This window comes from Pelobates fuscus, chromosome 13, assembly GCF_036172605.1.
Source record: "Pelobates fuscus isolate aPelFus1 chromosome 13, aPelFus1.pri, whole genome shotgun sequence".
Classification (NCBI taxonomy): domain Eukaryota; kingdom Metazoa; phylum Chordata; class Amphibia; order Anura; family Pelobatidae; genus Pelobates; species Pelobates fuscus.
Window position 1 is genome coordinate 102,269,093 of NC_086329.1, and position 72,089 is coordinate 102,341,181.

A 72,089-nucleotide genomic window follows, 5' to 3' on the forward strand; every position below is an offset into this window, starting at 1 on the left:
GTCCATTGGTTTGTAAAAAAAAAACAAAAAAAAAAAACACCATATTTTCTTCAGCTTTTACCCGCTATGAGCCTTTTATATAAATTATTTTACATTTTGTTTTCCTATAGTTATAGAACATACATTCATAACATATGTTGCTAAAACTGAGTCCATTTAACAAAGCTCACAATTTATTTTTAAAACAACAAAACAATGTATCTAAAATATTATCCATGTACTTATCTTATCTTCACAAATCAACCCAAAACACTGAAGAGCAATAAAATGCAGGTTCTTTGCCAAAGACTAAAACAATCTAATATGAAAAAAATATTTATACAAAACTAAAACAGAACATATTTTCTTTTATTATGTATGCATTTTACCTGACCCGTTCTGTATTAATTCGACATGTACAGAAATTGGTGTGTCTCAACTTATTCAATCAAACCTGTTAGAGAGCAAATTAGTACATTTTGTTTGATTGTATTATTTAATTTGTGTTTGGGATGTGGGCGATATATTATAATGATTTTTGTATATTTAAATCAAACAACCATTAAAACCGGTTTGCATTTTATGACAGGTAGGTTGAATACAGAGATCTGTTCAGATAAAAGGACCGTTTTTGGCGCAGTGGGAGGAGACATCATTCTAGCTGTGAATCAGACCAGGATCCGAGACATCACTTGGTTTACAGTTAATGGCGATGAACATTTAGCTACAACAAAGCCAGATGGACATATAGAAATTCGAGCTACACGATATGAAGGCAGAATGTATGGAACAGCCGATGGGTCTTTAAACATTACAAACCTAACCACTAACGACCAGATTCACTACAAAGCGAATATACGTACAGACCGAGGAAACAAGCAACGTCCCCAATGCTATTACCTCGGAGTGTTTAGTAAGTTGCTATTATTCAACTTACTGAAATGATTAGAGGGAGGTCAATATTTGTTTTGACTATTGTTAGATGGCTGTCATTAGTTGGCGGCACTAACACATTTGACAAATGCGGACTAATTAAGGGTTGCAAACGCATGTAATTTGGTGGGTGGACGGAGGACATTTTTGCCTAGAAGTAAAATCGGAATTGCTAAAAAAGAATGTTAAAAGATCACTCAAAGTGGCAAACACTTTCACTGCTTTATAGGTTAGCACAAAGTTTTCTATTTCACTATGAAAGTGCTGGTTTCAAGAGAAAGCAACACTTTTACACAGGTCCTAGTTGCCCCCTTTAACCCCTTAAGGACCAAACTTCTGGAATAAAAGGGAATCATGACATGTCACACACGTCATGTGTCCTTAAGGGGTTAAGGCTGTCAGTCAGAAAGTGACGAGAGTGCTCCTTCTGATCACTTTCTCCCGGCATAAATGAAAGGCAACGCTTCTTTCTCCTTCCCAGAACTATCATCTCAAAATCGGTCCGTAGTGTCGCTGTAAAATATATAACACTTAGGGCAGCATAAACCACTACATCATCATGTAGTGGTTTTGGTGCATAGGCCATGTCTCTTTTCTCAGACAATGCATTATTTCTCAGAGTTAGGAATGTTTGGCCCAAAACATGCCTCTAGTGGATGTCGGACAGGCAGCCACTAAAGCTGCTTCCTTACATCCTTTGATTTTTAAAGGTTTTCACAATGTACACAGATAATGCCAAATACATGTCTATGCTTCTCACAGAGAAGCATTGGATTCCCAGAGTGCAGTGATTGGTATCGGTGCATCTTGTGTCCTTGTTGCTTCTCTATGTGAAGCATCTGAGTGGACAAAGAAATATATATTGCTTAGAGAAAATTACATTTCTCTGGGTTTTTTTTTCTGTTCGCTGGTTTTGTGGTATGAAGGCCTCAGGACATAAAGGATATGAGACACAGTTGGGTGATGGTTTTGCTGCTAGCTGCACAAGGAAATCACCGTAAAAGGCAAAACCGAATTATAATGTTTGCTTTTCCTACTCTCTATACTGACAGACGGCAAAGACTGTTTAAAAAAAAAAAAAATAATAATTATTGACAGGCAGGAAGCCATGATGAAGTAGCGCAGTTCTAAGACAGAGCTAAACGCAGCATGGAGAATAGTTGTTTTTTTCTGACCTCGCAAATATTAATTTGTTAAATAAAGGAGATAAGTAAAGATAATGTTAAAAATCCTGGCAAGCAATGGTTCCCCTTTAATGCTATCTGCAACAATAATTCTAGGTCATTTTAAGGCTTGTCTGTCATCGTTCTGAAATTATACTTAAAATTCCCAGTAGATATTTTAAGACCATGGCAGACATCGCCAGAGGAAGCTCTAATTCCTCCTCTACCTGTCCAAATAGATTCCCCGTCTGCAGTGACAGACCCCTTTCTAACTTACTGTGACAAAATCTTAGCTACGGTTGCAAGTTCCTTTAACAAAATGTTAATAGATCTCTGTGTAAACCGCATGAAAATATGTCAGAATGTTGTGCTTTACATCAAATTATGGGAGTTATGTACAACAACTGTCACATAGAGATAGAGGAGGGGTTACTGCAGTACCTAAAATTAGCCTTGTACTTTGTTGCTCGAAGCAGGGTTAAATCCAAATGGAGAAAATAAACAAATCGAGCAAGCAGAACTAAATGCTAAATGTGCACACACAGTGCTATATACAATTATTGAAGGAAAAACAACAAACGTTTCGCGTTTCCCATTGTCGTTGCCAGAAATGTCCTTATATAAAGCACACACTATATATATATATATATATATATATATATATATATATAATCTATCTCTATCCCAACAAAATGCAAAGAAGAAACAACCGTGTACCACTCACAATGATGCCATCAAGGTCCTAAACCTCCTTTTTTCATGTGCTCCACCAGGCTGGCATGAACACGTGATGTGTTGTGAAGTGGGACGGAACCTCTAACGTATTTGATATTCGCCTGCTGCAAAAAAATGCTGAATTTTTCATTGGATTGTAAGCAAATTTATAAGTAGCCAATACACATTAAATAAGAACATAATTCAAAAGTGAATTTCCTGTGTATTTGGGCCAGATATACACTTATACATTGCTTAGGGCTGAATACAGAGTCGAATTAATGTTGAATTTAAGCTAATTTCGCTTAGTACAACTAAGTAGGCAAGCACAGAAAGCAAACACAATCATTAGTAGGAAGGAATTTGGATAAAGAGATCATGGTTGATATCCTGGAGTGATACATAACATTTTAGAGAGTTTAAAATATAAAAAGATTATACGAACATTATTATTATTAGGTTCTATTATGTTTGAATACCCATTGTGAAATCATTTGAGTATATAACAAACATGATCTGCAAGAATGCACAGAATTAAAGGAGGCAGGACCACAAAATGGTTAGTCTTTAAACGAAGGAAGTGCTGTAGTGATAATAAAGCTAATAATAGTAGCTAATAATAAATAATAATCAGGACAACCAATGCTAATCAAGGAAACACATATCAAATGTAAGATAAAGCATACAGAGGATAAGATTATGTATGGCAAATATTTAAGACTCACCATACAGTGGGCATGGGTTGGAGTACTTATAGGAACCAGTGCCATTCAAGCTTCCCATGAAGACAATGCGGTGGCACTGTGTCTAATCAATGGGACGGGGGATGTCAACGGGGGTACCCTTTCTAGAACCTGAAACCTGGGCTGAGCAGCATTGTGATGAAAGTCTCAGAAGTGTCTAGCTACTTGAGTGTCTCAGTCTGGGTTGTGGATTAAGGTTTTATGTTGGGACACACAGTCTTTCAGGGCATGGTTTTACCAACATATCCAAGGCCACAAGGACAAGTGTCTGTTTTTTCTATCACATTGTAGTAAGTTGAATAGATTGGACTGAATAAGTTGGTCACTTGTTCACGGACCCCCCTGATTTTTGCCCACAGACAAGGCCTCTCTATATTATTATTATTATTATGTTATTTATATAGCGCCATCGAATTCCGCAGCGCTTTACAATGGGTGGACGAACAGACATGTAGTTGTAACCAGACAAGTTGGACACACAGGAACAGAGGGGTGTAGGGCCCTGCTCAATGAGCTTACATGCTAGAGGGAGTGGGGTAAAATGACACAAAAGGTAAGGATAGTATTAGAGTAGTGACAGTTTCAGGAGAGGAATCAGTCAGGAGCTATTAACAGTTTAATTGATACGCTTTTATGAAGAAGTGGGTTTTTAACGATTTTTTGAAGGAGTGGAGACTGGATGAGCATCTAACAGAGGAGGAGGGAAGCAAGTTCCACAGGAACGGTGTAGTCCTCGAGAAATCTTGAAGGCGAGCATCAGAGGTGGGAGTACGGACAGAAGATAGACGTAAGTCTTCAGCAGATTGTAAGGGCCTAGACGGGACATACTTGTGTATAAGGGAGGATAGATAGGTGGGAGCAGCATTATGTATGATATATATGTAATATGGTTATCAAAGCTGGCACATGCATCAGAGAAAACAAAAACTATTCCTGTCCAAAGCAGTCCATGGCACGTACCATTGCTGAAGATGCAATCATTGCAGTAAAGTGATTAACCCCTTAAGGACCAAACTTCTGGAATAAAAGGGAATCATGACTTGTCACACATGTCATGTGTCCTTAAGTGATTAAGGGAAATATTTGCCAGCGGCTGCTCGCTGTTTAGGCGACATGCGCCTACTCGTAGGGACATGTAGGGGCATGCGGGGGATTTAACCTCCCTTTTATCAATATGGGGAGTCATAGAGACCCCCATACTGATTTATATTTAATTTTAAATGACAGTGAGCAGCCACTGGCTCCTCGCTCTTTAGGTGACATGCCTAATTTAACCTCCCTTTTATCAATATGGGTCGTCATAGTGACCCCATACTTATTCGCGGTTTAGGCGACATGCCCCTACTCTCGGCATGTCGAGATTTAACCTCCCTTTTATTAATATGGGGGTCATATCGACCACCATAGGTTTTAATGCAGGAGGGGGGACAAGAATAGTTTTTTATTTTGATTTTTTTGGGGCGCATGCGCAGTGCTATTTTCATCCTAATGGACGAAAACAAATTATTTTTTAACGAATTTCATTCAAAAACGAATGGTTTACGGACGAAATTCGGGATTGACAAATCTAATTTTCCTTTAGTTCAAAATCATTCGTACGAAACAAAAATTTCACTGGTGTACATGTCTACTGATTATTATTTAACATTTACATAGGTTTGGGTGGGTTTTGTATATATTATATATAGTTGCTATAGCACTTCCTACGTTCACCGACTAACTATTCTGTGGTCCTGCTTCCTATAATTCCTAATAATTACATTGCAGGACTAAGGCTGCCTCTAGTGGCTGTCAATTAGACAGCCACTAGGTGCACTTCCTGCTTGCTAGGCTGCTATTGGTTGCCTAATGGACTTAGGACGTACCATGCTTTGGATGAGGACTTCCAGCAATAGAAAAAAAATCCCCATAAGAAAGCATTTCAGGAAGAGCCTAATGCCCTTGGAGCACCAACATAGCAAGGATGGGGCATCGGCGCTGGAATCGGGTAAGTACAGTACATTTTTTTTAACCCTTACACTGCCGGGTGGGTGGAGGGGGAGGGCTGTGAGGGAAGATGAGGCCAGAGGGAAATATAATACAAGGAATACAGGTTTGTCTTCCTGGCACTATAGTATCCCTTTAAATCTCTCTAAAATGTTATGCATCACTCCAGGATGTCAACCATGGTCTCTTTATCAAAATATCTTCGCACTAATGATTGATTTGCTTTTTGCGCTTGCATACTTAGTTCTACTAAGTGAAATTTGCTTAAAATTTGCCGATAATTTGGCAAATAAGTTGAAAATTCGATTTCAAATTATGTTCTATTTTCATGTATATTGGTTACTTAAAAATGCAGCCACAATTTGCCCAAAAATGCATTTTTTTCAGTTTGCAGCAGCCAAATGTTGAATACTCCAGACTCTCCGTCTGATGTCAGGACACATCACGTGATCACGCTAGCCTCTTGGAGCATACACAAAATGGCGGCTGAGGATCCTGTTGGCGTCTGGACACTTCTTTTCTTTGGGTGTGGGGCAGGGTTGTTTGATCTTTACACTTTTGTTTGGATATATACTTACGGGTGAGTGATTTTATTTATGTAAGGACATTTCTGTCACTGACAAAGGGACAACCCAAAACGTTTGTTGTTTGGTCCTACAATAACCTGTGTGTAGCACTGGCTGTGCACATTTAGCATTTAGTTGAGATTCCTTTTTTTTTTACTTTTATGTTTGCTCCATGTGCTATTTTCTTATGTACAAAACCGGTACTCAACCTATTTACATTGAAGAGTGTCGTTCCATATTTACTGTAATAGCCTGAAAAAAATTACCTATTATTTCTGCATCTTTTTATTCCCATTTCAAAGTTTGCTTTTATCTTTTTTCCCGTGATGATAATGCCATTGATTACATTCACATAAAAGGACAAATTAATAATATAACAAGGAAAAAAATATGCATCCACAATATAAAGGTTTTATTTTTTTATTCCCTAAACAAAACAGAATAGTATGAAAGCTTCCCCCCTGTTTTCCAAGTAATATCTCAGGAGGAAAAGGCACACTCGTACATAACCTTGTTGGTCATTGGAGGCACACATTTGTGACTCAAGAAAAAAAATTAAACAGGGAATACAAATTATGGAGAGTCGTAATAATAACCATAATGCCAATATATGCAATGTGAGAGACCGGGGGGCTGCACTCACCTGAACATGCATAAATAGGGTGCTGGTGGGAGCCAATTTATACAATACACAAGATCCAACGCACTCACCTACCCACTAAACAGCAACTTCGGTGCTGAAAAATTGTATTAGTTTTTTTTTTTTTAAAAACACCTAATCTAGGCAAAAAATAATGATATGGTCATACATTGCATAAGCCTGCCACAACATCAATGTACCCCATTCTTGGCAGGTCCTACTCTAACAGCCAAATATCTGCTTCATGAGCTACTTACATGGGGAAAAAATTCCATCTGAGGCTCTCTGCAGTACAAGGCTAAATAGGGCCCTGGGATAAGGCACCTGTGATGGGGAAAGGTGCAAAACCAAGGAGTTGGCTAGACTCCCAAATATATATATATGGGAAACCAGGGGGCTGCACTCACATGAACATGCATAAATGGGGTGCTGCTGGGGGGTCAATTTATACAATTTATACAATACACAAGATCCAACGCACTCACTTATCCACTAAACAGCAATTTGGTGCTGAAAGATTTTGTACGTTTTTTATTTTAAACATATACAAAGTGCACATAAAATAAAGTGTGCAAACTTAAACTTAAAAATTAGAACAGAAAAACACAATTAAATATTCAAGTGAATGGTTTATTTTAATGAATGCACCAAATATCTAGCAGATAAGGTTTATCATCATACTACATTAAGTTGATGTTGAAAATGGGATTAGGTGTAAAAATCGACCTTCCCCATAACATTGCATACCATGTTTGCATTAAATGTTCATTTCAGTATAGGTCTTTTTATTAAAATCACTTGAAAGATACTCATGAAACCTCATTTTAAACTGTCTCGCAGGTATAAAAAGCATCTGCCAGTTTTACTCTGATTTGAAGAGACCTGGGTAGAGGTGTCAGACCAAGCTGTAACCACGCAGCATATTTGGTAGTACTTGTCACGCATAGTGTGCAATTTCATCCCATACAGAGTTGAAAAGTCATGTTCTCTTCAAAGGGGTTTAGAAAAAGTTATTAAACTGACTTGTGAGACCCAAGAGTGTAGGTGAAGGGAGTGTGTGTGGGCGCATGTGTACCCACTGTAGTGCAATAGAGAAACAGGCCTCTTATTTCAAAGGGCTTACTTCTCGAAGATGCAAGTGTCAAGTATAATCCTAATTTGATTCAATGCAAAGTATCATATAATATATCAAAAGTGATGGAATACGTCTAAGTGTGTTATATGACCTGGGATGTGTATCGTTGGCATCCTGGGCTCATACACTGTCCAATGAATCTGCATATACCAAGGTGGGATTGCACTATAGGAGGGAATAAATATATAAAGCAGGCCCCGATGCCCAGTGGTGGGGGCATGGTTGGGACATGGTTGGGGCTCCCACATCCTGCATGGAAGGTGGGAGCATATGGGGGTAAAACACCTCCATTGTAGCAACATGGGGTCTTATTGGGGTCTTTGTAAGGGGGTCGCTGGCTTGCAAGCACTGACCAGCCACCACATAATTATCCCTTGCACTGCTTGTGTTGCCACGTGGAATTTTTTTTAAATCCGAACTCAGATAAGAAACCTCCAGGCTTGAATTTAATTAATTTTGTCCAGATTTAAGACGTTCGGCGGACGTTCAGTACAGCTGAATTCTGGATCAAATTCAGACCTGTTCGGGAACTGGTTTACACTATTCGTACATTGTTTAATTCCATCAGTAATGTCCAGATTTTGCAGACGTCGTATGTTAGTGAATAACCCTGATAAAAATTTTTTTATGTTTGATGTCTACAGAAACAGGAGCTTGTGCTAAACAATTATATCATAACATCATATATATATATCACGCATGTTAAAGCACATTGTACAAATTATGCAAGGGTTGGGATTTTTTAAATTTCTTCCTACATTGTAATATATATATATATTTGTAAGATATCCAGTGATAAGTTGACCATTTCTCCCAATATTCTTCATTAGTCACTGTCCCTCTTTCCCCTTTTTATCTCTCTTTTTTTCACTTTTCACATTTTTAATCAATATATCTTTTCTAGAATTAACTATATACATTTGCTATGACTTTATATTTTATACAAAAAAAAATATTGTATCTGTAAAGCATGTGCTTTAAAAATATTTACATCTGAAAAATATACGTAATGAAATACAAATAACGTAAACAGGAAACCAACTTAAATATTATGTTAAATGTAAGAATAAAAACTAATAGTAATCAAAAAAGTTGGGGGCAAAAAAAAATGAAGTAACTATAATTATAAATAATTAGTATAGCATAGTGGTAAAGTAAAGCAAATAATAATGAAAACAAAAACACATGGAAAAAATAGGATAAATAAAAAATATCAATATAAGAAAAATTTAAAGTGAATTAAAACTATGACAAAATTGTTGGAAAAAAAACATTTAGACTGCCTAAGATAATGCAGCGATTTCAAGAAATTTGGGGAGAATTATATATTCTTTGAAATTCTTGTTAAATTCAAAATAAAATTGTTTTGGAAAGTAGAAATGATCTGTGAATGAAATTGATTCTGAAATCCTTAACACGCTTAAACAATGCATATAATGTGGATTTCGGTGGATCTACATCCACCAAAGAATCGGTTCTGTCTGCCACAATTTCAAAAAGTGTGAAATTCTTCTAATTATTCTTGCACATATTGCTTTTGTATATTTGTTACCTGCAGAAAGTCTATCGGCTGAAGAACTTGAGATTAATATCAATGTTACGAGCAATGGGGCATGTGGAGTCTATTTGTTTTGCTCAATAAATAGAACTGATGTGACCACAACTTGGAGCAGCTACGGCAATAACATAAAAGTGACAAATGGATTAATGTATATTCCTGCTAGTGACACAAATACCATCTACAACTGTACTGCGCAGAACCAAGTCAGCACCATCTACAAAACCGTCAACACCTTGGAATATTGCAAGAAAGGTAATACATATGGAATATAAAGCCTTATAATAAACACTCTCTGCAGATAATGATTCAGTCTTTTTTAATAAATTATATGGATTTTAAAGTGAACCTATAACAGGTTATTAAAGTCAGCATTAATCCCCTAACCCCAAAATGCATTAAATATATTGTGTAATCCAGAGATACATGATGTGTTTAATGCAACATTTCCAGATATTGTTCATCTTATATTAAGAACTGACTGCTTGAGTGGCAAAGAGACACTCATATTTTGTGAATTAAGCCACTTTTGCACCTAAGGGGGTTATTATCTAAACCTTGTTGCACTATTTTAGTTGTATTATTTTTCAAGACATAAAACAAAAAAACTATAGTTGAAGTATACAATTATATTTTTTTGAGCAGCATATATTTACAGTTTATTAGTTAAATAATGATCAATCTATTTTATTAAAATTAGTTTATATTTCATAAAACACTGTATTGTGAAAACATTTTTTAAAAGGTAGGTTACAAAAAGCCAAACTGTACGGTGGTTAAATCAACGTCTAATCCTAAAATCTATTCATCTTCATTAATCTATTGCAGCTTGATATTAACTCTGTACAGAGTAGACTGCTGCAAACACTCACCTCACTATAATGATCTGTAAAGCAAGTCCCTAATAGTGATAATAGTGACTGAAGAGAATCAATGCGGGGGATTTATCCAAGTATTGTGAAAACATGGATGGGGGAGGGGATGGGTGGATTGGCCCTAATGTTGGGTGGGTGGACTATGGCATTTCCACCCCCTTATGATATGATATACCCTCTACCCGAAGCCCATGATTTGGAAGTAGACAATAGAAAGTCTAACTATTAGAAAGTCTAATAATCTATTGATTATTAAATATCCACACAAGCTGTCCATGGTTGGGGTCTAGGGTGGAACATAGGATGTCCTCCCTGTAATTATATTAGAAGCACCCCCCGTGGGTGGGAACTGTGAAGGACATTAGTATGATCATCACCCCTTCATGTATTATTTTTACAGAACTGGCTACCCCCCTTTATTGACTTTTAAACCTCCACTTGATGTAGTCATATTCAGTGCTTTCTACATATTCCAAATCCTACACTGTGTAGAAGTTTCAGATATAAAAAGCACGAATTTTAGACTAGACACTGAATGGATCCAGCTGATTGGTGCAGATTTGGTTGGGTTGGTCAAAATCCAACGAGAATTAGCTTTCGTAAATATAAGAATTGCCATTCTAGTTGGAATTCAGCCATTTTCACCAGATTTTGTCCATCCATACAAATTTCAGTGTTTAGGGATTCATTCAGTTTGGCTATGTTTAATTGGAATTTTAAATTCACTTTGAATTATCTCTTTAGTGAATAATCCTGTCTTTAAAACTTTTTTCTTCAATTTAACAATTTTTATTGTTTTTTTTTTCACGTATTTTTCGTTCCTTGAAGGAAGCGAAGAAAGATGTTGTGGGGTGCAGAAAGTAAGAGGGGTGTGGGTAATAGTTGCAATACAGTTTTAATTCAAATGCAATACAGAGACAGTTCATGTCACCCAGTTACATGTGACACATAGATTCCTCGTAGCTCCGGAGGAGATGCCATGGGAAGCCCCCCGGGCTGCCTTGTCACTCGGTGACTTCCCCCTCTGCATCCCCGCCACCCATCCATTCTCTAAGCTCTAATCATCCCCGGTTTGTGAGGGAGAGGGAATCAGGTGAACCGTCTCCAGAGCTAGGTATCTGCATGTTGTGGAAAAGGGTTGTGTGGGTTTGTGGTGGGTGTTTCGGGTTTCAGCAAACTGGGTTTTGTGCGGTGTAGTGATCTTAATAATCTGAGCCTGTGGTCTCCCCTGGGCAAACCTCACTTATTAAACTTTCCATACCCCATGGAACTTCCCATATCCCATGCATGAGCGTCTAGGCTAGCTCCATTCCATTCAGGTGGCTAACGCCTGCATACGTGTCCTGTCTTTAACACTTTGATAAATTTCCTCTACTGTGACACCAGGATGAAACCTGATAATTAGATTATCCTTAGATGGGATTGCCAGGACCCCGAAATGTTTAGCAAAACGGTCAATAACTTTTCCTTAACTTTAGCTTCTTTAATAAAAGCCAAGATGAAATACCGAAAAGTCTTAACAGGTAGGCATTTATGAAAAAATGAACATTATCGGGAATTCAAGGTACGGTATATTCAAAAGTGAATTTTTAAACTTAAGGACAAAATAGCAGAACTGAAAAAAAATCTCGTCAGTTCAGCAACTTTGGCTTTACATTTGAGATTTACTTTAGTTCATGCGCACTTTAGTGAAAATCCGTGAGAATTGTCAAGATTTTGGAATGTGCTGTTCAATTTATTGTGTATAGTCAAATAAAAGCCGGATATATTTCTGAGTAAGCTTTTCAAAAAACTTAATATATTTGGTTAAACTTTTAAAATGATTTAATATTTTGAAAAAACAAGATTTTGATATTTTTGATATAATGATGATTTTTTTAATGTAATATATATTTTGATATATTAATCTTTAAAAAAAAAATATTTAAAATGTTTATTCAAAAATATTAAATCAAAGCCAGAGTTAATAAAAAAAAATTATATGTGCGAAACCTTAAGGATTATAATTTGCCCAATATTACATTAAACCCTATGAAAAATTATATTTGACATCCTTATGAGATAAATCACATTTTTAACAATTTTGTTTCAGAGGAAGAACCATCATCTACTTTTAGAAATTCTCCAAATTACATTATTTACCTTCCTATACCATTTGCAGTCCTTATCTGTCTTACCCTCATGACTTGTTTCGCAATAAGACGAATGAGTATGTATTCATTTTTATTACAATTTCTATCTACAAATATATCATGTTTATTTCTTGTGTTTTATAAAACTATATAACTATAAATCTATATAACTATACATCTATATAAACTATAAAACTATATAAAGCTTAGTATCTAGCTGAATATCTACTATCATCAATAAAACATATTTATTTATTTGTTCACTCAATCATCATGGACTCAAAGTAGGTTTCAAATTTCAGAAGAAAGCAGTGGACATGAAAATATGGAATTTAATTTGATGTGATTTTTTTTTTCCAGTTTGACTACCATAGCCTGCAATTTGAATGTTATTTTACCTTTTGAAAGTTCCCTTTTTCGTGAATAACCCTGTCTGATGAACCTCTGATTCCTCCTTCAGACACTAATCGACATTGTTGTTGTTGTTGTTTATTTCTTACTTATATGTTTTGTTCACTCATGATTCTTTCTAGATATTTATTTAAGTTTTTTATATTATGATACATGGAGTGTGATGATAATACTAAGTAATCTCTCAATACTTATTAATTCACACAAATAACTGATTGTTTTTCACTGTTTTAGCCCTACATTTTACATTTCACATCTAATAATATGTAGGACTAAATATGCTTATTTTACATTTTGACTGCAATCTTTCAGTTTAGTTAAAAAAAAAACTTGCATCAAGTTCTGAGTTATTCAACAATTTCATGGTGGACAACACTTTAAGGTATATTTAAAACAGGATGCATGAAAAATTATATTTTTTAGTTAATATTGTTGGGCCTATAAAAAGATAAACACACTCATTTGTTGTTTTTCTTATTTTTTTATTGCAGGAAAGAGAAAAGAAGGAGACAGTATTACAACAACGTATGCAGAGGTTTATATTATTAATACATTATTTTTATTATTATTATTATTATTATTATTATTATTAATATTATTATATTGCTAATATAGGCCTTAATTTAATAAGCTTTTCAAATTATTTATTTTCAGAAATCACCATTGAAGTCAGGGGGAATTTTTGCTGATAAATCATTTGAAAGATAGTTCTAACAGTACTGAATTTTTAAATGTATTAAACGAAGGCCATAGTTTCTATGTTACATACACATACTTTATAACAAAAGAAGGCCAAGATTTAATATTGTTGGATACACTTTCCAAATAATTTAATCATTTTGGATAAACGTTTAATATTATTTTTTTCAAAGAATCAAAAAGTGTATCATACAAAAATATAGATCAATAAATACCTACGAAAATATTACAAAATTAATATATTTTTAAATTATTATTATTATAATAGGTGAAAGTGCTATATAATAACAAGATTTGTGCGTTCATTTTCAAATGAATTGCAATTCATCCACATTTTTGGATGACTAGTGTGTCATCCGAAATCCCAAACTTCAATGCACCCTACAAATGAATTACAAAACAGTTAAAATAAAGAATGAACAAGTCGTTTTGTTTTGTAATTCAGAATTTCTCCATGGTGTCACAAAAAAAAAGATGATTGATGAAATAAAAAAGATCATTTATGATTAAGTTACGGCCACTAAATGTTTTATTTGCAGATAAAGGGAGATGTGACTAATAGGGGTAAATAAAGGAGAAGCAGTACAAAAAAAAACCCTATATTTATTTATTAAAAAAATATATAATACATAAATATGGATATTTTTTAATTTATTTTTTTGTGGTCTCCCTTTCTTCCCTCTTATGGCTACTCTTTCACATTTGATCTGTGAACTAGTTTAAAAAAAATGTGTCTACCAGTGCATTCAAAAAATATATACATTATATTTTAGTGACATTTTTTTTAAGTCCGAATCCTTTTTCTCGAAACTATTGCACAGAAAACATTTGAGTTAAACTAAAATGTCATTTGGATTAAACCAGAATTGTCCAAAACATTTTTGTTTTTTTTCCAGATTCGGAACAACCAAATTGTTATGCAGTGCACAAGTCTAACAGTTCCAGACTAAAGCGAGAATTATTGAGAATTGAAAGTGAATTTAAAATGTAAGGCCACAAATAGCTCAACTTGAAGCTGAACACAGCCTACAAATAAAAAAACAGAGAGGGGCCACAAATGGTGCAGATAAAATAAACACCATAAACAGCTAAAAGCCAAATTGCGCTTAGAAGTGTAGAATGCTATAGACAGAACACATATAAACCAGGATCCTTGTTTATATGTGTTCTGCCTATTTTATTCTACACTTGTGAGTGCAATTTGGCTTTTTATGGTGTTCGTTTTATCAGCACCATTTGTGGTCCCTTTCTGTTTCTTATTTGTGGGTTGTGTTTTTTTATTTATATTTGTATTTCGAAGATCCAGAGGGATCTTCTCACTAACTACTATCATAAGGGTAAGCAATAATTTATTTTTACCACTTGGTATTTTATATTATTGTGGTATTATCTATTGTTTTATATTGCTGAACTTGAAGCATAGCTGACTTGAAGAAATATCCATTTTGGCTATTTGGCCTTACATTTGAAATTCACGTTGAATTCCCCAAACTTCTCAATTTAGTTAATAACCCTGAGCCCTGTTCTCTATCTCCCACCAAACAGGGGTGGCAGCAATGACCATGGTCTTCAGCCCTAATATATAGACAATTAAAACAGAAGCAGTTACTTTGGCTACTATATCAGTTAACAGTGTATAAATAGCTCCCAGCAGTCCAGGGTTTGGCAGGACAGGAGTTCAAGCCAGGACATTTCACTCATATGAAATGTCATTTATTTTATTTAATTTTCTTTCTGGAATTGTGTTGAGCAAGAGCAAGAATATCTTTAGATGCACCTGTACTGCACAAATATGATTTAGGAAAAACTGCACTCCACTTTTAGACATTGCTAGTAATTTAACCCGTTAAGGACACGTGACGGAAATATTCCGTCATGATTCCCTTTTATTTGATACATTGTGTCCTTAAGGGGTTGCTTAGTGTCCCTGGCATGCCCCCTGCTGGTCTGGCCACCGTATTTTAATTTAACTCCTTCCAATATTGGATGGTATGTGCTCATTTTAAATTATATAGATTTTTAATAGAGCTCCTATTTAAACATACTTAAGCATTTAGGATATTGCCTACGTAACATTTTGATTTTGACAGTTCAATAAATCCAGAATGATACATAGAATTACATGCATATAATGTGTGTCTGTCAATATACATCACAGATATAAAGTATGTAATATATTAATATATATATATAGTATCTGGACTGTAAAAAGGTGCAAAAACACTGGCAAAATCAGTGGATAGACAAGGTGTGATAGTTGTATTTTTTATTTTTAGTTCTGTGTAAATGTTACTTTTCATATTTCATGTTATTGTTTAATTGTAGGGTCTCTGTGAAATCATGGGCTTCACAACCTTTATTATTAAATGGTTATTATTAAATGGTTTAATAATAACATTATTAAAAGGTCCTTGCTGTTTTAGCTGACGAATGATAGACATCAGTAACAGTAGACGCACATATGCATAGAAGCTAATTAACATTACTTCAGTAGTACGATTGATATCTTAACAGGAGAAAGCCCTAAAATGAACATAATTTTTCATTTTCATTATAATTTAAAAATATGCATATTTTAAATTTGAACATTGCAAAAAAAAAAAATCAAATTCTGAGGAATATAATATGAGATTTTAACGTGGGTGCATGGTGGATGTGGGAAATTGAACCACTGGGGCTATAGCTATGTTGATTTGATTGTAATGTAGAGTCATAGCATTGTTTTCCCTGTTTTTTAATATGTTTTATGTTACTTTGTAGATTCAGCAACAACCACCACTGAGTGTAAATACAGATGAACTGAATTCTTGCCCAGAACATATGAAGAATACAGTAACCTCAATATATAGTAACGTTCAGGACTTCATGGTAAAATCCCCAAATTATGACACAAATCCGGTGTTTGATAGAAACTAAAAAGGTTTTACACTAATGTCCGAATGGCTCTGTACCAAAAAGGGCAAAACAATTCGCTGCTGTACAGGGCCATTCAGACTGCTAATTCCAGACATCGTTGTTGGAATTCAATAATTTATGGATTTGGTAAAACAGGCCCTGAACAGGCTTACATTTTGTTCAGATGTTAGCTGGATCCAACACCGCCAGATGGCTAAATTCTAGACTGATTGCTGCAAACCTGGGCCTACAAGGACTATGCCCTACTCCCCCCCCCCCCCCCCTCCACCTTCCACCAATTTTAGGGATGGGTCTTTGTAGCCACTGGGCAACAATGGCTGCCCAGTCGCTAGTGTTTCATTTTTAGGAGACAGGCCCCACATGGAGGTACATTACTTACATTATAAAAACATGGGGGTCTTATTGACTCATAGGATATTTATAGCATAGTCATCTATTAATTTTACTATATTAATGGGACCGTTGGGTAACAAGCGCTGGCCAGCCACCACACAATTAACCCTTGCACTACAGAGGGTCTGCCGAGGATTTTTAACTATTTGTCCGTTAGCAGTGCAAGCATCCTGAAATACTGTACATACAGACTCCACGCACAATGACCAGTTCAAATCACTGAAATGGTCATGGTGCTTGGAATAGCCCCTAAATGTTTTAGGGGAAAAAGAAACAACTAAATAAAGTACCTATAAATTGCTTCAATTGTGAGATGATACGTAGTATTCTATTAGTATTTTAATGAAAGTGCAATGTAAGAGCCCCGAGCCTTGAGCTATGTTTATGTTGTTGATGTTGCAATGTATCTGTTTCACATATTTCGTTTTTTAGTATATATTCCTTTTTGAATTAAAGCTTTTTTTTTTCTGAAATTCTATAGATGCAGCAACCAGAAACAGAATATGAAAATATGCATGAGATGAATTCAGAATCAGAGTATACAAATGTAGCGGAAAACTCAGTATATCATGAAATTTGGCCCCATTAAGAAAAACATGAAGATGATTCGATTAATGGTGTGTCTTATACAAGCAAGCTCATAACGAGACTGAAAGATAAGAAAGACAACCATATTGTATGGCATACAGACCATGGCTTCAATTTACTGGCTGGAGTATTATTGTTATTTTATTATTTATTTAGCACCAACATCGTCTGCAGAGCTTTACAACCATAGAACGGGGATAATTAACAACAAATAGCTAACATACAAAATACTAACAGAGACAAGAGGGCCATGCTCAAACGTGCTTCCAATCTGTGAGTAGAGACGGAGCCAGATTAAGATTGCCCAGAGCCCTAGGCTATGCTTGAGAGGTGTATGTGTGGTAGCTGAATTGTGTGTGTGTATTGAGTATTGTGTGTATGCTCTCCGCACCCCCTCCTGCTTATGTTTCATGGTGTTACAATGAAGTGTGATGTCTGGTGGTCGAGTGCAGGAGTTGTAGATGTATTGCAATTCAGTCGGATTAAGGATGATCGGTTATTCGGCCCCACTATGTATCTACGAAACACCATACGGACATATAGTAAAGTTAGTGACTATATATATATATATATATATATATATATATATATATATATATATATATTTATATACATATACACACATACACATTTTTTTGCATATTTGTAATTTATTTTCATCTTTGTGAAGGTAGATGGACAATAGAGTATATTGACTGCAAGTGGGGTAAGCCTAGCCAGACTCTTGACTCAAGGATAAGGCAATGAGTTAAAAGTGACAGAGACTGGAGTGCCAGTGATATGTGTAGAGGAGCTTGAGAAGCTTGTACCCTTGGAGCCAGGCTCAGAATAAGGCAGTGATCAGAAACATGTAGACCAGGCATAAGGAGAAGCACAGGTGGCTTATCTTTATTTATGCAGACAGCTTAGCCCCGTTTATTAGTGTCATACAGCATGGGGTGAGCCACAGTTCAGGAATGTCATATAGCATAAGTTGATCCCTGTTCAGGAGTGTCAAACAGCTTGGGGTGGACCCCCAATCAGGAATGTAATACAGCAAGAGGTGACTCACCTTTCAGGAATGTAATACAGCAAGAGGTGACTCACCTTTCAGGAGTGTAATAGAGCAAGAGGTGATTTCTTTTTTTTTGTGAATAAAAGTTACATAGTTACATAGTTACATAGCTGAAAAGAGACTTGCGTCCATCAAGTCCAGCCTTCCTCACATCTGCTTTTGCTGTTGATTCAAAAGAAGGCAAAAAACCCCAGTCTGAAGCGCTTTCAATTTTGCAACAAACCAGGAAAAAATTCCTTCTTGACCCCAAAATAGCAGTCAGATGTCTCCTTGGATCAAGCAGCTATTACCCCACTAATTAGAAATTGTATCCCTGTATGTTATGTTTTTGCAAGTATTTATCCAATTGCAGTTTAAACATCTGTATAGACTCTGACAAAACCACCTCTTCAGGCAAAGAATTCCATATCCTTAGTTTTATTAGAGTTTAATAGCAATATCAAAATGCAGGGTAGTAGGACGTGCAGGTCTCTGAAAGTCACAATTTCTCTCTTGTATATGTCCGCGCAGGGCAGCAGGAAGCAAATCAATAAGAATTAACGATGGTATATCTTGTGTAAATCTTAGAAATAGCATAGAATGTGATAATTCAATGAGCATCGAGGGTGTGGCCCTATGTGTGCAGTTATCAGAGATTATGTCAAAAGGAACAAAACAGCCCAAACCTATACTCCTCCTGTAGTGCAAAGGGTATGACTACTTGTTAGTTATTAACATTAGCATCTCAATGTGCTGTCTCCCGGCCACTTCCCTCATGAACACAATCAGTATCTACTCTCTGGACACTCACTCGTGAGGGTGACCTGACTGGGAGTAACAGAATAGGTAAGGTAGTGGGGTGTCAACCCCTGTCCTGTCTGGGTCAGTGACCCTAGACCCTCAACTAAGTCTGACTCTGCTCTTTAGTGACTTCTCTCTCCACTCCTGGGTTCCCCCTTGTCGTCCATATTTTAGCAAACTCTGAAAGTCCGTTCGGTACACCTCAATCAACCAATGTGTCCTTATGTCTAGATATGTCTGTGAGCGTTCCTTGTGCTGTAAATGTAAGATCTTCCAGTCTGCGTAGTTCTTTCATTTTGTCGAGCCATGCTGTTAATGGAAGCAAGAGTTGATTTCTGTTCAGGAATGTCATAAATCATTGGGTGTAATATTAAAAATGTCCACTAGGAGTCATCATAAGTGCTTACCCAGTTGCAGAACGCAACACAACATACAAAGTGTGTCAAAAACAACAATGCCACTAAAAGAAAAGTAAATAAACAATTTACCCTCGTGCTTACCAAAAATACTTAAAGCAACACAACACACCAATAAAATTTATTAGATAAACTTAGGAAACACCGTTAAAAGCCTTTATACATTGTCGTCTTCAGTGCACACTGTGTGTTGTTTTGCTTTAAGTAATTTTTGTAAGCACTTAGGATGACTCCTACTGGTCATTTTTAATATAACATATTAAAAGTGACTTTGAACATTTTTGTTATCTACTGATACCAGTATTTGTTTCTCTTTTCTCATTTATTTTATTTAAATGACCGCAAGATGGCAGTAAAAACATAAACAAGCAAAGAAAACCATTATTAAAGACGTGTGTTGTGCAAAAAAGATATCACCAACAACCCAGGTTAATCACCAAACCTGTAAATCTAAATTATACCATTCAAAAAAGGGGTGGAGTGTCTAGAAAACAAACCGAATATTCAGGGGAATCACGTACAATGAAGAGGTTGTAATGTGTTTAGTTGTTTAAGAATCTGAAACAAAATAGCTCAAATCTCCTGGACACTTTTATAGGGGGAAAAAATAGAGCACAATTGTGCAGAGGCAACGCTTTATTGGCAGTATGGTCTATTAGACCCCTGCGGCAACTAAGTGGACTATAGTCTTCCTTTCCTGCAGGTAAGCAGGTCCAGATCCTGATGCAAAACCAAGGAGAGATTACATTTCATTGCAAGGAGAGCTTCACTGAATATTCATTTTGGGGAGTACTTAGGATGCCTCTTAGTGGTCATTTTGAATATTACATATTAATAGTGTCTTTTTACATTTTTGGTAACTACTGATACCAGTATTCTGCAAGAGGGCTACAAAGTCACGTCTCCATGCCTCCTCTTTAAATTCCCATAAAACGTGATGTCAACTTGGAACAGCCGTGGTCTCCACCAGAAAAATGGCCACTGGAATCCCATCATCTGTGACAGGATCACTGCACATGCGCTATGAAAGCAGGAACTCCGGTCAATCATCTCCAAACTGGCACCATAGTGTTATTGTCTATTCTAGAAGTGGGGAATCGCAACAAACTCAGACAAATAAACAAAAATAAAGGAAAAGGATAACTCAAAAGATAAATTTTTATTCTTACTTCTTAGCTTTACAAATGATGGACATTATAGCTTGAATTTTTTTTTTTTTTAATTTGCATTTTATTTGCTTTTGCACATAAATCTTACAACGTGACCAATATATGGGTAGAGTAAAGTAAAGTATAGTAAAATATAAACATTTTGTAATGCTGGGTATGGGTCCTTATCACAAATAGTCAAACAACAATTATACATTAAGGATATATGATACTAGATTAAATTATGCTAGTTTAACTTGTAATGTCTAGGGTTAGAGTAAAGTGTCTCTAGTTGTTAGTTGCGTCTTCGGTCTCTTAGCTTTGATAGTAGGCTTGATTTGCCGCCCTCACGGTATAAATCCTCGCTGGATCTCTTCAGGTGGTGTTTCTCGAGCCCCGTGGTTTTTGCAGCGGAAGGGTCTTCACTACCGCAGATTCCAGTCTCCACCGTGGTGCAGTGTAGCCCTGAGCCATTGGGGTCGGTTTGTCGTGCCCCTTGGGGTCAGCTCGCTTCTTTGGTGTAGGCTCCGGTGGCGTTTGCTGTCTTCTGTCTGCTAGTGCGTTAAGGCTGCGGAGGAAAGGTTCTGGTTCCTCAGAGGAAGTGAGGGTGACGTGTCCTGTTCCTGACATTGCCAAGAGTGACCCGTCCGCTCCCCATCTGTATTTCACAGAGTTGTCTCTCAGTCTCTTTGCTATGGGAGCCAGTTTCCTCTTCTCTGCCAATACTGCGAAAGGGAGATCACTGTATATCGCCAGTGCAGTGTTTTCGTAGTGTATGGTTTGTAGTTCCCTGGATCTGGCCATGATCGCGGCTCGTACCGCTATGTCTCTTGTGAGAGCAATTGTGTCTCTCGGGGCGTCGCTGGGTGCTGCAGCGGACTTTTTCACCCTGAATGCTGCTTTTATGGCAGGAGAGGTTGCTTCGCTGTTGATTCCCAAAGCTGCGATCGTGTTCCTGGCGAACTCCAATAATTGCTCCCCCTCTACAGACTCTGGGATACCCCTGATACGGATGTTCCTTTGTCTGTGTCTTGTTTCGAGCAGAGTCATTGCCCGTTGCATCTGGCGTACCTGAGCGGTGAGATCTGCTATTTGGCTGCTGTTGCCTTGTATGTGGCTGTCTCTGGCGGTTTCTCTCTCCTCCACCTCTTTCACTTTTTGGTGTATAATCCCCATTTCATTTTGTGCCTCTGCCAGATCTGCCTTCCAGACCTTTCTTAGGTCCGTTAGCAGTTTCTTAATGTCCCCTTTAGTGGATGGGGATGAGTCTTCTTCTGACTCCGAGGTGTGGGGGGTCTCCCCTTGTGCGGATGAGGGAATCGATTCCTCTCCCTCCTGAGAGTCTTCCGAGGCTTCTGGGTCTGTGTGGGCCTCGGGCGCCATCTTGGGCTGCAGACGCGGTTCAGGCCTGCTGAAGGAGAGCCTGATATCCGGCATACGAGGGGGCTCGGGGCGTGTTCTTTGTCTATTCTTGCGCCCCATTTCGTTCTCTGGGGGTTTGTGGGTCTCGTGCGGTAAGTTACATTTGTTTTTTTTACGGCGTTTTCCTCTTTTTCTGCAGATTCCTGTTGGAGCTCCACAGATAGACGTCTGGTTCAGTGCTCTGCCGGCCACGCCCCCCCTTATAGCTTGAATTTTATATGAAATTATATACTACTTATATGAAATTATATACTATATAACTACTCACAGAGACAGGAGACGTATTTGTAATAATGTTAAGCGAGCAAAGCAGGAAGGGGAATTTGATGTACTTGTCCATCTAGGGACAAATGACTTGGCTTGCAATGAGGTTTCAGAGGTTATGGAAGTTTTAACTTGATATGGGGCTTCTCTATAGGCATTTAAGTTTTATTAATGCTTATCAGCATGGTGATGGGTTTGTCGGCACGGCATGATGTCACAGGGGGTGGTTTCAGAGACCGTGCAGGGAGGAAGGAGGGACGTTCACCCACAGGTGATGGGGGTTTGGTAAGTTTGTTCATTCCTATATATAACCATTTTGTTAATGTATGTGATATTATGTCCTAAAGAAAGTTCTAATGTGAACTGAAACGTTGACCTTCTGTGGGATCTTCAAATCAATAAATAATTTTCACAAGACTTAGAGTGCTGACTACCTTTATCTTTTTGGTATACCAAAAAGATATATATATATATATATATATATATATATATATATATATATTTATATATATCTTTATGTCCGGGACACAATTAGCCGTATCAATATTCCAATGTATGTGAATCAATATGGCACAAGTCGGTTGAGGTGTTCCAAAACAGACGAGAGGCCAGGCCTGCAATAATAGAGGGCGAAGAAGGTGATAAACAAGTTTATTAATATTTCACAATTAATCATTGAGTTATATTATTGAAAGCCAGTCTGATTTCTTTCTCTTTCTTGTTTGGAATGTAACTATTGTATGTATCTGTGAAAAATAATAAAAACATATATAGTGCAGACCATCTGTGTCTTATACGTATAAATTCAGAGAAAAAAGTGAATGTAGAGGTCTCACTCACATGTGCCAGAACCAGTGGTGCATTCTGATTTTGTGCTGCCCTAGACCTGACAAAACCCAGGCACCCCCCTTCCAAAGGTCTCTTCCTGACAGACACACGCCCTCACTTATGCATGCACTGGCATACACTCACTGACAGATACAGTCATACACACTGTTGAACCAACACTTTCACTGAAACATACACATTCACAGACATACACACTCACTCATTCACAGTTACACTCACAGTTACACACACTCACAGGCACACATACACACTAACTGACAGACACACATTCATGGACAGACCCATACACACTCACTGACAAGACACACATGGACACTCATTGACAGACACTCACTGACAAAAGTGCATGCACACTCACTGACAGACATATATAGACTCAGCGTCACACACACACATTCACTGACAGACACACATACACTAGCTGACATACACACATTGACAGACATACACATTCACTGCCAAAAACTCATACACACTCACTGACAAACACACATACACACTCACTGACAGATACATATACACTCTCGGTGACACAAACACAGTCTTTTAAAGACCTACATACACTAACAGACACACACGCACACACACACACACACACACACACTGACATACATACACACTAACAGACACATACACACTAACAGACACATACTCACTAACAGACACACATTAACAGATGCACACACCCACTAACAGACACACACTAACATAATCACTAGCAGACAAATACTAACACACTCACTAACAAACACACAGTAATCCAAAATTAGTTTTAAATTTCAATCCACCCAGCCTCCCTACCATTGGGAGTGCTGAAGTGGATTCTTCTTCACTGGGGTCCAGTGTGGCTGGCAAGGCATGCAGTCATAGGCGGTTGGGCAAGCACAGACACGGGCTGTCAGGCAGGCAGGCTCACATTCGAGGCGGGCAGCGAGGGAGCTCTGATCTTCCTGCTCAGCTCCCTTGCGCGCCTCTCAGTGATACCGGGTTCGGAGTGATGTCATATTCCGGCTCTGGGATCACTGCTGTGTGCGCGAGGGAGCTAGGCAAGGGAGAGTGCTCCCTTTCCGCCCGCCTCCTACATCAGCAGATGCCAGCCTCGGAGGTGCCTTAGGTGGCCAACCGGCCATCGGCTGGGTCCCCCCAGGACCAGAGGCCATCCAAGGCCATCCAAGGCCATCCAAGGCATTTGGAGGATGTTTTTTTTGCCGCGCCCTGAAAGTGCCGTACAAGACAAATGCCTTGTCAGCTTTGCGCTAAATACAGCCCTTTTACCCCTGGCTCTCGGTTTGAACAGCTCCACTTGAGAGGGAATGTGTCCCACTTATTGCAGGGTATCCAACCAGACAATGTAGCTAGCTACCTTCTACACTCAAAACAAGAAAATACATTGAGACCAGAAACCCCATGATGTAATATCACACTCCTTTATTTTAGAAAACACAATGAAAAGGCTTACTTTGCAAGTGGTGAGTATCCCACTAAAGTGACTCACAATGTCAACAAGCACAGTTGATTCTTACCAAACACATAAAATCCTCTCTAGGTTCTGAGGATCACGATCACATGTGACTCTCTGGTCAGCCTCTTTGAACATTTATTGTGATGTACTTCACCTGCCTTCCTCAGGCTTCATCTGACAACGTCCGGTTCTCCGTCTCCACCCATTTTTTAGACACATGTCACCAATCGTGCTTAAGATCCTTGATGTTCAATTTTAAAAAAACATTTAGACACACCTCGTACGTCTTCTGTACACCAGTCAGAATGAAATTAGAGCAACATTTAATATCTTCAGGTGCACTTAAAGTGAAAGTGTTACATTACAGTTGAACATTGCACAAGCGCAAAAAGGTATCTGTCCAAATGCACCGAGTTTTGGAAAAGCCTTGGTCACAAAGTTTTTTTTTTTTATATATATATTTATATTTGTGTTTTGGTTGGTCACTATACCAACCGCTACTTTTATTTTTAGTTATAATTAAAAGCTAAGTTTTATTGTTGGGAATTAACCACCTACTTTTTCCCACTTCAGTTTCCCTCCAGATTGAGGGAAACCCACTCTATCAGGATTATTTCTACCTATTTTTCCTGTCCTTTCTCTCGACGTTCTTTCTATTATTTTGTATTCTTGGTCACAAAGTGGTTTATTAGATTCATAAAACCCTTTTTCACTTTATGATTTCAATCACGTTTCATATGGATAAACTCACTTGTGTATATGTCGAAGATACCCCTGAGATTGTGGGATTTTAACACTTGCATTTTCTTTGTAAACTTTGAGGTTGAGTGACTTCACGTACTATGATTAATCCATCGTAGACAGAGACATATGATGATGGATGTAGTTTGTGATCTTACATCTGGTTTGAAGACCAAATGGTCATTGTGATTATTTAAAAAAAAGAAAGCAAATTTTTTTCTGTGTATTAGTTGGCTCTCAGACAGCCAATCAGTACACCGTAAGCATTATCTTGACAGGCGCACAGTCGGATTTGCCGGCATATGCGCTAACCTTACCCAAATCCCCATTAAAACAATAGATAACAATCTAAATAACATGTTAATACAGAAACTGGTCGCCCAATATGACCACATTTCCACCAGGTTAAATTGTAGGTGTGTTCCGAGACACCGCTACCCACCATATCGATTGTAGGGGTGTACCAAGACACCGCTACCCATCATATCCATTGTAGGGGTGTACCAAGACACCGCTACCCACCATATCCATTGTAGGGGTGTACCAAGACACCGCTACCCACCAGTTCCAGTGTAGGGTGTACCAAGACACCACCACACCCCCAGGTTCGGAGCCACTGACGGGCTCGAACCTACCAACCACGTGCAACACTGCCCAATCTACACTAAACCTCAGGATGCCCACTTTCTCCTCCATCTACCCTCCAATTTAACCAGGCCATTGCCCGCCGCTGTGAAAAACGGGAAATCAACTAACCTAACCAAATACAGGGAGGGTGGGAGGGACAACTGACAGGTAAGCTTAGGTTCAGTTAAAATGGCCACTTCATATAATGGCTGGTGTAAATACTCCCCTTATGGCTCCGCCCTACGCGGCATGCTAGCTGTCACTAACTTCCTGTGGCTGCTATGCCTACCTCCTGGCTCTGTCAAGGCCTATTCCTCTTAGCTGCGCTGACCCATGGGCTACATTACTGAAAAATTGCTGCTTTCAAAAATAGGTAAATTTACTTTACTTTGCTCTTTCAACAGCATTTAGATCAATGGTGAACATTAACTTTCTTTGTTTTATATAAAAAAAAAAAAACCTCCAGAAAAAAACAGTATTGTTTGAATTTACATAATTTTTTCTAATGTAACTAAAACTGGTGAAGCCCTGCCCTGCCTACCCCTACTATATACCGAATATACAGAAACAGGAAGATTAAATGAGCTTTTACATTTCCTCTCTCAGTAAGAAGGCAGATAACCCGAATATTCTGACTCCATTCACAATGCCAGTTCGGCTACTGATGCTGTTTGCTGGTAAGTTACGTTTGTTTTTAATTTGTATTTTTTCCACAAGAGAACTGAGGAAACAGAACTATTTTGACAGGTTACGTACAAAGAAGATATGATCTTAGCTATTTGCTAAAGTGATAATACAAAGTGATTTCAAACGCCAGGTCAAAGAAGCTGAGCTTGAAACATATCTCACTCTAGTACATACAGTTTGGTAACTTGTGCAAGGATCCTTGTCTCTGAAATTAAGCAGATCCTTTAAATCGATATTATCAGGAATTATGTTCGACTAAATAAATCCCATTTACCCAAAAGAAGTTTGATGATAAGAGTCTCATCTAGACTATGCAATAATTAAGATTCCTATGTAATATGAGCATCTGGCAAATGTAGAATGAACTAAAATGTACAATAAAGGCAATAAAATGAAAAAAAAAAAAAACATTTAGCAAATTTAGTATTTGTCATAATCTACCGGTACTCTTTTTTTTTTAAATATATTTTTGATCAATTACTGGTTATTAGTCTGTCTGTAGCAGATTATTGATACATTGATAAATTGAATGTGTCATACTTTTCAGAGATTACCGAAACTCCTAACTAAAATCAACCAGTGGGCATTGACCAGCGACCTTCGTCCCATTGTCCAAGTTCTCCCCTAGGGTATTACAATTACCATTAGGGTGCATACATTGAATATTTACTAATGAGAGAACCTGTATAAGATATTGCATATTTGCTAAGGAGAGCACCTGTAAAAATATTCTTATACCTTAACTCCCAATGCTTTGTGAGTGGACTACCTATTGAATGGGATGGGTCGATAGGCTCAGTGTGTGTGTGTGTGTGTGTGTGTATAACTGTGTAAAGGTATGTTACTGTGTATAACTGAGTTACTTTGTGAAAGAGGAACTGTGTAATTGTATTAGTCTGCTCATAAACTGCTATGTATATGTGTACAATTGCGTTGTGTTCAACATAAGCTGTGTAACTGTGTATAATTGCGGTAAATTGTGAATTACCAGCTTTGTAACTGTGTGTATTTGTGTTACTGGGATAATGACTGGCTGTGTAACTGTGTCTAATTGTTTTAAATTTGAATATTTTTATTAATTTTATTACAAGATATATAAAACTCTATTTACATAGAAAATTCTTTACAATAATATTACTTTGACACATATTACAAAAATACAAAGACAACAAACACCAAAGACAACAAACAGCCTATCAATTCACAGTGTATAAATATTCTATAATGACCCAGTATGGGTTATAACCTATACCCTTTATCAGTCTCCACAAGCTGTCCAAGCTTCCAAATTCTTACACCGATTTCCCCTTTTGTCTGTGTCTAATTGTGATACATTGTTAAGTTGTTTGTTTTTTTCAGTTTACATTTTGTAGAATTTGGTAGAATTTTTTTAAACACCCCCCCAAAAAAGCTTTACTTAAAGAAAAAAATTTTACCTGAAAAATATCAGGCAGAAAATATTTGCACTTGTAATAACTTAGTGTAACTATAAATAAACACTTAGCGGCGGTATGATCCCATACAATGTTTTACTGTGCTCACAACCAACAGCGTAGCTGTGTTTAGTTAAAATCCTAAGTTTGTACTTATTCTTATACTTTTCTTATTTTTGAAACTTTAGCTGTATGAAGTTTAGTTTACTAGATGCCGTGTATGATTTTATGCTCAATAATTCATAAGCATTTGTAAAAAAAAATAAAAAATTTAAGTAACGTTATTTAAAAATTAAAAATAATTTGCATTAAAAAGCAGGCAGAGAATTTGAAATATTTGCACCAGCAGTAACATTATATTTCTTAACATTTTATTTGCTCTTTTTTTTTCTTTTCTAGCGATCATTGGAAACATAGGTGAGATCATGCTTTTTATTACATTAAATTTTAATGTAAAATTTGTAAATACATATGATAAATATAAATCACAGGTGAATAATCCTCTTTAAACTCGTACTTTGTTTTAGTGCACATTGCATGGAAGCCTTACATTAAGGGAGATGAATAGGTTGAACAACGTTTGTTTTTTAAGCATTTGACAATAAAGTTAAAAACAAATGAATTTATTAGCTATTCAAACTTCCCTTCTAAACTGTCTAAAACCCTATCTTCTTTGATCTTCAATTATTTCTTCTACAGCTAAACGGAGTCATCCAATTTTTTTTCCCCAATATTAATCTCTTTGTTTGTAATGGGCAGTGTCCAATCAAATGCTTCTCGTACAGAGGCACTTTTTAAACCGGGACGGAAATGTAACATATTACGAACACGTACTCAAGTAACAGTTTAGTTATATAAACAGATCTGAAAGCTATAAAAACATACGTGCAAAATATCAGCACAAATATGCATAGCATTGCTAATGAATTCATTTAATACCTTCAATATTTACACAGTATTTAAATAATAAAGTAAAATACTAACAACTCATTTTTGAGTTCTTTCTTCTTGGGAGGATCTCTGGGGAAGTGTGGCTAGGGCTGCAGAAGTAAAGTCAAACACAAGTTGTTGTAGTCATGGTATGTAGACTGCTGCTATACAAAGTCTCTCTTTGTAATAATGACAAAGTGCTTTGCCAGGTAAGGTATTTTGAGATATTCTCTGGTTTCCAAGTACATCCTGGGGATGTTACTATTATCAAGTCTAATTGTACTCATTTTATCTACCTTAAAAAGGTAAAGGACTGAGTTGACCCTGCTGGGAATTAAATCTGTGATCCCTAATGGTTTAACAGATTTTAAATGCATTAGGTTATTGAGCTATCTCACCAGTAGTGCACAAAAATAGCAACTAACATTACCAAAGCAGGCTCGTTTCCCGATAGTTTGAAAGAAATAGTGTGTGGTTATTAGGACCACATGCTATATCCTGTCCACACAGCTTCTATTTTGGAACCCTCACACTTTAGACCATTCCCTATACCAGTTCAAATATACTGTGAATCATGCACGAATTGATTATCACATGCTACAATATTAAAGATATAGAGAAATAGTGGAAGTGCACTCAACCCTTCATCCAGGAATCCAGGGTGCTTTTTTTCGCTGGACAAGTCCCAGTACCAGAATGGACCAAATATAAACTTAGAAAATGTAGAAAATAATCCAGCCACTCCAACGAATTCCAAAAAACAGGCAATGTATTAGAACCAATAAATTAATTCATCTGTAAACGTTTTGTTTCCAGAAGGAGCTGTCAGACCTGTGGTCTTTTTTAATCCAAATTGGGACAAAATATTCACAGGCGAATCTCTCAATCTCACCTGTAACGTGGATTCAGTGGGACGGGAAGACCAGAAATATATCTGGTACAAAGATGACAAGCTTCTATCCACCGGGTCAAAGCAGTTTCTAATAGAGTCTGCTGAGACAATAGACAGCGGCAACTACCAGTGTCAGACCACAACAAGTGACAGAAGTGATGCTGTGAAGCTAGATGTAACATACGGTAAGTTAGCCAGTCTGGCTCCAACACAATCAATATACATTTTAAATTTCTCATATTTTTTTGGTGATATTTTTATCTTCATAACGTGAAACAGCAGCAGCCCAGAGTTGGTGATCGATGGGTTTTTGCATTCCTGGTGATTTAGTGTATGGAAGCATCTGCAAGTCAGTGGTATTAAGCCACTTAAATGGACACAATTTTAGTTTAATGAGGCAGTTTTGGTGTATCACCCCTCAGAACATTCCATTAGTGACTCCACCTCTTCTACACCTTTGTGTCACTTTTGGGAAATGACATTTTTATACATAACTAGATGTAATAAGAAGAACTACATTGTCTAAGTAAAAGTTTATATGAGTACATTTGTTGGGTTGATCATTAATCAAAGATACATAATACGTTGTAAATTGCAACAAAAAATGTGCCTTCAAGTTAATTGCAAACTTTGGTGAACCCCAAAACTGCTAAACTAAGGATATTAGATATAGCAATTTAAAAAAGAGTACAGGCAAAATGTCATCCTGCATAGAGTCACAATAATACAATTATTATTATTATTATGTTATTATTTATATAGCGCCAACAAATTCCGTAGCGCTTTACAGTGGGTGGATGAACAGATATGTAGTTGTAACCAGACAATGAATGTACTCTGTTCACAAAGGAAAGATAATAGATAAAAAAAACACATACAAAAATCTAATTAAATATATTATCAGAAAGTACAAGAGAGACAAAGTGGGTAACTCAATAGGGTAAGATCTCATATTGCTAAAAATAAAACCCTCTAAACATCTTTAAAAATATGTCTAACGGAAGCTACTGAAACCAGACACTATGACCACTAACCTCTCAATAACATACCTTTCTTACAAGAACATCACAAAATATTTAGAGAAAGAGGAAAGTTTAAATATAGAGCACACACCATTACCCACAAAGGTACGTTTGAAACCGAAGTTTTTGACAATCGCGAAACTGATACTGACATATTGAAAAAAAATAACTTACAGGTATATGATGTTTAATACGTTGGTTGACGGTTGTTTGATCCAAGGAGAGATCTGAATGTCTTTCTGGTATCCAGGAGGAAGTATTCAAATTATTGAAAAATCTGCAAACTGTAAAGTAAGAGTCCAGTTTTTAGCAGAAATTTACATTTGCTTTTATCATAAGACATTACTCTATGTACGATTTCTATCTATAAATCTATTATGGTTTTCTACTCTCAACAATGAGCCGGTACCTTTGCTTTGCACCAGCTGCACCATTTATGTTTCCATCTCTGAGCTTGGATCCTGATGGGTCAGACAGGGCACTAAACAGCAGACAACACACGTGGTGAGGAAGCCTCCTTCCTGATTGTAGATCAAAGTTAAGGAGCATGAGAGTAGTTTAGCATTGCACTTGTACTGATTCTTCCAGCCTCACATGATCTATTAGTTCTATTTCTCAATGCGTGACAAATCAAACACACTGGTTTCCCCCATAAAGTGGTTTAGAATATATTTTATATATGCACAGTGTTTTAGTTTCTCAAATCTCATCCCCCAATAACACCAGTGCTAAATAGTACATGGCTCTGACTCACGTGCTTGACACCTAACAATATTAGTTTTTTCAGACTGGATCATCCTGCAAGTCCCTCAGTCTGTTTATGAAGGAGATGATGTTTCTCTAAGATGTCATAGGAATCAAGAAGATCCCACAGGAGGGAAAATCGTTTTTTACAACAAGGAGAATACCATAATACAGAAGTCAGAAATTGACTTGATTTTCTTTCAAAATGTCAGTATGAGCATGGTTGGAGAATACCAATGTGCTGCAGGATCAGCCACAGATTCAGCTAAAGGAACGCTGTATGTCAGAGGTGAGAATTTCTCATTGCTTTTGGCACAATCTATAAAATGTGCAGCAGATTAATCAAAGGCCAATTAGATGCTGGAAACCATGTGTTACAATTTAGTAACTAAAATTAATTAAACCACGCTAGATTCATTGGTTACTTCTTACACATTTCACTTAAAGACACGAAGGAAACAGATTTAAAACTGCGCTACAAATTCAAAAAAACAGACTAAAAGAAGTTAAATGTAACTTTACACAAGTCAATCAAGTCACAGCTCATTTGCTGTCCCCTCCAAACACCCATAGGACACACACCATCTTGCTACCTACCATGTATCTATTGATATACTTCAGGAGATAAGCAGTCAGGAGAGACACTACCAGGAGATAAGCTGCCAGGAAAGAAACTATCAGAAGAACAGTTCCCAGAAATGCTGATGGTTCCTCTAGGAATTGTATCGCTGCCACCATCACCATAATCCTGCAGTTGCGCCACCAGTGGAAAAGCAAAGGGGCAGATGGTGAGCAAGGAGTACCTTGGTAGTGGTTATGGTGCTTGGAGTGTTCCTTTAAGAGGCAATACATGAATAGCTCAATATATTGCTCAAGATGATTTTCTTGCATACTAGTAAATCGGTGTGTAAACCTTTCCTAGCCCATATTGTCTTTGCTGGGTCCACTTATTAAATCTTCTATCTATATATTTACTTTTTAATTAAGGAAAAAAAATATCTTTATTTAAAATATAATTCAGTTATTTATTAAAATAATAAACTCGAATATTTGATGTGTTTTTCTCCTCTTAGAGCTCTTCTCAAACCCATTAGTCAATGTGAGCCAATACCCAGTAACCGAAGGTGTCAACGTGACCCTAACATGTGACACGGCTCTCAGCCCACACAGAGCGGCCACGGAATTACAGTTTGCTTTCTACAGAGACGGGCAGAATGTGCAGGAATTTGGTTTATCCAATAAATACCAGATTCAGTCAGTCCAACTGCAGGATGCTGGAGATTATACCTGTCAAGTAAAAACTGCAACCGACACAGTGAGAAAAGAAAGCATCACAAGACATGTCCAGATACAAGGTATAATTCTCATCGTCACCAGCTGTACTTTTTTTCTCTGTGTTTTTTTACATTATCTGTGTCCAGAAACAGATCACCATATAAGATGCAACATTGCATTTTAAAGGGACAAACACACCTGCTATTACCTGCTTGACGTGCGGGTGTTACGTATTTAACACCTTATTCTTGCGATCTCGGATGTGATGAGGTCACGTACGGGTCTGTTTAGAATTTTGAGATGATGGCAATCAGCTGGATAATGGGTATAACAGAATGAGGAGGTAAGTTTTTTTTATGTTGTCCCTTGAGAGTTTCACTTGTGTCCAGCTCTTATAGTCTTCACGTACATTTTTGTCGCTAATTTTCAAGACTGTTTATTGCTATAAGCATTTGTCACTTATTTTTTATATAATATGTGAATTGATATATATATTTTTTTGTTTTTTAGAGTATAGTATTTTATGTAAAAGCTTGTTTTTGATATGAATATTTTGTTTGGTGTGCATCCTTGTACCTATATGTAATTATTAGAACACCTTTGAAATCTGTGCACGAGAAGGATGGGAATGGCATTAGGAGCCTTATGTGTAACACCACTGGTGTGATAAGAATTAAATACATTAATAACAGTTGCTGATCTCAACTCTGAAGGGAGTTGGATCTGTAATCAAGATATTAATTTATTCTAAATTTTACTAAAAATACATTGAGATTTCTTTCTTTATTCAGTATATCACAGAAGGTAAAAACAGTACAGTGTTGTTATAAGGTTAAACAATGATAAATATATCATTAACAAATGCATAATAAATATTAAGAGAACAAAATATTAGCAGTTACATTTGATTGCAGAGTCAGAAAGGAATATGACAAAGGAAGAATGGTAGAACACTTGATGATTTCTGGAATCTTACACAACTCTATTGCAGGAGGTGAGCATGCTGCTCAGGTAGTGTGTGTTACAGGAGGTGTGGGGAGCTCAGGTAGTGTGGGTTATAGGAGGTGTGGGGAGCTGCAGTGAGTGTGCTGCTCAGGTAGTGTGGGTTATAGGAGGTGTGGGGAGCTGCAGTAAGTATGCTGCTCAGGTAGTGTGTGTTATAGGAGGTGTGGGGAGCTGCAGTGAGCTTGTTGCTCAGGTAGTGTGGGTTATAGGAGGTGTGGGGAGCTGCAGTGAGTGTGCTTCTCAGGTAGTGTGCGTTATATGAGGTGTGGGGAGCTGCAGTGAGCTTGTTGCTCAGGTAGTATGTGTTATTGGAGGTGTGGGGAGCTGCAGTGAGTATGCTTCTCAGGTAGTGTGGGTTATGGGAGGTGTGGGGAGCTGCAGTGAGTATGCTGCTCAGGTAGTGTGGGTTATAGGAGGTATGGGGAGCTGCAGTGAGCTTGTTGCTCAGGTAGTGTGGGTTATAGGAGGTGTGGGGAGCTGCAGTGAGTGTGCTGCTCAGGGAGTGTGGGTTATAGGAGGTGTGGGGAGCTGCAGTGAGCTTGTTGCTCAGGTAGTGTGGGTTATAGGAGGTGTGGGGAGCTGCAGTGAGTGTGCTGCTCAGGTAGTGTGTGTTATAGGAGGTTTGGGGAGCGTCAGTGAGCGTGCTGTTCACATAGTGTGGGTTACACAAGGTGTGGGGAGCGTCAGTGTGTGCGTTGCTCAAGTTATGCATGTTATAGGAAGTGTGCAACCCAGAAACAGACACCAGAGTTGTGAGGTAGGGCTTGGCCACAGCTTTATATATATCAATATTGAACAAACTAGTACTTAATCTTTTCATCAAATATGTAACTTAACACTTACACTGCCAGCTACTAAACTCCAGTTCAACATGCAGGCAACAGTCACAGAGTTTGGTTCTTGAAAATTGTCACCCATGCTCAACTGCCGAGTTCACTTAGTTTCATGGGCAGGCCAAAAGATTTTTCCGCAGCTGACAAAAAGGGGAGGGCAGGCGGGAAATGGTCCATCCGCTAAAAAGTCCAAGAGGGTGAGCTTGACTCCTCTATAACCTCCTGGAATTCATGGTGTTAGAATTCACCTCCCAATCCTGTACCTGCCTGCATCAATGACCGCATTCAGTCATGGCCCTTTACAATGCAATGGCCATTCATGCCAAGACAGAACTTCTCATCCTTCCACTCAATGACCCTCCCGTGATATTTTTCCATTAGTTCAGTGGACTAACCAGTCACACAAATTCTGCAGGGGTTATTTTTTTGGGGGGGACTCTGGTCTCACATGTATTCCTCACTTTCAGTCTGGTTTCATATTCAATCATTTTCAAATTAAAATTGCTCATATTCTCCATATCTTCATACAGTGCAACAAAGCCACATTTCTCTGCTTCTCATTTTCACTCTCAATAAATGCACCTAAATCCTCATCTCCTCTGTATATTCCATACCAATAGCTGCTCACACATTGTACGCCTTAGCTAATCCTTACATTGGCCTTTCAGGGATTTAGGAGTAATTGTTGCAGATGACTTAAAGGTAGACAGACAATGTAATAGAGCAGCAGGAAATGCTAGCAGAATGCTTGGTTGTATAGGGAGAGGTATTAGCAGTAGAAAGAGGGAAGTGCTCATGCCATTGTACAGAACACTGGTGAGACCTCACTTGGAGTATCGTACGCAGTACTGGAGACCGTATCTCCAGAAGGATATTGATACTTCAGAGAGAGTTCAGAGAAGGGCTACTAAACTGGTTCATGGGTTGCAGGATAAAACTTACCAGGAAAGGTTAAAGGATCTTAACATGTATAGCTTGGAGGAAAGACGAGACAGGGGGGATATGATAGAGACATTTAAATACATAAAGGGAATCAACACAGTAAAGGAGGAGACCATATTTAAAAGAAGAAAAACTACCACAACAAGAGGACATAGTCTTAAATTAGAGGGACAAAGGTTTAAAAATAATATCAGGAAGTATTACTTTACTGAGAGGGTAGTGGATGCATGGAATAGCCTTCCAGCTGAAGTGGTAGAGGTTAACACAGTAAAGGAGTTTAAGCATTCGTGGGATAGGCATAAGGTTATCCTAACTATAAGATAAGGCCAGGGACTAATGAAAGTATTGGGCAGACTAGATGGGACGAATGGTTCTTATCTGCCGTCACATTCTATGTTTCTATGTTTCAATACTGACACTAACCTACACAATTGAAAATAATAAAACCCCAAACTGCATTTCTTCCCTAATTAGCATGTAAATCCCTTTTTGGGTTTCTGGGAAATTTAGTTACCTGTGCGTCCTTGCTCTTCACCAATAATAAAATGTGCACTAAGAATCAAACAATTCTGTATTATGCTCTGAATGATGCATTCTTTCAATTTAGGTGTTCGGGTGTATATTTATTGTTCAATATATTCCTCTTCCAGAGCTGTTCCTACTCCCCCAAATTAAGCTGAACCTACAGGAAGTGATGGAAGGTGCAGAGATGACCTTGACATGTGACACAGTTCCTAAATGTCCCACAGACCTGATGTTTGCTTTCTACAGAGATGAAGAGATGGTGCAGGGGTTTAATTCATCCAATATGTACCAGGTTCAGTCAGCTCAGCTGAAGGACTCAGGAAAATATACCTGTGAGGTCAGAACATCAAACTACACTGTAAAGAAGAGAAGCCATGTGTTGCATATCCAAGTGCAAGGTGAGTGGGGAACACAGAACTACACGTTGGTACCTATATAACTCTTCTCTCAATGGAGAAAATATATACAGGGAGATACACCGAGATATATAGAGATATACACAGAACGTGTATTTATTTATTTATAAAATATTTTACCAGGAAGGATACATTGAGATTTCTCTCGTTTTCAAATATGTCCTGGTTCCACAAAACATTGCATTGATACAATAGGGTACAATAAAATATAAAAACAATATTAATACACAATGTATACAAAATCTAACATAGAACAGGCAAGAAATATATAATCAACCATGACAGGTGCATTCTGTTTTGATGTATGTAGATAGGGATCTCTTAAAGAACTTTAGGCTTGGGGAAGATTTGAAATTGTGGGGGAGGTCGTTCCATAATTGCGGCGCTCTGTAGGAGAAGGAGGATCGGGCCGCTTCCTGTCTTGTATTGAGGTACACTAAATAAAGTGCTGGTACTGGATCGGAGGTTATAGGCGGTGGGAAGAGCCAGTGAGAGCATACTGCTCAGGTAGGGTGGGAGCTTCCCATAAAAGCTCTTAAATACATGGCTGGAAAGATGATGGATTCCAGTGACAGCCAGTTTAGTTCTTTTAGCATGTCACAATGGTGGGTCCTGTAATTACATTGTAGAACAAATAGGCAGAACGAGTTATACAATGTATTGAGTTTATTAATGTGGGATTGCGATGCAGATGCATATACTACATCCCCATAATCAATGATTGGCATCAGCATTTGCTGTACAATCTTTTCCTTTACTGTAGGCTTAGGCAGGATTTTTTTTCCTGTACAGGGCACCTAGTTTTGGATAAAATTTAGAGGCAAGTTTTTCTATGTGGAGGCCAAAAGATAGATTGGGGTCTAACAACATACCCAATTATTTGAAAGAGTGGACTGTGGTGAGTGTGCTATTTGATTTTGTTTTGATGGATAGGTGGGAATTGTGTAATTTGTGTAATTTAGGTACTGTTCCAAAGATCATTGTGACAGTTTTGTCAGTGTTTAGGAAGAGTTTGCTTTTTGCAATCCACTTTTCTACCTCTGTAAACTGGTCTTGGAGCACAGCCTCAAGCTGCAGTAGATCGGATTTGCTTGCATAGATTACTGTGTCGTCTGAGTACATGTGTATATTTGAGGATTTGCAGACATTAGTCAGATCATTTAAAAAATAATGTGAATAGTAGGGGGCCGAGAATGGAACCTTGGGGAACACCACAAGTAACGGGGAGAAGGAGGGAGTTGCTGTCAGAAATGGACACATATTGCGAGCGATCCGATACATACGATCGAAACCAGGTTAGCGGACGATCACCAATACCTGAGTTTTTCCGTTTGTGCAGTAGAATGTCATGGTCTGCTATGTCAAAAGCCTTTGCAAAAATCAAGGAAAATAGCTCCAGTTAGGTCTCCATGTTCCATGCCAGTTTGGATGTCATTGCAAACTTTTAACAGGGCAGTTGTAGTGGAGGGATTTGGGCGAAAACCTGATTGATCAGGGGCCAGATGGTTAGATTGTTGTTAATACTCACATAGTTGTGTATACAGGTAGGCATATAGAGATATACACCTAAATACAGTGATATGCCCAGAGATATATAGAGATAAGAATTTATAACGTTATTCAGAGATATATTGGTGGTAGCCCCTCTAATAAATGATGCACCCCAATTAATCATGCCATTGTATCCCATTATTTAATGAACCATTCAAAAACAATACATTCTGTCATCTTCTATCTCTCGTAAAACAATATTTAGAAGATTGATTCTCACCCCGCATTCTCTGATGTTTAATTAGGGGAGGGAGAAAGCCCTTCCCTGATGTCGCTCGTCTCTGGTGTTAACCATCTTGCCCATATGTATTTGCCAGTCAAGTCTCCCAAGAGGAATAAGTAACTGATGAGAAAAAGTTAAAGTAAAAAAATGAAAATAGCTGTTTGAATCGTCGGTCAAGTACAGTGTTACGTACTGTGACTTATTCCTCTCCACGTGGAAGTGTTTTTATTGGCTAGCAAATCGTAGGGACAATATAGTTATTTTCACAGAATAGTGACATTATGAAACAGTCTGTTAAACTTTTTCCCTGCCCCTTGTACTCTATTAAATACTTAATTTAGAACCTGAATACTTGGTCTTGGTTTAGGAACCAGGGGGTTGAGGCTCAATGGTAACCCCTGGTGTCTGATTTCTACCATTACACATTCTTTATTCATTTGACCATGAATATATCATTCTATGAACTAAGTGCCACTATTAAATAGCATGTATTATGATGACCCCTAGAGGTTGAGAGGAGAATTACGTATGTTGGTTTTATTTTTCTTTACATATATAATTGGTAAATAGTTGTACTAGAGGAGAGTGATTCAAATAGACTCCCAACTGCCTCTTAACAGGTGGTTCTCACTAACTTCTAAGTTCTAACTTCACTTCTAAGTTTTAGATATTGCCACATCATTTTTGTGGGTGGTGGGTGAAGTGAAGCAGCTTATCTAAACACTAATTCTAAGACACAGTAACATTGCTGATACACAGAGGGCAAAGTGAACCTGATTTAAAACTGTCTGGGTTTAATCGGTCTCTAATTTGGCTTTCTAATATTTATTATGATTAGGTGTGATTTTCCTTTAGCCATGTAGAGACATGTCGGTACTTCATTTCCCCAATAGCCAATGACTAACGTTGCCTGCTTTTTTTCTCGACATGACCACAGATCAGGAATATCTGTCTCTAATTCAAATTGCCTCTCTGGCGGTTGTACTACTCAGCGTGATTACCCTGGTCTGTCTGTTTAGACATAGACTGTCTCGTGTTTTCTGTAACTGTCTCAATGACCAGCCTGAAAAAGGTAAGCAAGCATCTGCCTACAAACTTGTAATCTGAATTACGATACTTACCTTCCCAACTCTGGGGTCAGATTCTGCATAGTTACAGACATTATTAAGGGTCAGGGAAACAAAAATCTGTGTTTGTTAAAATAAAAACTTAGCATTATTGTAGAAACTAAACTAAAATAATTTGTGATTATTTTTTATTATTTGTGTCATTCTTCAGTTACTACGGTGCTAATATATACCAATTTCTGTATTAACTCACAGTTAATAGATCCAGGATCCTAAACCAACTAATAATTAATACATTTAGAATTAAAGGAACGCTGCAAGCACCATAACTACTACATCCCACTGTAGAGGCTATGATGCAAGAAGAGCCCTATGCACCTCCCAGAATATATAGTCAAATTCTTTTCAAATGGTTTGATAACTTACATAGGGTCTTCTGGCCAGCGTTTGTTTCCTCTTCTGCTGCTAGAAGCACCCTGCATTGAGCAATGCTCAGCTGATGGTCTCAGCCAATGAGAGGGCTCTGCATGACAAGGCTTAGCTCAGGAGAGCTAACAGAAGCAGTAACTTGTCAAACTAGGTTTTTTTTCTGCATGGACCGCTATAGTCACATGAGTTATTTTGTCTTGTCTCCAAGGGCTCTTGTCTGTATAAAGTCATTGGACTTCTGCATTTTTTTTTCAAAATGAATTGTAGTTCATCCAAATTTGGGGCAATCATCAATTCATCTAAAATTATAGAATTTTATCTACTGCTCCTTTTTCTTCAATTGGTTACTTCTTCTCACTTCATCAGTGAAACAAAGGGCGCTCAAATGTGTCTAAAAGTGGACAAAAAAATATGTTCATCCTAATCCAAAACTATCACATGGATAAAATTAGTTTGAACCAAAAACACCAATTTTTTTTTTTTTGTGGATAAATGTGTGCATGTCTACTAATCACTGTACAGTACAAGGAACGGTTGAAGTATAGTCACCTATCAAATGATTACCAACCTAATCCCCAGGGTGCTCTAGTGGGCTTCTGTAATGTGGAACATGCTTACCCATCGCAGTATATAATATAAATTATTACACAAAATGTACTTCTTCCCTTTATTTTACAGGTCGTACATTATCTGAGACTCCTGTTATGTGAGTAACGAGTAAAATGATTTGCATCAACTTTTAGATTTGTCAATTTTCAACATATAATATAGTGTGCACTGGGAAGCCTTGCACATTTATTTTTTCCCTAGTCTAAAGAATTCAAAATGTAGTCCATCATTTACTAAATATTGAAGTGCATTATGGCCGTTTGTTAAAATATTACATACTATTTCAAGGAGATCTATGACTTCCTAGCAATTTGTATTATTATATATTTTTTTTAAATTCTTTATTTTTGATATGCAGGATATGACAGTTATGCTTGCAATGCCACAATAGCAGTTATAAGCATTTCAAAATCACAGGTACATGGCATATGTAGATCAGTTGCACATTTTTTGAATATAATGAACAAGAGTAATATAATAAACAAGATTAATAAAGATATGTTTCCTAGTCAGGTCTGGTGTTTATCAAAAAAGCATAGCACATTTTATAGTTTAAGTACATTATACTATCCAAAGTTAGGTAAACTCAAGTGTGGAGCCTCTTATGGGCGTGGTAAGATTTGAGTACATTATACTATCCAAAGTTAGGTGGACTCAAATGTGGAGCCCCTTATGGGCATGGTAAGAATGGGGAGTCAGCGTAGTGTTACCTGCGGTGGAGTTATACCTCCTTCTTCTCGACTATGTGTTGGCATTGTAGTGTTGGTTCCTCAAAAGGAGGGGGGGGGTAGTGGAATTTAGTGAGCGGCGGTGGTCCCTAGACCGTGCAGTATACAGACCGCCAGTTAACAAGTATCAGTGCGTCCTCTCTATGTGTGTGCATATTTCTCGCTTGTGGTACAATTTGGTCGATCATCTAGAAGGCTATTAGGCATCACATTTGTAGTACCAGTTGCACATTAGTAAAGGAAATGGAAAATAAAAGAAGTAAGAGAAAAAGAAAAAAAAAAAAAAAAAAAAAAAAAAACAACCCGTAAATAAAGGAGAACAGCAATACAAATAAAACAAAAACAATCTCTAACAGTGGTAGGCATGGTGTTTTAGAAGTGGTGGAACACACAAGTCCCCATGAGTTTCTCAGGTGAGTGAACCCTTTGTTGAGGCTCCTTGTTGCCCTCTCGGGGTAAATTCCCGAATGGTGGCCGGGTTCAGCTGGGACAGTCCTGTTCCGCTCGTCGGTGGGGCCTGCAAAATGCCCGTTGATTGTAGGTGCGCTTCCAGCTCCTTGTATCCCTGTGCTCTGTGGGTAGTCCCGTTTTGTGTAAACATTACAACTCGTGGTGTGCCCCATCTATAGGGGATATCTTTGGCTCGGAGGTGTTGTAAGAGAGGCTGCAGCGATTTCCTCCAGGTGAGTGTGCTCTTGGTGAGGTCTGGGAAGACTGTAATGGAGGTGCCCTCGAATGGAAAGGGGGTTTTACCCCGCAGAGCCGTTAGTAGTGTGGCCTTGTCGTTTAGCGTTTGGAGTCTGAGTATGAGGTCGGCCGTCGCTGTTGCCGGCGCTCTGGCCGGTTTAGGTAACCGGAACATACCATCCAGCTTTAGGGACTTTGCTTGCTTTGGTGGGAGCAGGCCTCCGATGAGGCGCCTCATAAAGTGGGGCAAGTCGGCGGCGGCAACCGAGTCCGGTATCCCCCTGACTTTTAGATTATACCGCCTCCTCTGATCCTCCATAGCGTCTAGCCTATCTGATGTAGCTAGTTGCTGTCGTGCCAGGTCTGCCACTTGCTTTTCCACCTCCGATATCCTGGTATCCTGGGCAGTAGAGTGGGCCTCCAACAGGGAGATTTTAGATGTGGCCCCTGCTATGGCCTCTTTGTATCCAGCCATGTCAGTTGCTAGGTCTTTGCGGAGGTCCGCCAACATCTTTTTAATTTGGTCTGCGGTGACCGGGTCCCCGGTCCTCTGTGGAGCCGTTTTGCGGTCTGACATGGCCCCGTAAGGTGGTCCCTCCATGAGGTCCGGCGTGAAGTCCTCCGAGGAGTAGGAGGTGATGTCGTCGGCCGGCGCCATTTTGGACCACGCGGCCTGCTGCGAGTTCCGCAGCATTTCTCCAATGTCTCTCCCTTGGGAGTTTCTGTCCGCTTTAGCCTTCTTCGTTTTGCGGCCCATAACTTGTCAGCCGGTTGTAGGCAAGGTTTGAGGGGTCTTTGGGCTTTGGGTTCCACCATAAAAGCTATGTTAGGGTAAGTTAGAGCAGGAGCTCCGAAAAGTGCGACCGCTCCGTTGCCTTGCTGGCTCCGCCCCCATTATTATATTTACTTATCCGTATATATAATATATATGTATATGTATTGTGTGAAAAAAATAAACGTAGAAACAAACACCTTTTTATCATGGGCACGTCCATATTAGCTCCCTGTCAATCATTTGCACCTGGAAGTCTGCACAGAGAAAGCAGACAGGGAAGAGGAGAAATGAAACAATGGTTCTATTTATTTTCTTCATTTGCATTGTGTGCCCTGGCTGTGCCTAAACAGAACTGGATTGCAATAACAATTGCTAAATCTTCAATAAAATTGAAAACAAAATGGAGCATTGAATGAAAAAAAAGAGAGATGATTTAAGAACTCTGAGAATTTGCAAACGCTTAGAGAAACTTAGCAGCTTGCCCTTCGCTTAGTCCCTGCTCAGGTCTCAAAACGGATTCAATAAAAAAAAAAAAAAAAAAAAAAGCTACCACTATTTTTTTTTTATTTTAATTTTATAATCTTTATTCGGAGATCAACTCCTTTTTCCTTTTTTTTCCTTTTCTCTTTTTTCTTTTTTTTTTTTTACAAGATAAACATTGTTCACAGGAATTATAAAAAACAACACTTAGTAAACAGTGGGCCAAACTAACAATCGAGTACCTGTTACATATAGTAGACAAAATAACAATGTTGTTCTAAACACATCCAAATTTATCTGAAATTCCCACTGTAAACAACCCCACAGACAAAAAACATACAAAACATACAAAAAACACTATTTTTTTTTTAAAAGTGCAAATTCCAAAAAGTTACAAGTTCCCTTTAATTAGTTATTTAAGAAATGTGATGGAATATACATATTTTTCATATATCTATGTAGTTTTCCACTATAGTTATTAGATTATTAGTTTTGTAATTAATCATAATTCGTATAAAAATTCATAGCCTGACATATTGTCTCCAGGCCTGAACGCATCAAAACACTGAGACCAGGATCGTCAAACAAGAGGGAAACAGGTACCACCATCTATGGGGAATGTGTACAGTGTTTCTTTGTTCTAAACTTTCCTTATATTACATAGTTACATAGCTTAAAAGAGGCACATGGCCATCAAGTTCAGACTTTCTTCGATCTGTTTTTGCTGTTGATCCAAAAGAAGGCAAACAAAAACAATTTGAAGTGCTATGTGCTATATGTTTCTGTTTAATAAATTAATGGTAAGGTTCTGATTTCTATCTTTTTTTCGTGTTTTCTTTCTGATAATAACACAAGGTGTGATTGTCAATGACAGCATGCCAGTGTTGGAGCATGATAGATCTCCCTGTCATGCTTCAATCACACAGTAGAGGGCACTGACAGAGTGTTCTGTACTGTGTGGGCTGGGATATCCCTCGGCTGGCATCAGTTAAGGTTAGGGTTAGTAAAAGTTAAGATTGGGGTAGATGTAACATTACAGTTAGTTAGTGGAGGTCTAGTGTTAGGGGTAGGGTTGGTGTAGGGTTAGCATTTACTACCAAAATTGTATCTAAATTCTACACATATGAGACATTTAATAATCAGGTCTCATACGTGAATCTATTTTGAGTTCTTTTTTATATTTAAAAATAATTATAAGCAAAATTGTGATTTTTTTTATTTACATGATTTTAACATTTTATTTATACTTAAAGTTGTAACAGGCCTACATGGAGGATATTAAAAGAAAAAAAAACCATTTCTGTTCTTCAAAAACAATATAAAATATGTTTTTGGGCACTTAAAGAGAAACCCTTAAAATGTGGCAGAACAAATTCTAGGTTTTGTTTTGGATCAGGACTTGGACAATCCTTAGGGGTTAAAGAAGAACTATCACTAATTAGTTTTAGCACAACCAATCAGCCATCAGTACTCATGACATTATCCCTTTATTTATAATCTATTTTACCTCTTCTTTCCTCTTGTTCAGAACCTGCCGGAGATGTTGAATTGTGTTACATGGATATTATAATTCATCACAAAATAGAAGGTTAGTGCAACTGGCATATGTAACGGCTACCCAGCGTAGAGAGGGTATCTGCCGTTGGCGAGAGGTGAAGTCCCATCCACTGGATCCCTGGAGCAATAGAGAGGCAGAGCTGTGAAAAGAGCTAGTGATTAAGTTGCAAATTCCCTTTCAACAACGAGACACAGCTACGTTTTGAAGGGTGAAGAAGAACTGACTCCACTGTGCGTTTATTGCTGCTTTTATGGAGGATTTTACAGGTTAGACACCACCCGCTGGACCTTGTGGGGCACCGACAATGCAGTTACAGCAACCAGTCATACACCAGATGACAATAGAGCACACCCAGCAATTACAGTGAATTCCTCCCCTCTGCTTAGAAGATAATTGAGTTAATTAACTGTATCTACTCAATTATCGCCAAGCTGAAAAGTTACACTTTTTATATATTGTCATAACTTCTTGATTTTACATCGTACATGCATAAAACTTTTTTTATGACCAGTATAACTTGGGGACAAACATATCCAAAATTCGTGAAAATCCGTTCAGGGGTTCCAAAGATAGTAAAAAGTCCCCTTGGACCGATCACAAGCACATTTTCCTGCCCAAAACAGTTCCATAGATTTGGGCTGTGAGGTCGGTCTATTTTACCCTGAAGAAATGACTAAGTCCCATTCAAACGTGCGTTCGAATCTTCGAATGGGACTTAGTCTCCAGCTGCAGTGTTGAAGGAGAGTAGAAGGTACAGGTCAGCGGTGTTCGCGCAATTGGGTAGCCGAAAATAGTAATAGATTTGCCGGCACACACCGCTGAACGCATTCAAATGAATCAAAATGGCTGCCACCACGTTTTCGATTTTCGAATGGCGGCCACTTCGACTACTTCGACTACTTCGGCTGCATCCGAAGTGCCAAGTCAAAACAGCAGGTCTTTTCCCAAGGTACGTAAAGGGTCAGAATCAGTCTTTTACAAGTCCATGAGCCCAAATAAATGATTACTGAAGGCAAAACAACAAATAGTCTGAGTTCATATATATATAAGCAGCCATTATACTGGTTAACTGGGGGGTTTTGTTACAGCATATTTTTCTTTATAGAGGACTATGAACTAATGCTTATAATAAAACGTGAATTGTTCATGCAGCTAGAACAGCAATTTTCCACCAATATGATGTACAGTGAATCACTTCCAAATGTGTCGGGTCTGAGCGCACTGTAGGCTGCTTGGAGGGAAAATAAAATCTCCCGTGATTTGCCACCATTTACAAAAGATGCCTGTGGCAACAGGAAGCACGGATGTTAAACCACTGGTACTATTGCATAACATATTATGACACTGCATTATTAGTCACATGCTCGTTTAGACTCATGAGTTTGCAATGTACAGTCAGGTCCATAAATATTGGGACATCGAAACAATTCTAATCTTTTTGACTCTATACACCACCATGATGGATTTGAAATGAAATGAACAAGATGTGCTTTAACGGCAGACTTTCAGCTTTAATTTTAGGGTATTTACATCCAAATCAGGTGAACGGTGTAGAAATTACAACAGTTTGTATATGTGCCTCCCACTTTTCAAGGGACCAAAAGTCACGGGACAATTGGCTGCTCAGCTGTTCCATGGCCAGGTGTGTGTTATTCCCTCATTATCCCATTTACAAGGAGCAGATAAAAGGTCCAGAGTTCATTTCAAGTGTGCTATTTGCATTTGGAATCTGTTGCTGTCAACTCTCAATATGAGATCCAAAGAGCTGTCACTATCAGTGAAGCAAGCCATCATTAGGCTGAAAAAATAAATAAAAAAAACATCAAAGAGATAGCTAAAAGATTAGGTGTGGCCAAATCAACTGTTTGGAACATCCTTAAAAAGAAAGAATGCACCGGTGAGCTCAGCAACACCAAAAGACCCGGAAGACCACGGAAAACAACTGTGGTGGATGACCGAAGAATTATTTCCCTGGTGAAGAAAACACCCTTCACAACAGTTGGCCAGATCAAGAATACTCTCCAGGAGGTAGGTGTATGTGTGTCAAAGTCAACAATCAAGAGAAGACTTCACCAGAGTGAATACAGAGGGTTCACCACAAGATGTAAACCACTGGTGAGCCTCAAAAACAGGAAGGCCAGATTAGAGTTGGCCAAACAACATCTAAAAAAGCCTTCACAGTTCGGGGACAACATCCTATGGACAGATGAGACAAAGATCAACTTGTACCAGAGTGATGGGAAGAGAAGAGTATGGAGAAGGAAAGAAACTGCTCATGATCCAAAGCATACCACCTCATCAGTGAAGCATGGTGTTGGTAGTGTCATGGCGTGAGCATGTATGGCTGCCAATGGAACTGGTTCTCTTGTATTTATTGATGGTGTGACTGCTGACAAAAGCAGCAAGATGAATTCTGAAGTGTTTCGGGCAATATTATCTGCTCATATTCAGCCAAATGCTTCAAAACTCATTGGACGGCGCTTCACAGTGCAGATGGACAATGACCCGAAGCGTACTGCAAAAGCAACCAAAGAGTTTTTTAAGGGAAAGAAGTGGAATGTTATGCAATGGCCAAGTCAATCACCTGACCTGAATCCGATTGAGCATGCATTTCAATTGATGAAGACAAGACTGAAGGGAAAATGCCACAAGAAAAAGCAGGAACTGAAGACAGTTGCAGTAGAGGCCTGGCAGAGCATCACCAGGGATGAAACCCAGCGTCTGGTGATGTCTATGCATTCCAGACTTCAGGCTGTAATTGACTGCAAAGGATTTGCAACCCTGTATTAAAAAGTGAAAGTTTGATTTATGACTTAATCTGTCCCATTACTTTTGGTCCCTTACAAAGTGGGAGGCACATATACAAACTGTTGTAATTCCTACACCGTTCACCTGATTTGGATGTAAATACCCTCAAATTAAAGCTGAAAGTCTGCAGATAAAGTACATCTTGTTTGTTTCATTTCAAACCCATTGTGTTGCTGTATAGAGCGAAAAAGATTAGAATTGTGTCGATGTCCCAATATTTATGGACCTGACTGTATATTATAGTTCTGCTTATAAAAATACAGTATGCTACCTGGATGCAGGCAGACCTGTGAGGGCATAGGTAGTACTCTGGAATTCTTTTTATAGTTAAATACAGATTACATTATACTAATAACTCTATATATTATGGTATTAAAGGACTAAAATAGAATTATTTTCTTTTGTTCACCTTATCCTTTCAGATTTACCAGCGATGGAAGCTGATAATGTGAGTATTTAGGATTTTTATGAAGTTAATATATCTCAAAGACAGACGCAACTCTGAAACATACTATCTGCTCAGAAATTAAGCTTTCCAATGGAATACAAGCAGCACTCTGTCGCCACCCAGTGGTTAAGATCAAATTGCTCCATTAACTGCGATACATGCCTTTTTAGATGAGGCATGATGCCTCCTGTAGACTTCGCAAGACATTTATTATTCCTTATAAAATAGATAGATACATACATACATACATATTATGATAACAATATAGTAGTGCTGCTCTCTTCCTAGTAACAAATATAACAAATAAATATCCCAGTTGCTACTCTAACACAACAAATAGAAAACAAAACAAGCAGGCGCACTCATTGGTCTTCCAAACATGGGGCATTTAATGTATCAGATGAGATATGTTACAACAAAATGATTAATGTATCAACTCTAGACAGAAAAATCTAACCATAATTCACGTTGTGTCTGGTTTCTTTAATTCCCATTGTGTCTGGTTTCTTTAATTCCCATTGTGTCTGGCTCCATTAATTCACATTGTGCCTGGCTCCGTTAATTCATATTGTGTCTGGCTCCGTTAATTCACATTGTGTCTGGCTCCGTTAATTCACATTGTGTCTGGCTCCGTTAATTCACATTGTGTCTGGCTCCGTTAATTCACATTGTGTCTGGCTCCGTTAATTCATATCGTGTCTGGTTCCGTTAATTCACATTGTGTCTGGTTCCTTTAATTCACATTGTGTCTGGCTCCGTTAATTCACATTGTGTCTGGTTTCTTTAATTCACATTGTGTCTGGCTCCGATAATTCACATTGTGTCTGGTTCCATTAATTCACATTGTGTCTGGCTCCGTTAATTCATATTGTGTCTGGCTCCGTTAATTCATATTGTGTCTGGCTCCGTTAATTCACATTGTGTCTGGCTCCATTAATTCACATTGTGTCTGGCTCCATTAATTCACATTGTGTCTGGCTCCATTAATTCACATTGTGCCTGGCTCCATTATTTCACATTGTGCCTGGCTCTATTAATTCACATTGTGCCTGGCTCTATTAATTCACATTGTGCCTGGTTCCGTTAATTCACATTGTGCCTGGTTCCGTTAATTCACATTGTGTCTGCCTCCGTTTATTCACATTGTGTCTGGCTCCGTTAATTCACATTGTGCCTGGCTCCGATAATTCACATTGTGTCTGGCTCCGATAATTCACATTGTGTCTGGTTCCTTTAATTCACATTGTGTCTGGCTCCGATAATTCACATTGTGTCTGGTTCCTTTAATTCACATTGTGTCTGGCTCTGTTAATTCACATTGTGTCTGGCTCTGTTAATTCACATTGTGTCTGGTTTCTTTATTTCACATTGTGTCTGCCTCCATTAATTCACATTGTGTCTGGCTCCGTTAATTCACATTGTGTTTGGCTCCATTAATTCACCTTTTGTCTGGCTCTGTTAATTCACATTGTGTCTGGCTCCGTTAATTGCATGATTTTGCTATTACATGACGAAAAGTCATGATTTTATTAAAGACACGGAGGCGAGTATTGCATATCCCTTTCTTTACTGTTGACAAATAGCAGCAAAGGAAACAAACAGAATGAAAAAAGAATGAACATGTGATAACATAGGCCCCTCCCCCTCAGGTCCCAGTATAACAGGCAGCACTTCCCTTCCATTTCCCTCTTTCTGCAGATGCGACCAAAGAACAATGTCAATAACTAGAGTAGTGTGAGAATAAAGTTCCAAGGTAATAGCATAAAACCGAAGAAGGCATAACATCAAAAACTGGGAAGTGTGACCGTAGAATCCATAGGACCGATGGAGGACAGCGGGAGGAGACCAATAAACCGGACCATTGTTAGACGTCTTGCCGGATTAAGCTGTGGAGATATAAAGAACAGGAGCCAACAGGTTAAAGTCGATACTTGCAACAAGTTACAAGGTTACACCAGTGAGAACAAAGACCCCTGTATGTACAGTCCCACAAAACAATTAATGTTAACATTTCCATTATTATTGAAAACAACAAGGTCTGAGGACGGCCCCACTTACCTTCTCAAACTATACTATGCGGTGTATCGTGGTATAAGTAATTTGGGTGGGGAGATACATACTTACCATCGTGTAAGAAGAACAAAAAAAGGGTGGGGCAATACTCGCCTCCGTGTCTTTAATAAAATCATGACTTTTCGTCATGTAATAGCAAAATCATGCAATTTTATAACAAGACACGGAGGCTCATATTGCAAGTTTAAAGCTGATCCATTATCACAGCGAATGTGTGTGGGGCCGGCCGAAAGTAGAATTCTCGGAAGGTAGATTCCCTAGACCAATCAGCTGTTCTCATAATGTCTTCTAGGCGGGCGCCCGCTGACATCATAGAAGAGGCTGATGCCCCTCGTACTGAATGGGCGCCAAACACTGTAGTGTCAATGCCCGCTTGGGTTAGCAGCCATTTCACCCAGCGTGACAAGGTAGTGCTGGAAACTGGGTGAAAAGGAGGACGGAAAGATAAGAACAACTGATGAGAGGCAGTAGAGCGGTGTGGTTCGGTGCGAGATTCATATTCACGAAGGCAGGTCACTGGGCATAGCGAAGGAGAGGCAGGGAAACTAGGGTAGGATACCGCTTTGATGGAAGTCTTAGTGCGCCTGCTGATGTTAAAAGTTACCCCGTCCGGGGTGTATGACTTGGCATCGACGTCCAGTGCACTAACATCCGAGACTCTCTTGCATGAGATGAGACAGAGCAGGCACACCAATTTGGCGGACAGCTGTTTGAGGGAGAGTCCAGCGTTAGCGGGCCAGGATGAGAGGAAAGCCAATACAACGGAAACATCCCAGGTCGTGGAGTAGCGGGGCCTGGGCGGCCTTGAAAATCTAGAACCCTTGACGAGTCGGCACACAAGAGGGTGTTGTCCCGCGGGGCGGCCCTCGAAACCTTGGTGAATAGCCGAGATAGCGGAACGGTAAAGGTTAATAGTCCTGTAAGCCTTACCGGCTTCGAAGAGGGACGTCAGGAACTGCAGGATCGTTGTTACAGGGGCCGAAACGGGATCCTCGTTCCGAGCCATGCACCAGCTAGCCCAAGCTCGCCAAGCTGACCCATATGCCCGTCTAGTGCCGGGAGCCCATGCTGCTGCCAATAAGTGTCTAGTTGCGTCCGAAACTCCTGGGATTTCCCAGGGTCCCCGGAGATTCGCCAAGCTAGAAGTGGGAGAGAGCCCTCTAGCCGGAGGGGATGATAGCGCCCCGTCGGGTCTTGCAGCAGGTCGTGGTGTCCCGGCAGGAGTCGAGGGTAGTCCAACGTCATCTCGAGTATTTGGGGAAACCAAGACTGCGTTTCCCAGAATGGGGTGACCATGACTAGCTCCGCCCGGTGTTTGCGGGCTTGCAGGAGTGAGCGAGGGATCATGGAAAATGGGGGAAAGGCATAGAGGAGGCCTCCCTGCCAATCTTGCAGGAAGGCATCCACTGCCTCCGCCATTGGATCCGGCCTCCAGCTGAAGAAGCGTGGGAGTTGGGCATTGAGCCGGGAGGCGAAAAGGTCTATGGTAAATGGTCCCCAGAGAGATGAAATATTGGAGAACACCTTCCTGGCTAATCTCCAGTCGCTGGTGTCTGAAAGATAACGTGAACCCCAGTCCGCCTGGACGTTGTGCAGACCAGGTAAGTACTCCGCGTAGACCATCAGGTTCCGTTCCAGGCAGAATTCCCAAAAATCTTTCGCCAACCTGGCCAAGACCGCCGACTGTGTACCACCCAGGTGGTTGACATATCTCACCGCCGAAACATTGTCCATGCGGAGCCGTATACATGATAGGGCACGGTCCTTGGTGAAGCTGCGGATGGCGAAGGAGCCTGCCAGAAGCTCCAGGGCATTGATATGTAGTCGGGCTTCGGACTCCGACCACCGGCCCCCAGTTGAGATTCCCTCGCAGTGGGCTCCCCAACCATGTAGACTCGCATCCGAGTCGATCGTGAATTCCGGCATTGAGCCGAAGATGGCTTTGCCATTCCATGCAGACAGGTTGAGAATCCACCATCGCAACTCGTCTTTCGTCTCGTTGTCCAGAGAGACCAGGTCTGCGTAGGATGCCCCGGCTCTTAGGTGAGCGATCTTTAGGCGCTGTAGCGCTCGGTAGTGGAGTGGGCCTGGGAACACGGCTTGGATTGAAGAGGCCAGCAGGCCTATGAGGCGTGCCAATTGGCGTAAGGTGAGTTGGGGTCGGATAAGGGCCCTGCGCAATTCTTTGCGGATGGATCGTATCTTGGATATCGGGAGACTCAGTGTTGCAGCCCCCGAATCCACTTGGAATCCTAGGAATTCCAAGCGGGTGGCGGGGGTCAGGCATGACTTTTCCCAATTGATTATGAAGCCTAAGCGTGACAGGAGGTTTATGGCTAGTCGGAGATGTGTGAGGAGGGTGGAACGCTCCCGAGCCATGAGGAGAATGTCGTCTAGGTAGACGATTAGTCGAACTCCTCGACTGCGTAGCCAGGCCATAACGGGCCGTAGAAGCTTTGTGAAGCACCACGGGGCTGAGGATAGGCCAAAGGGCAGACAGGTGAACCGCCATGTTTCGTGTCGCCAGTAAAAGCATAGGAGGTCCCGAGAGGCCTCCGCTATTGGCACTGTCAGGTACGCGTCTTTTAGGTCTAGTTTCGCTAGCCAGTCTCCGTGAAGGAGGAGATCCCTTAGCAGGTGAATACCCTCCATCTTGAAATGGCGGTACCTGACTACGGCATTGAGGGGGCGCAAATTTATGACTGGCCTCAATTGGCCGCCTTTCTTTTCCACTAGGAATATATTGCTTATTACGCCCGCAGGGTTGGGGGGTGCTAGTTCGATAGCCCCTTTGGACCGGAGGGTTGAAAGTTCTTCGTCGATCCGACCGCGATCCTGGAGGGAAAAGCGGATCGGTCGAGGAGGGGGAATGTGTGTAGGGCGGCAGGTGAGTTCTATATTGAAGCCCCGAATAGTGGCCAGTACCCAGGGATCTGAAGTGATTTGTGACCAGGCTGGGAAAAAATGTTGGAGTCTGCCCCCTATGTAACCCGGAGAAGAAATGAGTGGTATAAGGCAACTCACCGTATGGTCGTCTTGAGTTTGGGTTACCCCGAAGGCCTCTGGATCGCCATTGACGTCCGCGGGATGGAAAAAACATGGGGCGGGAGGTCTCCTGGTACTGGTTATAGTGTTGAAAGGAGCCTCTTCCCGTGCCATGGGATTGGGGATAGTTGCGGCCGGACAGACGGCTCCTGATTCTGCCGGCCCTGGTAGAGACCCGCCCCTGGAATACTCGCCTCATGGAGGCCTGGGCCTTGTCTAGAGCCGTGAATGCTCCCACAAAACGCCCTAAGTCTTTAATGAAGGAATCTCCGAAGAGGAGTCCTTGGGCGTCTTTGCCCGCCTCCGTAAGGGCGAGGTTGGCCAATTTGGGCTCAATTTTGAATAATATGGCTTTACGCCTTTCAATAGATAGGGAGGTATTTACGCTCCCAGCAATACAAATTGCTCTCTGGACCCAACCTCTAAGGTCTTCAGGGTCGACCATGCGGTTCTCCGCTCTGGCGTCTTCCGCCAAGTCAAATAGTTTGGCCAAAGGCCCGAATATGTCCAGGTGCTTGTCCTGGCAGGACTTCAAAGCGGACTCTAGTCCTTTACGGGGATTCCAGCCCAGTTTAGTGAGGAACTGAGTCATTTTAGGATCAACCTCTGGGGTGTCACACACCTTGTTGGGCACCAGAGGCCTAGGACACTCCGCCCTCAATTTGTTGCGGGCCGCCTTGCTTAAGGGTTTTCTGACCCAATTTTCCAGGTATGTGGCAACGTGGTCGGCCGGGAGCCACTCCGCCGACCTCGGATGATGAAGGTCATCCGGGTCGAAGAGTGGGACCCCCGAAGGATCCACGAGGGATGGCCCCGCAGCTGCGGGGTTCCTGGTCCCTGTCTCGCCTCCGGGCATCTCTGCCTGAGCAGAGGAAAGGAGGTCAAGAGCGCCATCGGCGGAATCCGCATCAGAGTCGGTATCTGACCCGTTCATAGCCTCCTCATTTGACCCGATTTCTGAGTCGGTGTCGCTCTCAATCTGTGCTCTAGCACATTTCCATAGCCGCGCCCGTTCTGCCTGGCGCGGAAAGGCTCTTTTGCGTGGATGGGACACGCTTTCTGGGGCGACCGAAGGTACGCCAGTCATGGTGTTTCTGGAGGCAGAGGAGTGTTTGGACTTACGGGCAGCCTTTTTGAAGTCCCCTTTAGACACCTCTCCCTGGGGTGTCAAGGTGCCCGAGAGTTGCTCGTCTGAAGGACGGGGCAAGAGGGCTTGTGAAATGGTGTGGGAGAGGGTGGAGGACATAGACCCCATAGCAGCCATAATGGCGTCTGTTACTGAGCGCTGTAGCGCTAGAAACTGTGGTCCACCGGGTTGGGTATTCCCATCCGCCACAGAAGGCGAAATATCTGAGGTGACAGGGGCCTCAGTTCTGATTACTGGGGAATCCGACTCCCCAGAGTGAGCGGACCCAGTAGATAGTCTGGGTTGAGGCATGATGGTGATAGGAAATAAAGGACGTATGGGTTAGTCACCCAAACAAACTAAGCAAGGAAAAAACGCTCTCACCAGGGCCCAGACCAGCGACACACTAAGAGGTAGGGACAGGATGTCAGAAAATGGCCGCCGGGAATCTCGCGGGATTCGCGGCACCCGCGAGATACGCGGTAAAACTATGAAACAAGAAGAAGTGCGCAGAAAGGCGCTCGAGCAGAAGAAACAGACAAGATTACATAAGCAGGGGAGGTCTGGGCCCTGAGGCTAGTGTATAAAGAGACAAATACTAACCTTAGAAATAAAAGACTAAATCAATACAAGTTAAATAAGAGAAAATTATCAATGAACCGTATATAAGAGAAATATGAGGAGAAAATATGGCATGTACTTATCTTTGTGTCAGAGCAGCAAAGAAAGAGGGAAATGGAAGGGAAGTGCTGCCTGTTATACTGGGACCTGAGGGGGAGGGGCCTATGTTATCACATGTTCATTCTTTTTTCATTCTGTTTGTTTCCTTTGCTGCTATTTGTCAACAGTAAAGAAAGGGATATGCAATATGAGCCTCCGTGTCTTGTTATAAAATTCACATTGTGTCTGGCTCCGTTAATTCACATTGTGTCTGGCTCTGTTAATTCACATTGTGTCTGGCTCCGTTAATTCACATTGTGCCTGGCTCCGATAATTCACATTGTCTCTGGCTCCGTTATTTCACATTGTGTCTGGCTCTGTTAATTCACATTGTGTCTGGCTCCGTTAATTCACATTGTGTCTGGCTCCGTTAATTCACATTGTGTCTGGCTCCGTTAATTCACATTGTGTCTGGCTCTGTTAATTCACATTGTGTCTGGCTCCGTTAATTCACATTGTGCCTGGCTCCGATAATTCACATTGTCTCTGGCTCCGTTATTTCACATTGTGTCTGGCTCCGTTAATTCACATTGTGTCTGGCTCCGTTAATTCACATTGTGTCTGGCTCCGTTAATTCACATTGTGTCTGGCTCCGATAATTCACATTGTGTCTGGCTCCGATAATTCACATTGTGTCTGGCTCTGTTAATTCACATTGTGTCTGGCTCCGTTAATTCACATTGTGTCTGGCTCCGTTAATTCACATTGTGTCTGGCTCCGTTAATTCACATTGTGTCTGGCTCCGTTAATTCACATTGTGTCTGGCTTCATTAATTCACATTGTGTCTGGTTCCTTTAATTCACATTGTGCCTGGCTCCGTTATTTCACATTGTGTCTGGCTCCGATAATTCACATTGTGTCTGGCTCCGTTAATTCACATTGTGTCTGGCTCTGTTAATTCACATTGTGTCTGGCTCCGTTAATTCACATTGTGTCTGGTTCCCTTTCACAGTTCGTTATCTACTCAGCAGTGAAGAGAACAGAGTCATACCAAGTGACACCTGAATCTCATAAGAGCCTCTATGACAGACTCAGCTCAACATAACCCTCCCACATTATTCATGTTTCAGCAAAAGAAAGGATAACATGCTCGGTAATTTACTGCTCACTTTCTTCCATAAGGATTCCTGCTTACCTCTTCTCACTGTTTATACTACAAGCAAACCATGTCATGCCATGTGTGGACACTTACAGAGATACTTTCTTAGCTGTGTTTGACTTTCCAAGAGTCTTCTCAGGATAAACTCACTTGTGCCCCTCACAGATTGGACTCTGGAATACTTCATTCAATCTGCCTGAAATCTTTCCTGATATACAGAACTTGGGTGGGGGGACCTGACAGTTTATGCTTCGAGATACTTAGAGAAGAGTTAAAGCATATGCGTTTATTAACCCCTTAAAACCGGAGGGCGTACTATTATACTATTCTATATTATACTATATTATATACTATTATACCTATTCTAAGCGGCTCTAAACGCCGCAGGGCGTAATAGTACGCCCTCCGTTTTTTTTTACTTACCCAGTCGCTGGTGATCGCGGTTGGGGGGACTCCCAGGGAGTCCCCCACGGCACATCCTGCCTCCTGCAGCCCCCCCGGCCATGTGAGAGTGAGGTCCTTGCGAGGACCTCACAATCACATGGCCGGGTTAGCTGCCTGGTGCATTGCCAGCAGGGGGATTGACTGTAAATACAGTTAGTCCCCCTGCTGGCTGGAAATAAAATAAAATGAAATTAAAATAAGTGTAAAAAAAATAAATTATATACTTAGATCATATATATATATATATATATATATATATATATATGATCTAAGTATATATATATATACACAAATACATGCACACACATACACCGTCTAGGTGTGTTTTACTATTAATATATATAATTATATATATATTCAAATGGAAAGAGTGCACTCAAAGGTCTTCTTAAGGATATAAACGATTTATTTTGCCAAAATTTCAAAAGACATATAAGTCGACGTTTCAGTCCTCGTGGGACTTTTTTCAAGACAATGAAAGGCAGGAAAACAGTGATTTAAATATGCATTACAGGTGATTTGATTGGAGAGTAGATTATATGAAAGAGAGGCTGTGCAAACGTGAAAAAGATTGTTCAACTTTGAAAGTAGGGATTAACCCCTTGAGTGCCTAAAGTAAAAAAAGGCCTAACAGTGATTGTGGTTACGGCCAAACATCTAATAATCTGCGCTCGCAGACATATTTTAAAATTCAAGGATAAGAAATAAGAAATACCAAGGCCACCTTAAAATGGCTAAGAGTTTAAGGATCTTATTGAATATTTTAACAAATTTGTTAAACTGTGTTAGACAATATTTTACATTTGCTACATTTTTAACACTAACATACGGTGGCTGCGTATAAATTGGAATTCCCAATATAGAACGAAAATTTTTTACAAAACTTCAAAGTATGTTTGAATGCCCCGCCGGGTTACTATGTATATACTTAATTATATTACAGATTTACGGCCATACAGTCTATAGAGTCTAGCAGGAGCCACCATCAGCCAACATATTCTAATAAAAAATATTCTAGTAAAAAATAATAATATGGATAATATATAGTTGAAAAAAGTCTCATGAATACATCACCAGTTATGATTTTTCTTTAACCTTTAGTACAAATATATCAATATATCAATTACTGTGCTCTTCTTTATCTTTTCGGGGTGAAGCAACTGAGTGGGTTAATTTCATTAAGTCCCCCCGGGGACAAAGTTCCTAATGTAAAGATCCAGAAGGCTTCTCTTTGAAGAAGTAAGACATCTCTGTCACCCCCCCTGTTCGGGGCCGGAACATGTTCAATGCCCATGAATTTCAATGTGGGCAGTGTGTGTCCTGCTTCCAAAAAATGTTTGGCTATGGGGGTGGTTGCTATGCCACTAGATAACGCAGTCCTGATAGTGGATCTGTGTCCCCTCATGCGCTCCCTGAGGTCATTAGACGTTTTACCGATATACATGAGTCCACATGGGCAGATGATACGATATATTACATGTGTAGTGGTACACGTGATCCTTTGCCTTATCTTGTATTCTTTGCCTGATCGAGGGTGGTAAAACACTTTGCCCGGGGTCATACTATTGCAAGCCATGCATTTCAGACAACGATAACAGCCTGAGTTTTGAACAGACTGATGCGCCATAGATATATCCGTATGAACCAGATAGTCTCTTAGGTTCCTATTTCTCCTATAACTAATCATAGGGGTGTTTTGAAATATCGTCGGTAGTGTTTTATCTTTTTTGAGAACCTCCCAATTGTGTCTTATTTTCTGGGACATCTCTCCCGATAGTGAATGGAACGTTTGAGGGAAAATCATTCTATTTTGGTTATTTTTGATTTCAGGACCGTCTGTGTAATTTTTAAGTGCTTTTGAATATGCACACTCCAGCAGTTGTCTTGGGTATCCACGTTGTGCAAACTTTTCAAACATTTCTTGTACCTGGTTTGCTGCTTTTGTAGAATCAGAGTTATTCCTCAGTATTCTCATAAACTGAGATACCGGTAAAGATTTTATAAGGTTGGGTGGATGATGACTGCTGGCGTGTAGTAGCGTATTGCGGTCAGTTTCCTTGGCAAATAAAGTATACCCCAGCTTGTTATCTTCTATGAAAATTCGAAGATCCAAAAAGTCAATTTGTTGGTTGTTAATTTGATGGGTAAGTCTTACTGGTGAGTCCAGTTGATTCAATGACCCTATCATATCATGGAGGCTTTGTTCATCACCTGTCCATATGATGAGCACGTCATCGATATATCTTAGGTATTTCAAGATATAATGACCATATTTTTGAAGTATGTGTATGTGTTCGTATGCATGCATATATGCATTAGCATACATGGGTGCCATAGGGGCACCCATCGATGTTCCGGATATTTGTATATAGAATGCTTTTTCGAATCGAAAATAATTAAGTGTGAGGCATAGTTCCAATAATTCAAGTATATATTCAATCGGGGGCTCTATACGTTCTTGGTACTGTGTTAGTACTTGGCACATCGCCTGGATTCTCTCCTCATGGGGAATTATGGTGTATAAACTGCTTACGTCGATGGCTGCTAAGTAGACTCCTTGTGGGGGGAGTTCTATAGAGTTTAAGGCTGCTATGACTTGTGCAAACTCTATAGAACTCCCCCCACAAGGAGTCTACTTAGCAGCCATCGACGTAAGCAGTTTATACACCATAATTCCCCATGAGGAGGGAATCCAGGCGATGCGCCAAGTACTAACACAGTACCAAGAACGTATAGAGCCCCCGATTGAATATATACTTGAATTATTGGAACTATGCCTCACACTTAATTATTTTCGATTCGAAAAAGCATTCTATATACAAATATCCGGAACATCGATGGGTGCCCCTATGGCACCCATGTATGCTAATGCATATATGCATGCATACGAACAGATACACATACTTCAAAAATATGGTCATTATATCTTGAAATACCTAAGATATATCGATGACGTGCTCATCATATGGACAGGTGATGAACAAAGCCTCCATGATATGATAGGGTCATTGAATCAACTGGACTCACCAGTAAGACTTACCCATCAAATTAACAACCAACAAATTGACTTTTTGGATCTTCGAATTTTCATAGAAGATAACAAGCTGGGGTATACTTTATTTGCCAAGGAAACTGACCGCAATACGCTACTACACGCCAGCAGTCATCATCCACCCAACCTTATAAAATCTTTACCGGTATCTCAGTATATGAGAATACTGAGGAATAACTCTGATTCTACAAAAGCAGCAAACCAGGTACAAGAAATGTTTGAAAAGTTTGCACAACGTGGATACCCAAGACAACTGCTGGAGTGTGCATATTCAAAAGCACTTAAAAATTACACAGACGGTCCTGAAATCAAAAATAACCAAAATAGAATGATTTTCCCTCAAACGTTCCATTCACTATCGGGAGAGATGTCCCAGAAAATAAGACACAATTGGGAGGTTCTCAAAAAAGATAAAACACTACCGACGATATTTCAAAACACCCCTATGATTAGTTATAGGAGAAATAGGAACCTAAGAGACTATCTGGTTCATACGGATATATCTATGGCGCATCAGTCTGTTCAAAACCCAGGCTGTTATCGTTGTCTGAAATGCATGGCTTGCAATAGTATGACCCCGGGCAAAGTGTTTTACCACCCTCGATCAGGCAAAGAATACAAGATAAGGCAAAGGATCACGTGTACCACTACACATGTAATATATCGTATCATCTGCCCATGTGGACTCATGTATATCGGTAAAACGTCTAATGACCTCAGGGAGCGCATGAGGGGACACAGATCCACTATCAGGACTGCGTTATCTAGTGGCATAGCAACCACCCCCATAGCCAAACATTTTTTGGAAGCAGGACACACACTGCCCACATTGAAATTCATGGGCATTGAACATGTTCCGGCCCCGAACAGGGGGGGTGACAGAGATGTCTTACTTCTTCAAAGAGAAGCCTTCTGGATCTTTACATTAGGAACTTTGTCCCCGGGGGGACTTAATGAAATTAACCCACTCAGTTGCTTCACCCCGAAAAGATAAAGAAGAGCACAGTAATTGATATATTGATATATTTGTACTAAAGGTTAAAGAAAAATCATAACTGGTGATGTATTCATGAGACTTTTTTCAACTATATATTATCCATATTATTATTTTTTACTAGAATATTTTTTATTAGAATATGTTGGCTGATGGTGGCTCCTGCTAGACTCTATAGACTGTATGGCCGTAAATCTGTAATATAATTAAGTATATACATAGTAACCCGGCGGGCATTCAAACATACTTTGAAGTTTTGTAAAAAATTTTCGTTCTATATTGGGAATTCCAATTTATACGCAGCCACCGTATGTTAGTGTTAAAAATGTAGCAAATGTAAAATATTGTCTAACACAGTTTAACAAATTTGTTAAAATATTCAATAAGATCCTTAAACTCTTAGCCATTTTAAGGTGGCCTTGGTATTTCTTATTTCTTATCCTTGAATTTTAAAATATGTCTGCGAGCGCAGATTATTAGATGTTTGGCCGTAACCACAATCACTGTTAGGCCTTTTTTTACTTTAGGCACTCAAGGGGTTAATCCCTACTTTCAAAGTTGAACAATCTTTTTCACGTTTGCACAGCCTCTCTTTCATATAATCTACTCTCCAATCAAATCACCTGTAATGCATATTTAAATCACTGTTTTCCTGCCTTTCATTGTCTTGAAAAAAGTCCCACGAGGACTGAAACGTCGACTTATATGTCTTTTGAAATTTTGGCAAAATAAATCGTTTATATCCTTAAGAAGACCTTTGAGTGCACTCTTTCCATTTGAATATATTGAAGGCTGAGGCAGCACCGAGGCAAGCACAAGACCGGTACATTGAGTGCGGGACATTTGCAGTTTGTATTAATTATATATATATATATATATTAATATCAAATTACACGTAGACTGATACTGATTAAATATATATATAATTATTGTTATATATATATTTATATATAATATAAAAAAATATGTAAATACGTAAAAAAATAAAATTAAGAAAATAATTAAAAATAAATAATTAAAAATATATAGATGTGTGTTATTTCATTCTAACTGTATTGTGATATTAGTTTATATATATTTATATCAAATTTCACATAGAATTAAATAATATATATATATATATCTATATACATAAATGTATACGTATATATTACTATATACCTATCTATAAATAAAAATATTAAAAAAAAAATATATATATATATATATATACATATATTAATTCTACATATATATGTATGTAATATTTTTACATAATTAGGTATCTTAATTAATTACAATTAGCGGGACCTGCCTGACAACCATACCGAAAGTATAGGGAATTTAATTTGCTAGCACTATATTTAACCCTATAACTTTCCAAGACACCATAAAACCTGTACATGGGGGGTACTGTTTTACTCGGGACACTTCGCTGAACACAAATATTAGTGTTTCAAAACAGTAAAATGTATTACAACGATGATATCGCCAGTAAAAATGAAATGTTTTGCATTTTTCACACACAAACAGCACTTACACGGACGATATTATTGCTGTGATACTTTTTACTGTTTTGAAACACAAATATTTGTGTTCAGCGAAGTCTCCCGAGTACAACAGTACCCCTCGTGTACAGGTTTTATGGTGTTTTCAAAAATTACAGCGTCAAATATAAGGTTGTGTTTCATTTTTTTTACATTAAAATTCGCCAGATTGGTTGCGTTGCCTTTGAGACCTTATGATAGCCCAAGAATGAAAATGACCCCTATGATGGCATACCATTTGCAATAGTAGACGACCCAAGGTATTGCAAACGGGGTATGTCCAGTCTTTTTTAGTAGCCACTTAGTCACAAACACTGGCCAAAATTGGCGTTTTTTGCATTTTTCACACACAACCAAATACTAATGAAGTTTTGAAAATTTTGAAGCACTCAGACAAGTGAGAATGATGTGAGAAAACAGAGGTCTTGCCCCAAAAAGTGACTCAATACTAGTAGAGTTTATTTGATGCGGATGTTTGACATTTTGGTATTTTAGAACAGGGACACAGAATTGTATTCCTAAGGCTATAGTCCTTAAAGGGCACCTATGGATGTGAAATATTTTTTTTTATTGGATAGACTGGGCTTTCTTAAAATAATAAATGATCTGAAAAATAATAAAAATACATTTATTTTTTTACAGTTTTTCATATAGTAAGTTCTACACAACTAGAAAAACTAAAGAAAAACAACTTAGAATTACACATATCCAGTATTTCAATAAAGTTTTGGAAGTTATAGGACAAATATTGCAAGAAGTAAAATAAGGTTTTAAAGTTAAAACATGTAGAATTTGATCTGCTGTGCTAACCACATAATACAAAACTGTTACACAAAAGTATATATTTGTACAAAGTAGATACCCCAGGGTATTTTTATAGGAACATTTTTACATTTTTCAATGAACTATATTATCAACAACTTTGCAACCTGCCAAATCTACTGGTTATATTCATTTTTTTTGTGTGTTTTTCACACACAGAGGCCTAACTAGAAACCACGGAGCCCTTGTGCAAAAATTGCCCTGGACTCACCCCTCCCCCCCGCATTTATCCCCCCCTCCTCCATGTGTCACATTCACACAGGGCTGCCATCAGAAATTTTAGGGCCCCTGACACAGCTCAAGATCTGGGCCCCCGGGGCCAGCCCCGAGTCCGCCCACAAGGATGAAGTGTGTGTGTGTGTATAGTGGATGCGGTATGTGTGTCATGGATGCAGTGAGTATAGTGGATGTGGTATGTGTGTCATGGATATAGTGTGTATAGTGGATGCAGTGTGTATAGTGGATGCGGTATGTGTGTCATGGATACAGTGTGTATAGTGGATGCAGTATGTGTGTCATGGATACAGTGTGTATAGTGGATGCAGTATGTGTGTCATGGATACAGTGTATATAGTGGATGCGGTATGTGTGTCATGGATACAGTGTGTATAGTGGATGCAGTATGTGTGTCATGGATACAGTGTATATAGTGGATGCAGATTGTACATTTTGTGTAATGTTTGTATGCATGCATTAGATGCAGAGTGTGTGTGTAGTGAATGCAGGTGTGTGTATAGTGAATGCAGAGTGTGTGTTTTTGTAGTGGATGTAGTGTGTTTGTAGTGAATGTAGTGTGTTTATAGTGAGTGAAACGTGTGTATAGTGAATGTAGTGTGTGTGTGTGTGTGTGTAGTGCAAAGTGTGTTTAGTGAATGTAGTGTGTGTGTAGTACAAAGTGTGTTTAGTGAATGTAGTGCTTGTGTAGTGCAGAGTGTGTTTAGTGAATGTAGTGTTTGTAGTGAGTACAGAGAGTGTATAGTGAATGTAGTGCAGAGTGTGTTTAGTGAATGTAGTGTCTGTGTAGTGCAAAATGTGTATAGTGAATGTAGTGTGTGTGTGTGTGTGTGTGTAGAGCAAAATGTGTATAGTGAATGTAGTGTGTGTCTGTAGCGCAAAGTGTGTTTAGTGAATGTAGTGTGTGTGTGTAGTGCAGAGTGTTTTTAGTAAATGTAGTGTTTGTAGTGAGTGCAGAGTGTGTTTAGTGAATGTAGTGTATGTGTAGTGCAGAGTGTGTTTAGTGAATGTAGTGCAGAGTGTGTTAGTGAATGTAGTGTGTGTGTGTAGTGCAGAGTGTGTTTAGTGAATGTAGTGTGTGTGTAGTGCAGAGTGTGTTGAGTGAATGTAGTGTGTGTGTAGTGCAGACTGTGTTGAGTGCAGAGTGTGCTTGTAAGGATTCAGTGTGTGTGTGTAAAATAGGGGGGAAGGGGAGTATTATTTTATTTATTTATTTGTGTATATTTAAATTTTATTCCCCCCTACCTGGTTCCTACCGTGCCAGGGAGGGGGGAGATCGCATTTCCTGTTGATCCAGTGGCATGGTGGAGGGAGCCAGCCGCGGTACATTGAAGAGGGGGCCCAGCAGCACACATTGTCTTCCTTTCCAGCTCCTCTCTGACTAAATCTCACGAGACAGGCCTGCGTGCTGTGCGGAGCGTTGCCATAGTAACCCGTGGCAACGCTCTGGCAGCCGCAGGGTGCAGGAAAGTTAGACAGAGAGCAGCTGGAAAGGAGGACAGGGTGTGCTGCTGGGCCCCCTCTTCATCGTACAGGTAGCAGGGGGCCCTCTGTGCACATAAATATAGCGAAAATCGCTATATATATATATATATATATATAGGAAACATGGGGGGATGGTTGCACTCACCTAAACATGCTTAAATGGGGTGCTGCTGGGGGCCATATTATACAATAAATACACAAGATCCAGCGCACTCTCCTATCTACTAAACAGCAACTTCAATGTTGACAGATTTTATTAGTTTGTAAAAGTTTTTTTTAAAAACACCTAATCTAGGCAAAACAATGGGGATTTAGTTACATTATATGATCATACATTGCATAAGCCTGCCACAACGTCAATGTACCCCATCTTTGGCAGGTCCTACTCTCACAGTCTAATGTCTGCTCTTATGAGATTAACCACTTACTTGGGAAAAAATTCCATCTGAGGCTCTCTGCAGTACAAGGCTAAATAGGGACCTGAGATGAGGCACCTGTAACAGGGAGGGGTGCAGAACCAAGGAGTTGGCTAGACTCCCAAATATATATAGGAAACATGGGGGGATGGTTGCACTCACCTAAACATGCTTAAATGGGGTGCTGCTGGGGGCCATATTATACAATAAATACACAAGATCCAGCGCACTCTCCTATCTACTAAACAGCAACTTCAATGTTGACAGATTTTATTAGTTTGTAAAAGTTTTTTTTTAAAAACACCTAATCTAGGCAAAACAATGGGGATTTAGTTACATTATATGATCATACATTGCATAAGCCTGCCACAACGTCAATGTACCCCCATCTTTTGGCTTATGCAATGTATGATCATATAATGTAACTAAATCCCCATTGTTTTGCCTAGATTAGGTGTTTTTAAAAAAAACTTTTACAAACTAATAAAATCTGTCAACATTGAAGTTGCTGTTTAGTAGATAGGAGAGTGCGCTGGATCTTGTGTATTTATTGTATAATATGGCCCCCAGCAGCACCCCATTTAAGCATGTTTAGGTGAGTGCAACCATCCCCCCATGTTTCCTATATATATTTGGGAGTCTAGCCAACTCCTTGGTTCTGCACCCCTCCCTGTTACAGGTGCCTCATCTCAGGTCCCTATTTAGCCTTGTACTGCAGAGAGCCTCAGATGGAATTTTTTCCCAAGTAAGTGGTTAATCTCATAAGAGCAGACATTAGACTGTGAGAGTAGGACCTGCCAAAGATGGGGTACATTGACGTTGTGGCAGGCTTATGCAATGTATGATCATATAATGTAACTAAATCCCCATTGTTTTGCCTAGATTAGGTGTTTTTAAAAAAAACTTTTACAAACTAATAAAATCTGTCAACATTGAAGTTGCTGTTTAGTAGATAGGAGAGTGCGCTGGATCTTGTGTATTTATTATATATATATATATATATATATATATATATATGTGCTTCTCTATGACAAGCGTTCAGCATCGACATGCAGAACATGGAGATGTTGAATGTCAGTGCTGCACATTTTGCAACACTGACACAGGAAGCGCCTAGGTGTTCCTAGGCAGCAATGTAAACACTGCATTTTCTCTGAAAAGGCAGTCTTTGCAGCAAAAACCCTGCAGTGGTAGACTATACTCACCAGCACAACTACATTAAGCTGTATAATATAAATTAAGCTGTAGTTGTTCTGGTAACTATAGTGTCCCTTTATGTTTGTGCGTGCAAAGGGGTAGGGACTGCAGAGGGTGCCGAAAGTAAGGGGCTGTAAAGGGTGTGAGTGGAAGGGGCTGCAGAGGGTACAGGGGGAATAGAGGCTGTAGTGGGTGCAGAGGAGGGCCAGGATGTAGTGGGTGCAAAGGGTAAAAGGAGCTGCAGTGGGAGCAGTTGGGTAGCCCACTAGCCACTACCAAAAGCGAAACCCTACCATTGCGCACAGTGCAGGGGGCAGGAGCTGCAGTGGGAGCAGGGGATGCAGTGGGAGCAGGGGGTAGGGGATGCAGTGGGACAAGGGGGGTAAGGGTGATAGGGGATGCAGTGGGAGCAGGGGGGTAGGGGATGCAGTGAGAGCAGGGGAGGTAGGAGATGCAGTGGGAGCAGGGGGTAGGGGATGCAGTGGGAGCAGGGGGTAGGGGATGCAGTGGGAGCAGGGGCTGCAGTGGGAGCAGGGGGGTAGGGGATGCAGTGGGAGCAAGGAGGGTAGGGGATGCAGTGGGAGCAAGGGGGTAGGGGATGCAGTGGGAGCAAGGGGGGTAGGGGATGCAGTGGGAGCAAGGGGGGTAGGAGATGCAGTGGGATCAGGGGGGGTTAGGGGATGCAGTGGGAGCAGGGGGGTAGGGGATGCAGTGGGAGCAGGGGTGGTAGGGGATGCAGTGGGAGCAGGGGTGGTAGGGGATGCAGTGGGAGCAAAGGGGTAGGGGATGCAGTGGGAGCAGGAGGGTAGGGGATGCAGGGGGGGTAGGGGATGCAGTGGGAGCAAGGGGGTAGGGGATGCAGTGGGAGCAGGGGGTAGGGGATGCAGTGGGAGCATGGGGGTAGGGGATGCAGTGAGAGCAGGGGGGTAGGAGATGCAGAGGGTAGGGGGGATAGGGGATGCAGTGGGAGCAGGGGGTAGGGGATGCAGTGGGAGCAGGGGGTAGGGGATACAGTGGGAGCAAGGGGGTAGGGGATACAGTGGGAGCAAGGGGGGTAGGGGATGCAGTGGGAGCAGGGGGGGTAGGGGATGCAGTGGGAGCAAGGGGGGTAAGGGATGCAGTGGGAGCAAGGGGGTAGGAGATGCAGTGGGAGCAGGGGGGTAAGAGGGATAGGGGATGCAGTGGGAGTAGGGGATGCAGGGGGAGGTAGGGGATGCAGTGGGAGCAGGGGGGTAGGGGATGCAGTGGGAGCAGGGGGGTGGGGGATGCAGTGGGAGCAAGGGGGGTAGGGGATGCAGTGGGAGCAGGGGGGGTAGGGGATGCAGCGGGAGCAAGGGGGGGTAGGGGCTCCGAAAACCCTCCCAAACCTTACCTCTCTGGTGGTCCTCTTTTGAAGGAGCCTCACAATGCTGACACGCTGCCTGTAAGTCTGCTATGGGCAGCTCCGCACAGCTCACTCTGCACTGTGACTGGTGATGTCACTTCCTGCAGAACCAGCCGCAGGGAGCTGCCCTGAGCAGTTACAGGCAGCTCAGTGAGGCTGTGTTTGGAGACAGGCACACTGAGGGGCAGCCTAGTGGGGTCTTTGGGAGGGCCCTATAGCTGTCCCTCAGTGTGCCCTGCACGGAGGAGATGATTAGTAGCAGCAGGGGCCCGCGGACGGCTGTGCGGGCCCCTTGCTGAGTGCAGGCTGGCTGGGGAGATTGTTTAACTCCCCAGCTCAGCCATTACTTACTGCAGCAGTATGTGGGGCTCGGCCCCCCAGGACCGCCGGGCCCATGACAACTGTTATGGTTGTCATGCCCTGATGGCGGCCCTGCATTCACACCCCAAAGCCCCTCCATGTGTTTCATTCACGCCCCACAGGGTGAGTGTAGCATAGTTGGGGGGTTGAGTATGACAGAATTGGAGGGATCATGTGATAGGGTGAAAGGGGGCAAGTGTGACAGACTGATGGAGAATGAGTGTGACAGTGCTTGAGCAGGTGAGTGTGATAGGATAAATATGGCAGAGTGATGGGAGGTGAGTATGGCTTAGGTAAGTGACAGGATTTGTGGGAGTTATTGTGAGTGAGTGTGGCAGGGTGAATGGGGGTGACAGTGTGTGTGGTGGGGTGACAGTTATACACACATACATGCAGATACACATCATATAACACATAGAGATACATACACGGACACATGCTTATACTCAGACACACATACAGATACAGATGCACAGGTACACACACTGACACACATGCAAATGCACAGACACATAAACTAACACACAGATAAACAAACACATATAAACACACAGACACATGCAGATACACATTCACACAGAATGACACACATTCAGATACACATAATGAAACTCCTACATATACAAACACTGGTACACATACAGACACACTAACAAACATGCAGATACACAGACACTTAATGACACATATTCAGATACACAGAATGACATTCATACAGATAAAAACCGTGACACACATACAGATACATAGGGCAGACACTGTCATACAGATACACATTTAAACACAGGAAAAGGAAGACTACAGAGTAAGAGCAAACTAACCCTGAAGTCAGGAGGACTCAATGGGCAGCAGACATGGGCATGACCCAGAGCAAAATATACTGAAGGAAAGAATCCCAAATGTTAGGGTAATTGGAAGGGAGGGCAAGGGTCCAGCTTCCAAAAACCACTAGCAGAGGGTGTGCCCATATAGGAGAGTAGATAACTCAAGTCCCATGGCTGAAGTGATGAAATAAAAATAAAAAATCTTTATTAGGAAAATAATGTACTAAAAAACAATATGGTAACCCATGAAAGTGCAAACAAAACTGTGCAAAATAGGGGGTGTGAAAAAACGTGCCACACACACTTGGTCTCGGTCTTAGCTAAGGTCCCATGGGTGTACCCCTCAGGTATAATATACTATATGTAAAGTATATAATAAGGGTACCATGCAAATGCCTAGAGAATAGCTATAGCAAAATCAGAGTTAGCGGGGGCTAGTATATGTACAAACAGGAAAGGATGCCCATGTACGTAAATAGGGCTCCTCCTGGTTAGCACAGCCAAAGTCACCTATGTAGAAAAATAGGGGGGGGCAGACCAGTGGTATGAACTGCCCGCCTATTAGGGATAACAATAAAAATAGAGGTATCACATATATAGTTGTCTGGGAAGAACAGCCAGTAGGTAACTCTATAGAAGCGCCTCTAAATACCCCCCAAGATTGAGTTCAGGTAGATAAAAGGGCTCCGCTTGTGCAAAAGCTAGAGCAGCTTGTGGCAAATCTAGCCACTTCTGGACTATATGCAGTATAGGTTGTCCGTAGGCTGACTGTATGATGTGTTCCGTTAAATGTGTATGTATTGTGCTATGGCCGTTCGTACGCTGGCAGCCGTACGCTGCCAGCGTACCAGCATTCATACGACGAAAACACGGCTATCCTGGCCATTCGCCGTACGAATACGGGCTCCCCAGGTCGACCACACACTCCCAAGTCGTGTGGTACCAAGTAACCGATTGCAACATTGTTGCAATCGGTAATTAAGGGCTCTCCTAGGTGGCCGTCGATCCACTACCGACCATGCGGCGGTCGGCCATCTTGGATCCTTTGTCTCTGCAGCGGTGTTCGGTCGTCGAGAGCCTGGACTTGAAAACGGCTACTCGATGATCCGAGCCCCGCTGGGTTTCCAGAGTGTTCGGGAGTTCCGCGTTCGGTACATTATATGTCCCGTATTTATTCGGTACTTTTAAACCAACTTTCATGTTTAAATGTATTATGTGCGGCGTTCGGTCAATTCAGCTGGGATCGGAGCGGTATTCTCACAAAGTGTGCGCTCCGACCCCAGCTATCTACCGAACGTTCGATTATTCCAAAGTACCGAATATTATGTGAATTATGGATTTTAGAGTCAATTGTCGGTTTTGCTACACGAGGGGATAATCCACTTAATCGTCCATTTTAGTGAGAGTATCCCTCTCGTGTCGCAATGCCTGTTGGGAAAGTCACAATGCATGTTGGGAGAAATCCCCTGGATGATCTGTGTGGAAACCCCTTGCATGGGGAACTGTATAAATACGCTGCTTGTGAATAAACCGAGTTAGTTGACTCCCAAACTGTGTTTCGTCCGGTTATTGGGAGGATTGGGAATATTGCCTTGCTTTTCTACTCTGACTGTGGATTTCCTGAAGATACCAACGGATGTCGTGGACGGTTATACCGTATACCGTTACAATTGGTGGCAAGCGACGGGATCCGAACCTTACAGCCGAAAAAGCAGCGTTCGTGTAAACTGGAACTACCGAACAAGGAAAGCAAGGGCAATTCGTATGGAGATTGACTACACCATACTGAAACGACAGACTTTAAAAGAGCTACTGGAAGCCAGGGGCAAGATAGCCAGCAACAAATCTAAGGCTGTGCTGATCGCTGAACTAATGGAGGGAGACAGAGCCCGCAGCACTACACCTCCACCAGCCAAGGAAGAGACCCCATTCCAAAAAGAGCTACGAACCAGGTTGGAGTTTCTGCCGCAACCAGTATCATTGGAAATGTTGACCGTGATGATATCGGACGTACAGGACTATCTGCTGGCAACCAACCCACCAGCAACCCCACCTAGGGCAGAGTCTGTTACTGCCTCCACCTATGGACAAATAAAGCCCAAAGTCCCACATCACGCCTTTAAAGCGTTTTGTGAAGAAAAGGACGAAATCGATGGGTACTTACAGGATTTTGAGCGGCTGTGCGATTTGCACGATCTGGAACCCGCAGTATGGGTACCGCTGCTGGCCGGTAAATTATCGGGTAGGGCAGCTGAAGCCTACCGTGCTGTACCTCGAGAGGACAGCAAAGATTACCCTAAAGTAAAGAGGGCGATCTTGGAGAGGTATGCTATTACCCCAGAAGCATACCGGCGCAAGTTCAGGGGCTTGCGCAAACCGGAGAAAGATTCTCACGCAGAGTGGGCACACAAGCTGGATCAAGCATCGCAAGGATGGATACAGGCCAGCAACGCCACTAATATGGAGGAGTTACGACAGCTTATGCTACTGGAGCAGTTTTTTAATGGCTTGTCCCCAGACGCACAAGAATGGGTGAGAGACCGTAAACCCCTCACCCTACCCGAAGCCGCTAGATTGGCGGATCAGCATTTTGATGCCCGGAGGCATCACGGATCCCAGAATAAAGCCCTCCCTCGGATTACCGGGCCACCCCATAATTTTACTCCTACCGGCCCCACCGTACCCCTGCACAGGCCAGCACTGAATACTCCACCACCCCCCTCCCGATACAACGGCCGGGCTAACATTCAGTGTCACACCTGCAAGCAGTGGGGACACATTTCTCGGGAGTGCACCCAAAACCGGAGCCGGCAGGCTTGGAATCAGGTGCGACAAAATTTGGCACCAAGGGCTGCTGCACACCATTACCAGGTAGCCCCCGTCACCCAAGAATTGCTGAGCGCTCAAGTTGAGGAGCCGCTAGGGGTGCTCCACGAAGTAATGTCGGTCCGAGCCACCGACAACCGACAACATCATCGGCAGCTAGTAACCCTAGAGGGCAAGGAGGTACAAGGGCTCAGGGATTC

The 72,089-nt window shown here is 40.3% G+C and overlaps 1 protein-coding gene across 1 annotated transcript; it reads left to right on the forward strand.

Moving 5' to 3' along the window:
* Positions 1-22,726: 22,726 nt before the first annotated feature.
* On the forward strand, positions 22,727-40,878 carry LOC134582669 (Fc receptor-like protein 3). Its single transcript, XM_063439321.1, has 8 exons — positions 22,727-22,800; positions 26,801-26,871; positions 28,714-28,731; positions 30,061-30,321; positions 31,946-32,191; positions 32,976-33,257; positions 36,608-36,880; positions 40,847-40,878. The coding sequence occupies exons 1-8, from the start codon at positions 22,727-22,729 to the stop codon at positions 40,876-40,878; spliced, it is 1,257 nt and encodes a 418-aa protein (XP_063295391.1).
* The last annotated feature ends 31,211 nt before the right edge of the window (positions 40,879-72,089 follow it).

Bases quoted from the DNA above. Each gene is read 5' to 3' on its own strand.
- LOC134582669 (XM_063439321.1), top strand. From the start codon at position 22,727: ATGTCACAGGGGGTGGTTTCAGAGACCGTGCAGGGAGGAAGGAGGGAC. The intron at 32,192-32,975 runs GTGAGAATTTCT...TTCTCCTCTTAG, and splicing joins AGGAACGCTGTATGTCAGAG to AGCTCTTCTCAAACCCATTA. The intron at 36,881-40,846 runs GTGAGTGGGGAA...TTTATTTTACAG, and splicing joins GTTGCATATCCAAGTGCAAG to GTCGTACATTATCTGAGACT.